This window comes from Bactrocera tryoni, chromosome 5 (genome assembly GCF_016617805.1).
Source record: "Bactrocera tryoni isolate S06 chromosome 5, CSIRO_BtryS06_freeze2, whole genome shotgun sequence".
NCBI lineage: Eukaryota > Metazoa > Arthropoda > Insecta > Diptera > Tephritidae > Bactrocera > Bactrocera tryoni.
Genome location: NC_052503.1, coordinates 47,242,164 through 47,303,324, shown reverse-complemented (window position 1 = coordinate 47,303,324; position 61,161 = coordinate 47,242,164). Strand labels below are relative to the sequence as shown.

At 37.6% G+C, this 61,161-nt stretch overlaps 1 protein-coding gene across 9 annotated transcripts; it reads right to left on the bottom strand.

The window, feature by feature from the left end:
* Positions 1–3,951: 3,951 nt before the first annotated feature.
* On the bottom strand, positions 3,952–35,192 carry LOC120777934 (carbonic anhydrase). Of its 9 annotated transcripts, none has more exons than XM_040109522.1 (6): positions 35,028–35,192; positions 33,853–34,146; positions 14,611–14,658; positions 7,000–7,388; positions 6,704–6,931; positions 3,952–4,727 (listed from the first exon to the last, which is right to left on the bottom strand). In XM_040109522.1, exons 2-6 carry the CDS (start codon positions 33,905–33,907, stop codon positions 4,449–4,451), a joined length of 999 nt encoding a protein of 332 aa, XP_039965456.1. In that variant the 5' UTR covers positions 33,908–34,146; positions 35,028–35,192; the 3' UTR covers positions 3,952–4,448. The 9 variants fall into 9 exon arrangements, with proteins under 9 accessions (XP_039965456.1, XP_039965453.1, XP_039965457.1 ...); XM_040109519.1 differs by having other exon boundaries at positions 35,049–35,192; XM_040109523.1 differs by having other exon boundaries at positions 33,853–34,169; positions 35,066–35,192.
* Between the last annotated feature and the right edge of the window lie 25,969 nt (positions 35,193–61,161).

The following is a 61,161-nucleotide window of genomic DNA, read 5'->3' as shown; positions in this document are numbered from 1 at the left end:
CGAACCTCATCATATTCGGCCATCTAATCCATCGTCATCGATTGAGGAATCGTGCTCGCCATCTCCAGATGTTCCCTCCATAACTTCAGTATGGTTTGAACATCAGCTACCAAATCTCCCCTTTGGGTCCTACAAGAGTATGCTCCGTTCTTTAAACCTTCTTTAGACCTTTACGAAACTCAACGGTTTCGTTTGCAGCTGTACGTAAGGATCTTAAAATGCCATCCCACAGTTCCATATTACCGAATTTCTGATAAGTTCTTCAAGAGAGCAGAAGTGCAAGACGAGTAGAAATCTGTTTCGCTCTCGGTTGTGGTAGTAGCTTTTCGAGGTGGTACCTTCCCTGTATTTGTTGACGCTACAACAAGATAGTGGTCCGAGTCGGTGTTGAGTTCTCGAAGCGTACGCACTTCAATGACACTGCAGGCGTGTCGTCCATCTATCACAACATGATCGATCTGGTTGGTGGCTTTTCGATCCGGAGACAGCAAAGAAGCTTGATGAATTTTCTTGTGCTAGAATCTATTACTACAGAAAACCATTTTTTGGGCCCCAATGGAGGCTGAATTTTCCGACTGTTGTACCAAAGATGCTTTCTTTGCCCACCCTGGCGTTAAAGTCGTCAAGCACAATTTTTAAGTCGTGGCGAGGGCAGTTCTCATAAGCGCGCTCCAGCCGCGAGGATCTTTCATCCGAGACTGTTGTCTCCCTTTCATTGGTAGTGGTTTCAACGTGGCGGATCCCAAACTCAGCGCACAGCCTTGCTAGGCCAGGAGTATAAAGCTTTATATACATTTATATAGGGATTCGTTTGTTTCAAGACTGACGCCCGCTCGCAGCCGCACCGCTGGTAAACAGACGCTGTAATTAGACTTCACTAATAAACTTTGCTATAATGAGTGAAGTAAGAGAGAACACAGATACATGAGAGATTCCAGACCGAAATTTACATACATATCGCTCATTTGCTGCAAGACCGGCATAAATCAAAAAACGTGATTTTTGAGTTAAGGATGCAGAATTGTTCGTTATATCATACTTCACGTTAAGTGAAAAATTCATATGAATACCTCTTATATGCTTCGCTTGAGAAGAGAATATGATTCCTGTCTTCCGTGTAAGGTTGGAGTCAGTTGAAAACTTTTAACGCGTTTTCTGGCAAATCGATTTTTATACTCTCGCAACAAAGTTGCTAAGGAGAGTATTAAAGTTTTGTTCACATAACGGTTGTTTGTAAGTCCTAAAACTAAAAGAGTCTGATATAGGGTTATATATACCAAAGTGATCAGGGTGACGAGTAGAGTTGAAATCCGGATGTCTGTCTGTCCGTCCGTCCGTCTGTCCGTCCGTCCGTGCAAGCTGTAACTTGAGTAAAAATTGAGATATCATGATGAAACTTGATACACGTATTCCTTGGTTCCATAAGAAGGTTAAGTTCGAAGATGGGCAAAATCGGCCTACTGCCACGCCCACAAAATGGCGGAAACCGAAAACCTATAAAGTGTCATAACTAAGCCATAAAGAAAGATATTAAAGTGAAACTTGACGCAAAGGATCGTATTAGGGAGGGGCATATTTGGACGTAATATTTTTGGAAAAGTGGGCGTGGCCCCGCCCCCTACTAAGTTTTTTGTACATATCTCGGAAACTACTATAGCTATGTCAACCAAACTCTATGGAGTCATTTCCTTCAGGCGTTTCCATATACAGTTCAAAAATGGAAGAAATCGGATAATAACCACGCCCACCTCCCATACAAAGGTTATGTTGAAAATCACTAAAAGTGCGTTAACCGACTAACAAAAACGTCAGAAACACTAAATTTTACGGAAGAAGAAGTGGCAGAAGGAAGCTGCACCCAGGCTTTTTTAAAAATTGAAAATGGGCGTGGCGCTCGCCCACTTATGGACCAAGAACCATATCTCAGGAGCTACTAGACCGATTTCAATGAAATTCGGTATGCAACATTTTCTTAACACCCTGATGACATGTACGAAATATGGGTGAAATCGGTTAAGAACCACGCCTTTTTTCAATATAACGCTATTTTGAATTCCATCTGATGCCTTCTCTGTATAATACGAGTATATACATTAGGAACGAATGATGATAGCGGAATAAAACTTTACACAAATACGGTATTTGAAAAATATGTAAATGACGGATAATGAAATCTCGATTATCACTTTATCGTGCGAGAGTATAAAATGTTCGGTGACACCCGAACTTAGCCCTTCCTTACTTGTTTTGACTTATGCCGGTCTTGCAGCAAATGAGCGATATGTAAATATCTTCTCGTAGCACTAATATGACCATTTCAACTGCGGTTTGTTCGTAGACCCAACACATTTTTCCAAGTACGTATTCAGTGAAGCAAGCATTAACTTTCCACTCGACGAGCAGAGATTCTCCCAACCTTTCAAACAATGCCAACAAATACCTGTAGCCTTAGTCGATAAACTATTGTCTTACAAATTGGAAGGCAATGAAATTCTTAGATTGTTTAGATTGTTTGGCTGTCAAAATAGTATGCCAATTTTTGTGCAAATATATGACAGCTGGAATATTTATATAATCCATCAATCATGCTTATTCCGCGGTTTCTTGGCATCTTTTGAATTTATTTTTAACGCTGTACGCTTTCTACTTCTACTTACTAACTAAAGAAAAATAAAGTTATTGAAGTTAATGAATTATAAAAGTTGCGGAAATGAAGACTTCAAATGCTATCAAATACATATGTCTGAGCTTGTCATAAGAACGGCAATTAGTCATTGACATATTATCAACCTAAATAGTATACTCCGCAGTATTCATCCATAAGAATTCAAAATATTGTATGTTTTGTTCACCTAACTGTTCTTTGTGATCAGATCAAGTAACTAATAATGCTTGTCTTGCCATTCGCGTGATAAATGAAATCAATTCAGAAATTTTAACAAAATTAAAACAATAACAAGTGCGAATGGTTCACCACACTTCATTTAGACGGAACACAAAGAAGGAGACATTGGTGACCCTATAAAATATGCATATATATCGAGTTGAGTCAATTTAGTCTTATCGGTCTGGCTGTATGTACGCGAAGTAGTCCCTCAGTTTTTTTAGATATCGATTTAAAATTTGGCACACGTCCTTTTCTCAACAAGAAGCTGCTCATTTGTCAGAACAGCCGATTTCGGACCACAATGGCTGAATGAATGAATCGAGTCGATGTATTGAAAATTTTTTATTTATTTTCACTAAATTTGGCACGGGTTATTATCCAAGGTAACGTTGTAATTTAGGGACCGAATATTCCTAAATCATAATCTTTATTACGTTTGCTGTGGTCGTCATCAAAAGTGAGGTCTTTCATCCGAGACTGTTGTTTCCTCTTCATTGGGAGGGGTTTATAGCTCGCTAGTTGAACATTAATGCAAATTATTTCGGGAAAAAATTTAACAGAAAGTGGAAAACGGAATAAATTATTTTAAAATATTTTTAATCAGTAATTTTGGTTAATATTCAGAAAAAATAATACAATATTACAGCAAAATGAAAATCTTGTTGAAGTCGTGGAGAAAAGTACCCGCAAGGAACGAGGCAGGTCACAATTTGGCTTAGTTGATGACACGAAGGCTTTTGGAATGCGCTGCACATCAGTTTCGGCCGTAACATTTTCGTCATTGTAAAACAAATCAAAACCAATTTCAAATGTAAAATTTAATTACCTTTTTTCAAATCTTCAATTTTGTAGGTTGACTTCCTTAAAGGCAATCGGTAGTTGAATTGTTTTAACTTCAATTCAACTGAGCTGAGTTGCACACCCTATTGAAGAAGGTTTCTCAAACTGAGAAGTTTAATATAAATAACAAGTAGATGTATACTTCTGTATGTATATATATACACTTGTATATAGTATAACTTCTTTATTTAATTATTATTATTATTTTTTACTGAAATCACAAAAGCTTTGCTATTGAAGCTACAACATCTAAGTAACAAAATAATTATTAATAATTAATTATTATTAAAAAAGTGCATTATTATTAAAAGCTCTTGGGTTTTTTTTTCGAAAAATTCCTATTACTAACATGACAAGATGATGATGATGAAGTGTCAAGAGACACTTGTTTTCTCACATTTACGTCCTTGTAGACCTCGGCGGTTATATCGATGTTGTGAACGGTCTGTAAACGGTCGGATGATTGACTTGTTAAGTAACAAAAACAATGACTTATTGGACCGTTCCTCGCGTTAATTCTTCGTCAAACTCTTTTTCGTTTTAGTTACTATGTAAATCTTTCGCTCAAGTAAGTTGATTTAAGCTTTAATTTTAGTGGCTAATAAGAAGCTCTTAAACTGTGTTAAGTTTTGCATTCGGTTCACAATGACCGTTATTTTGCCATGCATAGTAAGGAATAAAAACGCATTAAAATGCTCGTACCCATTCCATTTTCCATTCTTTAAGCCATCGTCTGCCGAGTAGTTGCGATCCAAGTTGTCATAAAACTTGATGAAAAGGTCCCAATCAAAATATTGATTTCAACAGGCTTCCACATTGCTGCGTCACCCACCAATCTATCTACAAAAGGTACGGCACTCTGAATGTCTTCGTATTCTTCGTCTGAGTTGCTCGAATCCATCGCAGAAAATACTGTACGATTACTAAACGGCAAAAAAGGACGATGACTGTAGATCATTGGTGTCATATCATGCGCTTGGATTTTTCGAAAATAATTTAACTAGATGGTAAGATTAAGAGAAAGACAGAGAAAGAAAATTAAAGTCAACAAGGTAGGACTAAGTTATTACAATACAAAACATTAAAATAATCTAAAGGTTTACAAAGTTTTATTATAAACGAATGTTGTGTATGAACTGTAAAGGGATTATTTTTGTTATGTGGTATAGATCATGTGATCGCTTAGTTTGCTTAAGATATCATAATGGTAGCAAGTCAAGAAGAAAGATGCGAAACGCTATATTTTCAGCCAGGACGTTAGTAAGCTAAGCGTTCTATTCTCAAACCCTTGCTGTAGAGACTTTAATTAAAAGAGCTACGAAAATAATAATATTACGTATATGGAAACTAAAGGAAGGTTTATGCATAAGGCTTTAAATAATTTTTGACACGTTAACACATCACACCCAAGAAATTGTGGGTTTTTATTCATATATACATATAAAGGGTGATCCATTTCGAGAACCTCTACTTTTATAAAGACAAAACACAGAAACTGCAAATTTAATGGAGACTGTTTATTATCGTTGGAAGGAGCATTCTTTGGCATTTATTTCTTGGAGATTATCGCTCTCAAATGTTGGCCGCGGCTACGTCTCAGATAGTTCATCCATTAAGTACGATTTTCGATGACTCGTTCGAGCATTTTGACTGGTAACTGGCGAATGTACACGTGTGATGTTTTTGTCCAAGGCCGAATTCGAAGTCGACTTTAGACTTTAAATATCCCCAAAGGAAAAATTATCGTGTGATACCACGATTGGCCATTGATTGAGGTGATGTGTGGGAAGAGGCGCCGTCTTGTTAAAAACAAATCTCGCCGAGATTACGAGCTTCTTTTTATTCAGTTATCATGGCGCGATAACGGTCGCCATTGACGGTTACGTTCTCACCAGCATCTTTTCCGAAGAAATATGGACCGATGATACCACCGGCCCACAAATCAGGCCAAACCGTTGTTTTTTCTGGATGAAGTGGCAGTTCTTAAATATCTTCAGGTTGCTCCGTCCCAAATGCGACACCTTTGTTTGTTTTCATACCCACTGAGCCAGAAATGGGCCTTATCTCTGAACAAAATTTGGCACGAAAACGTCGGATCTTCTTGAAAATTTTCAAGAGCCTATACAGCGAAGCGATGTCAATTGGAAAGGTCGAGCGCTTTATATTTAAGATCTCAACATAAAAAGCGCCAAGTCGTGCCATACGTCAATCCGAGTTGCTGCGAACGCTGCCGAGTCGACTTTCCACGGTCTTCGTATATACTCTCAACTACGGCTGCGATATTTTCTTAATTGCGTACTGGACGCGCTCTATTCGGTCGAATATTATTCAGTAATGAATGGTCGGTTTCAAGATGTGTGATAGTGTTGTGAATATGGTAGTATGCTCAATAGGCCGATTATGTTGACCATAATTTGAGCGTAGCGCGCGAAACACATTCTTTACAGAACGTGAACTTTCTTAATAAAGTTGAACGATTTGTATACGTCTCACGTGTGATCTGTCAATAAAAGGCTATTGAAAAAAAGTACCTCTACTTGGACCACCCGTTTATAAGGTACGTCATATCCGACATAAAGTGTATAAGATGTAGAAGAATTAGTGAGCCGTGACACATCTATAGTAAAGCTTTTGAACTGATTTATATTAAGAATATCCAATACTGGACGATCTGATTAGTTTATGTTCTTTTAGTTAATTACCGTTGGATTTCATTTCAACTCACACAATTTAAAAAAGGATGGCACCCCTTCGAAGAACTTTCGATATAAATTATTTGAAGGTACCGTTAATTGCACTTTTGTTGTTATAATTTGGAAATCAACAAATGGGTTCATATTTTAAAGATACGTCAAATTGACAATTATACCCTACGGGCCTGGTCAACCGAAATTTAGTTCTCTGAGGCTTGGCGCTGGCTTAACCCCTACGTATATACCTATGGTATGGCAGAATATTTAAAACCATAAAACATACCTGTTTTTCAGAAATATGAATGGGGTCTTTAAAATCAATCCATATAGCGTCTTTCCTGCATGGTGGCATCGTCATTGTACCGGTATACGTATAATAGTCAACGACGTTATAAACAATAAAGTCCCACAACTTTACTGGACTGCGAAACTTGGCGATTGCGCCTGGTCTTGCAACATCCTCTATTATCTCTATCAATTTATCATAAAGAAAGCTACCCTTTTGTCTCACCTAAAAATAAATACGCAAGAAAAGCATAAATTTCAACCGAGAAACTTTCAAATAGCGCATTAGTAAACCTTATAGTGATAGGCTAAAACTGCCACACCGTTACTTTCTCTTTTTGCTTCGTAAAATGTGTGATATTTGGCATTTCTGAAAGTCATATGCAATTCAGCTGGAAAAAGGACGGTGTCGGTGCGATCCTCATGGCCGAATGTATCATTGCCCATCCAATGAAAATATATTTCTTGGAAGATAAACTTCCCCTTTAGTGGTCCGCCACTTATAACTGGTTGCTCATCGTCATATGTATACTGAAAAAGAATGGTGTCTCCAGTATTCACAATTTCAGCAATTTTCGGTTCCTTCTGAAAGGCTAACATTGCAAATGGTGGAAAAGTTTTATTAACTATGTCCACAGAGTCGATATTTAACGGACTAAGATGTTTGCCAGTGCACTTGGCCGCTGTAAAATAATTAAAAATCGATTATTGGAGTATTAGATTGGTTTAGTAAAGTTGAAATGCAAATAAATTTAATATACTTGTATCAAAATGTTTTAGGTTTGATTAGTTGATCTAGCTGAAATGTTCTGCTCGCTGACTGATTTGTATAACAAAAGCTTAATGTGCAGTGGCTTCTATAAAAAGAACAATTTGTCATAATTTTCTACTTGCGGAGCGATGTGCCTGTAGCAATTCGAATACAAACACGTCCATCTAACAAATATTTATTACTTCCAAAGATGTTGAGGAAAATCGTTTATAGGGTTTGTTTGAGTACTTATTACATTAGTCCTAGGCAAAAAGTCATAAAATTTAAGGACTCCGAGATCAAAGAATCACGTGGGCTTAAGGTTTCGCTATTTTATATACACACATGTAGTTAAAGAAGCTTAGAGTCTAAAGAAAGAAATGCGACACTTCTAACTTCCTAATTACAGTTAAGGCCACGTTAGAAAGGGTACGTTGATTTCCTAGCGGAGAGGTATGCAACTGACAACTGAGTTAAATGTATGCATTTATATGGAGAGCGACACATTAACAATGCGTCCTTTACCGGAGAAGCATCCGGTAGGCCAACTCTCAACTTTTGCATACGGTGACGTATTCAATTGACATTTGACGTTGGCGGTTATGAAAAACAGCTGATTTTTGTTTACTTGCGCAACGCATTCGTTGTGGCAAACCTATACGTCACGTACGTCATTAACGTAAAAGTACCTAAGAGAAGGGTTTATTTTTTAAATTTTGTCCGTAACCTCCACAGACATTCCGTATTCAAAGCCATCTTTTAATCATATATTACCTCTCAGCCGGAATAAAAGATATTCCGGTAATGATTTTTATAGGGTGATCCATTTCGGGGTCCACTACTTTTTTAAAGAAAAAACACAGAAACTTCAAATTTAATGGAAACTTTTTTTTTATCTTCCGAAAGAATATTCTTTTGCATTTATTTTATGAAGATTATCTTTTTCAAACGTTCGTCGCGGCAACGTTCTTCCGTTGAGTCTCTAATATGCAATGAATTGTTCGGGCGTTTCGACTGGTAACTGGCAATGACACGCACGATGTTTTGCTCCAAGGCTTGTATCGAAGCGGGATTATCCGCATAGACTTTAGACTTTACATATCCTCACAGGAAAAAGTCTAACAGCGTGATATCACACGATCTTGTTGGCCAATCGATCGGCCCAAACCGTGAAATTATCTGCTCAACAAAGTGTTCTCTCAAGAAATCCATTGGTTGATGCGATGCGTGGGAAGTGGCGCCGCCTTGTGGAAACCAATTGTCGCCGAGGTCACGAGCTTCAATTGCCGGCATCAAATAGTTGGTTATCAAGGCGCGATATCGGTCGGCAACATTTTTGAAGGAATACGGACCCATTATTCCACCGGCCCACAAACCACACCAAACCGTTTCTTTTTGAATGAAATGGCATCTCTTGAATCTCTTCAGGTTGCACTTCGTCTAAAATGCTGCAATTTTGCTTGTTTACATACTTACTGAGCCAGAAATGGTCCTCATCGCTGAACGAAATTTGGCTCGAAAATGTCGGATCTTCTTGGGACTTTTCAAGAGCCCATAGAGCGAAGCGATGTCAATTGGGAAGCTCGATTGGCTTCACTTCTTGTGCATGCTGAATTTTCGTAATAAAATTGAACGATTTGTAAATGTTGTTCAGAGGTAAGTGTTTCCTTGATGAAAAGCCAAACAATACTGAACAAAAATCACATGAGGGTTTGACTCAACTCACGAGTGACCTATCAAAAAAGGGATAGTGAAAAAAGTACATCTACTTGGAATACCGGTTATTAAATGGGAAATTCCAAAAACAACAATTAACTTTTAAGGGGTCAATAGGGTAATCTTTTTTCAAATATTTTTTTTTTTGCATTTTCTGTTCACTTATACCCTTAGAATGTAGAAACCCACTTTACCATTGGAAGGTTTCGAAAAAGGCCCAAAAATAATAATACCGCTCGACGTTCAGAGCGCTCGGAGTGCCTCACCTCAAACTTTAGACGCGTTTTTCTCAAAACACACTTTTTTAAACTGGCTGACATGATTCCGGTGGAATTACTCAACCGATTTGCTTAATTTTTTTTTTAATGTTCACAAAACGCCTAACTATCGTCCCTTCTGGATTCATATTTTTTTATAATTTATTGACAATGTTATGACAAAATTTATGGAAAAAAAACATGGGCAAAAATTAAAAAAAACATTAATTACTTTTTTATTTAACAACATTTTTTCATGATAACCATGCACGTACTTTTTAAGAATAAATTGGGTTTTTGTGTTTCAGATGATCTAAACATGAGAAATCGTGTCCGCCAGTGAAAAAACGCATCTCATTCACCCAACCATTTCTCCAATAGATGTCATCAAAAAATTCCGAAAAAATGTGTTTATACGCTCCACGATATACCTCATATGTGAAAAAAGTTCTATTGTAGAATAAAAATTTCTATGAAAAAAAATGTCAAAAAACAGCCCAGATTACCCTACTGACCCCTTAAATATATTTATTTACAAAACGCGAGTATACATATACAGAAAACAATTTTGTTTTTATTGCATAATTCTCTCTTAAAAATCACAAAATTAACAAATATATACTTAAGTGCAAGTATTTGAAGTTAACTTAAACATCAGAGGATTTTTATGTTGTGAGAATACTGCTTTGAGTTAATTGTAACTAAAACTACACGAATGTGTGAATGTATGAAGATATGAACTTAATTAACAATTAAATTATTTAACATACTGGTGAAAGCACCACATGCATTTATATTATTAATAGTAAGTAAGTATAGGGTGGTTCTTAAAAAATAATGCGTACAATTTTTTTTTAATTCAATTCCCTCAGGCGATAATATCTGGTTCAAGAGCGTCACATACAAATTTGTTCGGATAGGAGAGGATTAATAGTTGTAGGCAACAAAATTTATGGTGACATATGTTCGATTTTATTTGAGATTTATTCGAATCCATTCCAGTGTAATAAGATCGGCTATATTATTATCAAAATGTGTGTTGAAATTTCCGAAAATCGTTGAAAAATTGTCATCTCACTCTGGCCAAACATCGTAAAACACGTATGTATATACTTAAGCACACTGGATATTTGTCCACATGCAATACTGATACTTTGGTAAGCGTCGAATTAGGCAAATAATAACTGTTACAACTTATATATATAATTTTTATTCACATAGCGGTCAACAAACTCAACGAAAGCATGATGGTTGTAACACCGACCACAAAAGGCTTCTGCATCGTGGCACCGCCAACGAAATTATCTACAAAAGGTGTATCACTGGTCGGCTGTGTAACACGACGTTTTGGTTCTCTCAACGTCATCGAAGAATAGACGGTGCGATCATTAAGCGGCTGAAGTGGGCGGTAATTGTGTGTCATTGGCGAATTGTCGTTAGTGCGAAGATGACGGAAACGTTCGATCTGAATGATAAATAGAAGTAATAGAAAAAATAAAGGTAATAGAATTGTAACAAAAAAAAAACAATAAGTTGATGTTAGTTAAAAGGTTAATTTAGAACTACGGCTGAACTAAATACTGAAGAAATAAAATAAAATGAGTTAATTGCGGAGTGGGCCTAAGTCATAACTATGGCTTATTTATCGACAAATGGCAAAAAAGATCTATGAGTCCTTTATTATATTTTTCATATTGTTTTTCATTTACATTGTAACAAAAAAGCACCCGGAAATTGTAATTAAATTTCCCGGGTAAATATTTCAAAAAAATGTTGGTAGGACTTGCCTTAATCATAAAAATATTGAACAAAAAATTTGTCTCAAATTCGGTTTTCTAGTCATATTTCCTGTGCGGAATCGTTGCGAAAGTTGGAAGAGGCTTACGGTGATTCAGTTCGAGAGATCGTTAAGGCATGCCTTGTTCTGAACGACCTTCGACCTCTTCAACTGATGAAAATATTAAAAAAGTGAAGGATGTGGTGCTTGAAAATTGTCAGGCAAGTGTTAGAAAGTTGGCAAGAGAGCTCGACATCGCACGCGAGGCCGTTCAAATGATTGTGGTGGATATTTGGCTATGAAGCGAGTTCTTGCTCGAATCGTCCCGATAAAGCTAAACTTTTTTCAAAAAGAGTACTGTAAACAGGTACTTTTGAACATGCTTGATCATGCGAATTCTGATCTTATATTCCTGCAGAACAATATAACTGCTAATGAGACATGGGTTTATGAGTTTGACATGCAAACAAGTCAACAATCATCGGAATGGAGAAAAAAAAATGAGGCGAAACCAAAAAAACTACGCCAAAGGCACTAAAAAATCAATGTGTTGCTCATTGTTTTTCTGATTTTCGTGATTTGGTGCATCATGAATTTTCGATATGGCTATATTGAGAGGTTTGCGTGGGGAAGTCCGTCGAAAGCGGCCGGAATTTATAGATATTATACGATAATAATGCATCATGACATCGAGCCACGATTGTAACTGAATTGAAAGCCACCGTATTCACCAGATTTGCCTCCGTTGATTTTTTCTTGTTCCCCAAACAGAAATTGCCGCTTCGTGGAACCAGTTTTCAGTCGATCGATAAGATAAAACAAAATTCACTGAAGGACATCCAAAAACGGGCTTATGAAAAGTGTTTCTAGGATTGGAAAATTGTTGGTATAAGTGTATTACAACTGGTGCGGATTAGCTTGAAGACGACAAAATATTTTATTTACAAATTCCGGGTTCCTTGTCGCTATGTATATTACGTTTAGAAGGAAGTTGAACAGACTAGTACACTTAACTATTCTGCCAAAACTTTTAAGGTTTTCTCTATTTCTCACTGAGCTTGCATAAAGAGTGAGGACTAATTGGACACATAGTTGAAGTGGCGTAACACTTTTTTTTACAGACGTGTACATTTGTCTTATATAAAAATATCTAATCTCGTTTGTATGAACTCACTATTTCTAAACAAAGGCAGTAACAAAAGGCAGTGCTATTGAAACATTTGGACATGTAAAGCTAAGTTACATATATTTTGCAAATGCTGAATGCCATGAGTGTCTAACCTGATTTGCAGAGATATATACTGGCTCTTTAAAATCAATCCAGGTCACATCCTCACTACAAGGGGGCGTAGTCAACGATCCTATATACGTATAATACTCGTCAATTCCAATGTGACTGAAATACCAAAGTAATGGTGGATTACTGAACTTAGCAACCGTGCCTGGTTTGACTACATGTTCTAACAGCTCCGTGAACTCATCATATGTATCCTTATCTGTTCTTGATATCTAAAAAAGCGCAATAAATATGAAAAAAAACATTAAAATGAAACTGAAAATTGATGAACAAATCGAATGATGAACCTTATAGAAATACGCCAAAACAGCCACACCGTTACTCTTCGCCGCCGCTTCTTCGAAAGTGGGATACTTGGTATTCCTGAAAACCATATGCAACTCAGCTGGAAAAGAGACATTGTTGATGCGATCCTCACTGCCGAATGTATCATTATCGCCCCAGTGAAAATGTAACTGTTCGAAAACAAATTCACCCACTAGTGGACCACCCGACACGGTTGGACGTTTATCGGCGTACTCAAGACGTACGACCACTGTATGGCCGTTGTTTAATATTTCAGCGCTAATTGGCTGCGTACTAAAATTTTCAGTAATTAGTAGCTGATAAGTTCGTCTGATCACATTGACCGAATCAATGTTGATCGGACTTTGATGCTTGCCACTGCACGTACTGAACTGTTCACCCCAATGATCGGGCCCTATAAAGAAATTAAAAATTGTTTAACTAAATAAGAATTTTTACATTAGTGATAATAAAATAACACTTCTTCTAAATAAGTTTAGGTCACTTCTCTCTTTATTTTTGTGCAATTAATAGCAGTCAAGTATTTCCAACAAAGCTTTTCCATTTTCGCATCCCTACTGGAGAGCTTGAGACTTCCTTTCGGAGTTGTATTAAATTGGTGAATGCTATCTGATTTTTAGAGAAAAAAGATATCATGTCTTGAGTACTCCTTACATTAATCTTTCCATTTCTGTGCGTATAATGCCAAGAGGAATTATATCCGAGGATACGCGAAGGACCAGTAGTAAAGTTACGTCAGACAAGAAGCTGTGGTTACATAAAGTGCCGACTTAGCTCCCGAAGTTCTACATTTATGTTGCAGCTTTTCCATACACACAAAAAATCTTCAAACAGTTTAGCGAACTGCTGTTGAGGGATCGTCCATGGTCGGATATAAATACGAATCTTAACTTTAATTATAATTTGTTGCCATATGCTGCTTTTATTATCTTCGTTAGTCCAATGCAGCGTTCGTTAGAGCAGAGGTTCGCTATTAAATTCTGTATGAAACTCGATAAATCTGCGACAGAGACGTTTGACATGATCCAGAATCCAGCTTTAGCAAGAAGTGGTGTGTTTCGGTGGCACCAGGCCTTTTTGGAGGGCCGGGAAGAGATCGCTGATGAAGACCGTGCTGGGAGACCCGCGACTTCGACAAACACCGACTATGTACAATGTACACGTGTGCGCAATGTTTTGAACTCAGTTCGTCTTCTCAGTATTCGTTTATTTGCCCAGATGTTAAATTTATCAAAATCTGTAGTTCATGACATTGTGACGGAGCACTTGAACATGCGACAACGCTCCGGCTCACACCGCCTTACTTGTGAACAGCTACCTAACCAAGGCATCCTAACACTTCCGCAGCCGACCTACAGTCCTGATGTGGCCCCACCGGACTTTTTTTGTTTCCTCGCCTGAAAAGGCCGATGAAAGGCAAGCATTTTGAGACGACAGAGGGGATCCAAGCAGTAAGCACCTCGGCTCTCAAGGCATTTCCGGAGAATGTCTTTCGTGACGCCTTCAATGCTTGGAAATCGCGCTGGCAACGCTGCATGGACACAGAAGGAGCCTATTTTGAGAGTTTTTAAAGAATGGTAACTAATGGTTCAATATTTTTTTAAATCGACTCAGTCCTTTTACTTTCCGGACAAACCTTATAACTTAAGAGCTGAATCTATGAACTTAAAAAGGAGATGAAGTAAAACTTTTGAAGATCACTCTTTTCTTATCAATCAGCTAGAGAACTTGGATTTCATAATCGTTATTAACTGTCTCGCATACATATCTGAAGAGTGTGGAATTTAGTTGCTTGACTTACCCATTGCTCCATTGTAGGCGAAATCGTTGGCAAACGTCACACCAAAAACTGTAAAAAAAAGTAGAGAGACCACGAGATGTGAGTATTTTTTAGTTAAATAAGAAAGTCTACGCATTTAATTTGAAATTTTATTTGCCGTTATTATTGAGAGAGTGATAATTTATTACGCTTGCAGACATCCGACGATGTTTTGATTAAGTTGTTCGTGAATTGCAAGCTCAATTAATTGTATGATGTGGTGACTGCAAATAGCTTGCGCCATGAAAGTGTTAAATTTGGAACTCAGTGTTAAATTCAATTATTTGCTATTGATTCTATTTTTAGGTCACATGTTCTTCCCATCATACAGTTGATTTGTTTATTATATAAACTGAATTAAATTTGCGAGATTCCTTTCCAAAAATATCCAAAAAATCTCACTGTAGTGCATAGCTTGTTTACCTTGCTATATTTAAAATTAGATTTTCGAAAGTCATATGGGTACAAGATATTTGAGATATGATAAAAAAACTAAATAAATATTCAATTATCTTTTTTCCTAAGAGTTTGGTTCTTCTTCTTTAAGTATTTTCTACGTAGCAGAGATTTCTAATGGATCAGTCGAAAATCAATAGGATTTGGTATAGAGTTAATTACCTCGACCTTCAAAGAAATCCACCTCGAAAAGTCGTCCCTATACTTACTGTCTTACAAATATGGGCTTAAATATGTGTTTCAAAAACCACTCTGCATAAAGTTGGGGCTCATGATAAACCTCGAACCTATGAATACGGATGGACTTTCAATTTCTCAAAACAAAAGTTTCGGCTATGTCTTTTGGTTCGCCGAAGGTAAGATTACCGAAATATTTCAGCCTCAGTAAAGACCGAACAATGGAGCGGAAAGTGCTTGGATATTTCCACTTCACCTGCCTTCATACAACTTTAACGGGACTTTTAGCTTTACGCTTATTGGACAGTGTTCAGTAAGAACTCCTACGATTACGGCAAGATGAACATTGCTCAGGGCAAGCAGATCAGTAGATTTTATGCGTTCTACTCGAGACCAGAAGGATTTTCCAGTTACACAGGAGCTGGTCAGCACCTAAACGAGGCTGTTCCTGAAGTAGCCTGATGCTATTTCTAGTGCCGACTAGCTTTGAGCGCACAGTTAACGAGCTCAGCACACCTCCCTGAAAGAGGCAGCACTTCATAGAAGTACGTCTACTGACACCTTGATAGCAGCCACATCTGCTTGAAAAACACTACAGTGGTCTGGTAGCCTAAAGTTAGGATTGACGAAGAGTTCTTTACAGAAAATTCCCTCTCCAACCTTCCTTCGTAGCTTCAATCCACTGAAAAGGTTCACTGTGGCTCTTCTAAAGCGACTTCTACCCATCGACGGAGTAGCCTCTCCCACACAATGATCCAAGTTTTCAGAAATGCAGGTGACGGAGGAGAGAATTTCGACGTGTCCTTTTCCGGGCCTGAGCAATAGAGAAGCCTTCGGCGCTATATGTACACCATCAGGCAATGCTCACGGCTGCTATGCTTAAAATGGCATTTAGTGCTGGCGTAGTCTGTAATGCACCGAAAATGCCGATGATAGCTGATCCTTGTATATGTTTAAGCTTTTTAGCAAGTGTTGCCTTTTCGAGTGCCCTCCACCAGACTAATACATATACTATAGAATATTATTTGATTGACTACGGTTTCGTAGAGCCAAAGCACCACTTTTGGTGATAGTCCCTACCTTTTCCCTATAGCTCCTCTACAGCAATATGTAATAAAGAAACCCTATGTCTTCCTTATTCTTTCCTTAACATTTGGCTTCCATGAAAGCTTTAAGGTAGTGGAAAGCATAGTTCTGCTTTTTGCAGGCTGGAAAAGGAGCGTAGTTTATGGGTCTGGTTGTAAGTGAGGACAAGACGAAATATCTCTTGTCATCAAACAAACGGTCATCGATGCGCTTTGGCAACGGCAAATATTACATTCGTTGGAACGATGAGCTGTACGAGTTATACGACGAAATTGACATAGTTCAGCGAATTAAGAGACAGCTGCTCCGCTGGCTAGGTCATGCCGTCTGAATAGATGAAAACGTTCCAGCTCTGAAATTATTCGACGCAGTACCCGCCGGGGGAACAAACCCGTCGGCACTTGATATCTCAAATTGATGCCAAATAGTGAAAAGAAAAAACGTCTGGCGCGCTGTTGTCAACTCGGCTATAATAGCGTGTCTACGCCAATAAAGAAGAATTTGACTGTAAAAATATTGGACAGGACTACATAATAGTCAATACATAAAATTTTTTTACAATTACTTTGAAAATTTGATAGCTCTTTTCGTTTATAACATAACGGGTGACAGTTAACGTGGGGAATGGCTTGGTATCCGTTATGAATTAAAAGGTCTCTACCCATCTTTTAAGGAAAGAGAGAACTTTAAATGAGAGACTTTCACTTCTATCCTGATTTCGTAGCTTACCTCGATCATTCTTGTCTCAGATATTGTCAGAAAAGTTTTGATAACCATGAGATAATAACCGGTTCTGAACAATTTTCGGATGTTTTGAGATTTTTTTATGACAAATTTACGCTCGGAAATTTTCCATAACTTACCGAGAAGTGACAGCTTTTCGAAAAAAGGTTTATAACTTGATTTAAATTAAGGGGGTATTCTACTCTAGAATTTCGAAAAATTCGCTTCTTTTTCATATATTTAAAGTTTAGAGCCTTAAAAAAATATCCTCAAAAGGATTTTTAAAAATTATAATTATTTTAAGAGCTACAGTTACTTTAGTGACGCAGTACCTAGCCCGGTTCGGCCATATCGAATTTTTTAAACGCGTTTTTCTCGAAACTACTTTTTCCCACACGGTACCGGCATTATCTCATGTTCTATACAACCGATTTACTTGAAATTTTGTGGGAACCTTTTTTATATAATCCTTTATCGTTCCTATAAGCATCGTGTCAAAATTTTTGTTTTTAATATTTAAAAAAAAATTTTTATTCAGGCAGTCGCCATTTTTCAAAAAAATTTTTTTTTCGTGTTCCCTGAGGTAGGGATTATAACAGCATCCTTACTGATTAAGAATTTCTTTTGATTTTTTTTCAGACCACCAGGAGAGTCAGGATCAATGTCACCAGGATGCGCCGTTTTTTTACACCTTTCTCCCCCCCCCTCTAATTATTTTAATTTTTAATATTTTTTTGTAAATATTTTTTTTCTCTATTCTTAAGATATCAATAAAAACACCATAAAAAAATGGATAGCAAAAATATTAATTGTCTTTTTTTTACGACACTTTAAAAATTACCTGAAATTCATGCTTCTAGAGTAGAATACCCCCTTAAGTTCAAAGTTCAACACACATATGGTCAACTATCTAAAATGGTTCCAACTGGACTTAAAGTTTTTTTAAATTCAACCATTAGAGAATTTTGTTATAATGACTACCAAAGAGTAAGCGCCAATTATAGCCATTATTGCTTGTGCCTACTTTTTTTACTAACTGTATGTACATATGTACATACATATGTTTTAAGTTAATAGATCATACGTGCTATTAATAGTACTGTTTACATGAAACGTTCAATTTCTATTTAAAGCGCTTCCGCCTGCTGTTGACAGCTGTGAGTTACATAATACAAACAAACAAAAGTAAATCGTGAGTGTGATTGTATAGTTGTTTGATATTCGTTAGAAATGTAATGGTGCCGATTAAGCTTTTGAAAAATCAGCACCGCCGGGCAATGGCATGAGCGTAGAAGCTGTCGCATGTCTGTCGGATTTAGTTTACCATACTTAATTTTCGTTTGATTTCCAGCGCCCGTACAGTTAGTTAATGTAATTAGTGCAATTATATTCACACCGACACGCAGATCGGATAGTTATTTAAACCTATTTGACCCGGCTACTCACGAATATGACTTAGAATCTTTAGACGAAGTAGTATTAGCTTTTATCCGCGATAACCCAGGCCAAAGTTTAGGAAATATTTCTAAGTAATAATTCAATGCCAAAAATAGTCAAGGTTCTCAAAACTCTTCTCATAATATTTAAGAGAGACACAAAATGACAGTGATGCTTAGGCGATGGTTCTTAGCCGGATAGAATCAACCAAACCGACAAATCGTTTACCTTATTTAACTCGACTGTTGTCAGAACGAATATTTTGGTCACTTTATTTGAACGATATATCAAGATAATTCAAATAAGAGACTGTCAAAACATCATAGATTAATAGCAGATGAATAACTAAAAATGAAATTCTGCGTTGTAGACACCGCTTACACAGTTATAGCCGAATTAACAACAGCGCCCCAGTCGTTTCTTCTTTTCGCTACTTGGCGCCAATTGAATATTTCAAGCGAGGCCAGGACCTTCTCCATCTGGTCCTTCCAACGGAGTGCAGGTTTTCCTCTTCTTCTGCTTCCACCGGCGAATATTGGATCGAAAACTTTCAAAGCTGGATTGTTTTCTTCCATCCGGACAATATAGCCTAGCCAGCGAAGTCGCTGCCTTTTGATTCGCTGAGCAATGTCAATATCGCCGTATATCTCGTACAGTTCATCGTTCCATCGGTTGCGGAATTAGCAATTGCCAATGCGAAAAATACCATAAACTTGCTACATTGTCCATGCCTCCTCAGCATATAGCAGGGCGGGAATAATGAGGGTTTATATAGTTTTGCCTTTGTTCATAGAGAGAGGACTTCTCTTTTCATTTGCCTACTCAGTGCAAAGAGTGATTCTACGTTGAATCTCAAGGCTGATATTGTTGTTGATGGTTCTAAAATGATGACTGTTTGTTTGATTACAAGAGACATTTCGCCGTGTGCTCTTTCACTACCAGACCCAAACGCTCCGCTTCTTTAACCAATTTAGAGACAGTCAAACTAACAGCGCGGTTGTTGAGGCCGATGATATCAACATCATTGGCGTACACCAGCAGCTGTACACTCCAATAGTAATTATGACTTCTCTATTTAGCGTTGCAGCTTGTACAAGTATTACTTTGTCCAGCAATAGATTGAAGAGGTCACACGATAGGGAGTCTCTTTTTCTGATACCTCGCGTGATACGACTCGGAGAGGTCTTTTCCGATCCTGACGAAGCTTGTGGTGTTGCTTAACGTCAGCTTACAGAGCCATATTAGCTTTGCGGGGATACCAAGTTCAAACATAGCGGCGTAGATGAAATTCCTCTTCGTGCTGTCCACGGCGGCTTTAAAAAACGACCAAGAGGTGATGTGTGTGAATATTCCTTTCACAGGTCTTTTGCCAGATTTGGTGCATGTTGAAAATTTGATCGATAGCGAATTTTCCAGGTCTAAAGCCACACTGATAGGATTCAATCAGTTTGTAGACGATGGGCTTCAGACCTTAAATGTCAATCACAAGCATGATAAAATGCAACGGCGAACAGTCGCGATAAAAATCATTGGGCATTTCTTATTGACCGCTTGATCCTCTGGAACGAATTAATGGTCAACCATACCACGGTAATCCAAAGGTCTAGTTCTCATCAGCAGTAATGAATAGTTTAGAGAATGTATATACTGTACTGTGCTGTATCTACTCGATGCCATTTTTATAAAAGATTCAGGTCTTTTGGTACGAGCCTAGGTGACACACTTCATGCCCAAAACATTAACCAACATAGTTGAATCGATTCATAAGAGGTGTAAACGTCCGCTACTTTCTCTTTGACACCATTACGATGATTTTCCAGTACAGTTTTTTTAACTCTTTCGATTTTGTCGTCATTGACATGCGGCAAGTTTTCGATGATTTCACGACCGTCACTGAATACCCCGTGCCACTATAATATTCGTGTTCCTCTAAGCTATAAGTTTGACATAAGGCTTTCAGGATTTAAAATGGAATATTTTTATAGGTTTCTAAAGTGAACTCCGTGTTGATATGATTTTCAAAAGGAAAATATTGTAGAGTAGTAGATATGCTGGCTGTAGAATGATGTCATCAACGAAGCATGTGCTTTTGTAAACTTAGATTAACTGTCTGACATTATAGATCTAAAGATTTACTACCGTTATCTACTACCGGCTTATCAAACTGCTCTCGCATTTATAACTGTAATAGTTATTAATTCGTCAAGTCTAATATGAATTGTTTAAGGATTGTGGGAAATTTTGCACAAATACGTCACTTTCCGGCTTACGTAGATGAAATTTTATATTCTCGTATCTCAAAATTGGTTTAATTTTAGATAACCGTTGTAGTTACAAAGTTGAACTGCAAAGGGTGTGTTGCAGTTTGTCAGTGAATTTTCAATTGAAATATTAATTGAATCCTATGTTAGTGATTATCTTAATTAAACTACACCCATCTAATTAATGACTGGTATGGAAATAAACCGGTACATCGATGCCAGAAAATCTCTCTACAAGTCATACAACAAAGGAAGCTTGTCGCGAATCATTGTAAGCAGAAAATATAAACGGCTGGGAAAAAATTAATAATAATGCATAAATTAAAGCCCAATTATCAACTTTATTCTAATGGAGTCCCTAAAATATATCTCCAATTAATTGGCAATTAGTAATGTTAAAAAATTCATAGTCAAATGTGAAGGACTGTTGAAACGGGTCGGTTCACATAGAAGTGAGTAGGGGTTTACATATGTTTTGTCAATTAAGGTCTACATGAGCTTACGAGTTTCAAAAAATCTAATTTTTTGATTGTGTTTTTAAATTCTACAATACCTGTAGAATATTGTCCTAAATTTTCAAGTTGATCCAAGTAATAGTTTCGGAGCTAGGCGAAGAGCATCAATTACAAATTTTACACAGACCTTTGAGATACAATTTTTTATATGAGAGTTGTTTAAAAAAGGCTGTTTTTCCGAAGAAACCCATGTAACCCCTTCAGAGTTCCGAAATATCAAGTCAACCTAAGTCTTTTTGATCCTTTGCTACATCTTGCCTTAAATATGTACTTTTACATGAAACTTTTTTTCCATTTTATTTTTACGCATGAGTGAGCTTCCTACTCAGTCCAGAGTGGCTATTATTGGCAAGAGACTAAAACTTCGATGTCATGCCGGTAAAAAATACCGAAGAAACCTTTTAATGACAGAAACTATTTTTCCACCTGTTCTCTAGATAACAACTTAGCGTGACCAATTCACATTTGTACAAATATGTAAATATTTAAATAGATAACTATATACAAGGTCTGTCGCAAAAGAAACAGGACTGTTAAAAAAACAAAACAAAAAATTAATATTTTTCAAAAGTTATATTTTTTTATTCAAAGTAGTTTCCTTGTGCTTCGATACAGCGTTTAGCCCGGTCAATTAGCATTTCAAATGAGTGTTTAAGGCAATTTTTCGGAATGCTCTTGAGAATATCGGTCGTCGCCTTTTGGATAGCTGAAATGTCTGAAACCAGTGTCCTTTCATGGGCAAATGACGTTTTCCAAATAGGTAAAAATCACAGGGTGCCAGATCAGGTGAGTAGGGTGAGTGATTAATGGTTAATATGGAGTTTTTTGTCAAAAAATCAGTGACAAGCGTCGACCGATGACACGACGAATTATCGTGCAACAGGCGCCAGTACCCTGCCCCACGGTATTCTGGTAGAGCACAACGAATGCGTGACAAAACACGCTTCATAACACCAAGGTAAAACACAGCATTAATCGTTTGGCCAGGTGGGATGAACTCTCGGTGTACAATGCCCTCGGAATCGTAAAAACAAATCAGCACTGTCTTTATTTTTGACTTCTGAGGACGACCGACTTCTGATCGTCACAGAGGATCTCGCGACCTTCTTTGGCATCGCTTAAACCACTCATGCACATTACTGCGGGATAGGCACTGATCACCATAAACTTTTTTCATCATTTGAAATGTATCAGTAAATGTTTTCCCAAGTTTAAAACAAAATTTAATATTTGCTCTTTGTTCAAAATGCATTTTACGACCGATGACCAAAAGCTGCTGTCAGATTTTGATCGATAACATCGATTGTAGTTATCCTATTGTCTAAAAATTTTTACGAAATGTCAACAAAAGATCAAACTTTTTGTTTCCCCATACGCCACCAGAAACAGTTATATTTAAAAAGTTCTGTTTCTTTTGCGACAGACCTTGTATATACAAGTCACGTGAGCAAGTTTGTTGGGTTAAGATAAACAATAATTGACTCGTGAAAACATTTAGCTAAAGTTCTGGCACTTACCTGTTAAAAAACAGGGGTGTGAAAGCACGAAATGTGTCGGGAAAGTGTAAAATTTAATATTTACTGAAATATAACAAAATCGTGACCTATTTCGTTGTATAATTGCTTGTCATTATTTACTGATAATTAAATACTGTGATGAGTCCGATGGCAAGCGCCATCATTTTATGGTCGAAACATTCATCGTCGATGAATTTTCGGAAATACTTTTAGTGGCCGGAATTAACGACTAGTTTTTATTGGCCAAAGGAAAGAAAACGAGTTAGATGGGTGAGCAAAGGTTAATCTCGAGAATAGTTCTTATTTATTACACATTGTCAGTTCAAAATTATATTCGGTATCAATAAGCTTGATCATTGTAGCTCAGTATAAATATAAATACTGAAATTTCCTTTCATTAACTTGTTTAACTTATTAATTAAATGTAATTATAAGTAATTTCATTCATAAACTGAAATATGTAGTATATTTAGTTAGTTTGCTTTTAATTATTAAATTACGAGTGATCTCTAGAGTTTTAATGAATAAAAGGAATGTGCACGTAATGAGAAATGAAAAAATAAAAAATCATCAATAATTTATGCCTCAACATCTGCCTAAGTATAGCTATATACATATATGTAATTAAACTATTCTAATAAATTATTACGAAAATTGTGAACTCATACAGTTTCCGAGCATATACGAGTATATGATTCAGATGCTCTTCAAAATCTCTCGGGACCTGATTTTTTATTTTTTAATGATCGCAACGGAATACTAGGCTAGTTAGCTAGGTAGAGTGGATATCTAACGACGCACCTTGGTCTTTAGAAGGCGAAATTATAAAACGACCGAGAATAAAATCTTCTAATTCTATTTAAACCACCTTGTGTTCCTGTGAACTTCATCAATATAAAAGTTTTATCTGTGCAACCTCCGAAACATCGTCAAGAAAACCTCCACCGATAGTTCTTATCATTTTCCTATAGAAAGCTTTGCATTCGTATAGAAGACGTTTTATAGTCCCCTCTTTTTTTATCTCCTGACAGCTTCTATAATAGTCAGTGTATGGTGCTCTCAGTTTGCGGACATGTCTGCCAATTAGACAGTGACCTGTTAACACTTTTATTAGAGTTCTTATGTAAATCCTTTCGAATTTCAATCGTCGGCATCTGCGGCTCATATAACATACTTACATTCAAACAAATTAGGGAGTGACTCCACCGATAATTTCTTATATGTATATACATACATATATAACATATGTATATTACTACACCTTTCAAATTGGCTATGATGACGAAACGTTCAGAATGTTGGAATACGCCTTCGGTGATAATTGTTTGACGCAAGTAAGTGTTTTTGATTGATAAGATTTATTCAAAGAGGGTCGAGAATGCGTTGACCATGAACCACATCTTGGACGGCCGTCACTAACTGATGATAAACAAGTCAATGAAATAAAGGAATTGATCCTCGACGATTAAAAGTCAGACATCTTACTGGTATCGTTGGAATAACAGAAGGATCACTAAATCACTAAATTTTTTGGAAAAAGAGCGTCGCGTTAATGTCTTTGAAACAATAGTTTTCGACTACCAAAATGTTATGGAACATGGATTTATGCTTATGAGCCGGGAAGAGACGATCAATCGACCGAGAAACCACGTCAAAGCTGGTCAAAAATCAAGCTTATGTTGAGAGTTTTATTCAATTATCGAGGAGTGGTGCACTCCAAATTCCTTCCGACCGACCAACCTATCAACATGATGGTATATATGTATAGTATTATAGTAATATTAAGTGTACTCTTACTATTTTTTGCACACAATTGTATATTTCTCTGTACAATGAGCGTCTGATTTAATGAAAAATGTAATTTTAGCGTTTTTAAAGTCTGTAATTTTGTTAAATTTATATTTTTCCAACAAACAATCAACAGCAATCGCTAGACGTGGTATAGCTAAAACCCCATAAGTAGATTAACAACCCTTTTATTATTTAGTGATAAATTTTTATTATTTATGAAAAATTTCCTGCAATAGTTATCTCTGGCAAAATTCCGGATAATCATCCTCTTTTAGGCGGTCACCCAGGTGTGTCTCTTAATTATCGATAGCCACATTGTGATGTCTATGAGTCACTACATCAGCGTAAATATGTACGAATATACATATTTACTTTTTATAGAAGTTATCTATCAGCCTAGAAATTTCCGGAAATTGTGGAATATTTTCATACTTACACTTTCATTAGCTCTTCGTTAGCAATCAATTATAGGTAGTAGATTACATTATTTCCGATTGTGTGTTTTTGTTTTGTTTGGCAGAAAATTAAATATCTTTTCTATAAATTGACTGTGTCATACTTGGGCGCATACATATGTATGTATGTATGTACATACATATGTGGATTCATTAACTAGATACGTAAATATAGCATATCGGCTCGAATGAGTGTGTTAAAAAGCATGCGCTGTTCGCTGTTCATTTTTTACTTAAGTGTGAAAATCAACAAATTCCAACTAAATACCACGGCATTATATTTATGTACATATGCATGTATGTACGTAGATTTAAATGTAACAATAGTTGATTGTTATGCCGCTGATTAATAAACGTTTGGCGGGGAATGCAAAGCGGATGTGTAGCGTCATCGATGCTTTTTTGCTGAGTTGGGATTTTTTTGAAGTGGCAATATTGACAGCATTGTGCTTTTGTATACATTTTGATATAAATATGCATACATTTATATATGTCGACGTAACTATTTGGATATTTAAAATTATGTTAAACAGTTGACGTCTACCGTTATTTGTAATTGCTCTGAAATTATCGTGTTATTGTACCGTTGCAAGTGTCGATTTGATATATTTTCTAAATCGTATATTTTTTAATGGCGTTGGTTTCGTTTAGGGTCCTCCGGTGACGTGATTAGTGAAAGGACCAATTGATAATAATAATAAGAGCGCTACAAACGTTTTTTTTTTAATAAAACAAAAACGGTTTGGAATATCAATGAAAGTACACTTGATGCCGTTACGTATGGAACTCGATTGTTTTTGCATGGCCACCACATAGTCTAACGGCGTCAAATCTCACGAACGAGGTGGCCTATTGACTAGGCCATTTCGTGAGATAACACGTTCACTAAACTTGGTTTTCAATAAATCGATTGTGACTTTCGCTTTGTGGCTTGTGGCGCCGTCCTATTGGAACCACATATTGTCCAAGTCCATATCACCATCATCCAATTCGGTCCAAAAATATACGGTTATCATTGAACGTGCCGGTCTTGATCATAACGGAAAAAGTACGGCCCAATGACGCCACCGTGCCAAAACGCATACTTTGCTTGTTGACGAAGCCATTCAACCAGAAATGAGCCTGAAGATGATTTTTCGTTAAAAATCCAGATCATTTTCAAGTTGTTGCTCAGACCACTTCACGAACATAAGTACGACGATTCTGATGCTCAAGCGACTTCGGTTCTTGCGTCAATTCGATTTTGTAAGGATGTAGGCCACGATCTTTTCGCAAAATTCGGCACAACTACGTCAGAGAGATACCCAACGCTTGAGAACGATGTGTGAGTCCCGAATCAGTCGGTCTTCTTTAATTGATGCACTAGCGGCAGCAATATTCTCGACATTATGGGCACTTTTTTGTCCCACTGGCACGGGAATATTTTGTACTGTGCCTGTGGATTCAAATTTTTCCACTAGATGCTCAATTGTTGATCTGACAGGACGATTATGACGACCATAAATTGGATGTGGCGCTCTTAAAGTTGTGACCACTGACTCAGAGTTTTAGTAGTAAATTTTAATAATTTCGACTTGTTGTTGGATCGTATATCTTTCTTACTGAAGAGAAAGCTCAAGAGAGTGTGAAAAAATATGGCGTCGTTTGCTGTCCGTATCAGTCTACTTTTGTAGCGTAGTTTTGAAAAAAAATTTTTAGTAATAACTGTATCAAGACATTTTACGGTTATACAGTATTACTTTAGTCCAAGAATAGTACATCGTGGAGTACCTTTCTGTAAATGGCTCTTGTTAAAATTTTAGCCGAAATGGATTCGAGATTCTGACCGTCTTCTAGTAGATCACGCGTGGGAGCGGGCGGTCGCACATTGATTAAACGAGTTTTAAGTGGTCGCTCGTTGGTCGCTACAACCAGACACTACGAAAATGGTTACCCCGGAGGATAACATGGCAACAGGCTATGATTTCTTATTGGTTGACTGCTGATTCAAAGTGCGCGTGATAGCTAAGATAGTAGATATCTAAAGAGGTCAGATCGGTATATTAATACAAAAAGCAAAGACTTGAGATAACTTAAAATCAATGTTCGAAACTGCTTAAGCGCAATCGAAAAGTTCGTTTTATAACTGTTGGTGAAACATAAATCCACTCCTGTACACTATAGACCAAAGTACAGTCCAAAGGGACTTCACCCAAGAAATCTGTTCTGAAAAATACTGTCCTATTGAACGTAAAGGTGAAGACCATCATTTTTGGGGATCCACAAGGTATGATCCATTGGTCCGATTGCTAACAAAATTGTTATATTCCTTGATCACCATTGCAACGTACCCATTCACACTTTCGCCGGATTTAGTACTGAGCGACTTCTTTGACTTCTATTTGTGAAACTGAAAAAGGCAGAAATTTGAGTCGAAAGAGGAAGTTACGGCCACCATCGAGGCCTACTTTGCAGGCCTGCAGAAGAGTATTGAGACTAGTTAAAGAAAGCTGCTAATGAAGACTCTTTATTATGCTCTTATGCCCTCAGCATAACTAAAACGGACTGCCTTGTAACTGCCACCAAAACGCAGATGGAACTAAAAATTTTGCTCATAACAAAAGGAAGCAAGAAAAATCGTTAAGCTATAATAACCTTCACCGGGACATAGCAACTATGCATATGTAAAACTAAGTCTAAGCCTTTACAGTCGCAACCGCCCAACGGTTTGCATCTAATAGAAAACGGATTTGCTACTCCTTTACTGTCACGTTATTTGTTAAAAAGAAGCTCCAAATATAATTAAGGTTACTTAAAAGATCGTTTATGACGATCTTTACTTGATTTTGATCGGCCAGTTTTTACGGTAGTTTAAGTTATGTATATGTTAATTTGTCAAGTAAAAGCGTTTTTTGGTAAAAAGGCTTGATTTTCATCGTACCGGTATTCACCAATTGAGCGGCGGTTTCAACAATTGAGCAGCAATCGAATCGATCAAGGTGTGAAAATTTCATCAATTCACTCTTTTGGAATCGCCTGAAATGTTGAACTCAAGGGGTTACGTGGGTTTTCAAATTTCAAAAAATTAATTTTTGTTTTTAACTATTATATGTCTAAATTATTTTCTCAAAGTTTCAAGGCAATCGGTCGGCTACTTCAAATTTTGATCGTGTTTTCATCGTTTTTAAAGTCGGTGGTCACGATTTCTAAGGCTGTTGTGTCTTTTTCATTGCGTGTGTTTTTTTACGTAGTGGGTTCCAAAGCCACCGCACAACCCTTGGGGGACGATTCGCCTTATCACTTTAGCTCGCCTTTAAACCGATGTTTTTCGGCTACCCAGAGGATACTTGGTCTAAGACCGGAAGCCGTTGAGCCATATGTAAAAGAATCGTTTCTGACCACTCCCAAGTAAATTGCGTTCAGAGAACTTTTTTCCATCCTCCAAAGAAGCGAAGCAAATGGGATAATGTAGACAGTCATAACTTTGAAGTCGTAGAAAATTTCTTCTATTTAGGAACCAGCATTAACACCAACAATAACGTCAGTCTCGAAATCCAATGCAGAATAACTCTTGCCAGCAGGTAGGCAATTGAGAAGTCGACGAACAAAGAGCAAATTCTACAAGTCACTCATCATCCTACTGTATGGTACAGAGGCATGGACGATGACAACATCTCATGAGTTAGCGTTAAGAGTTTTCGAGAGAAAGGTTCTGCGGAGTAAGATTTATGGTCCTTTGGGCATTGAAAACGGCGAATACCGCGGTCGATGGAACGATGAGCTGTATGAGTTATGCGACGACATTAACAAGAATTAAGAGACAATGGCTACACTGACGAAGTAATGTCGTCCGAATGGATGAATACACTCCAGCTCTAAGAGTATTCGACGCAGTACCCTCCGAGGGAAGCAGAGGAAGAGGATATCGAATATTTTTTTTTCGATTACAACTGATTTTTTCAAGGCAAGGCAATAAACTCATACTGTCTTGTTTGCAACAATCCTAAAAACTTATTTTTTTCCAATACTTCCATTAATCGCGATCTATACTCATCTATTGCCCGCTGAAATTTGATTTTAATTTAGATGACTACTTCGTCTCTTATGCTGACCACATCGAGTAGACCTTTTTGGGTGCCTCCGGAAACCAGATGCCAATGGCTGAATTTCTAATAGAGTTTTATGAAAACTTCCCAAAATATTTTGGAAATATTGCTCTTTATATGCTAAAAAGTTATAATTAATGAATTCATACATATGTATATTAAATGAAAAAACTGTTGACAATAAGCACTTTTCGGTAATTATTTTTTTTGTAATTACTACTGTAAAAGCATAAACAAATTTGCAATTCTTTTCCACCTTAATGTGCAAACCATACATGTCTTAGCAAAAAAATCGAAATTAAGGCGCTAAACGCTAAAATCGTTTGACTATCGCAGCGCAGAGCGACTCATGTCAAACAGTTTAACTCCGAACAATGCGCTTTGTTAGCTAGTTTCAGGCATACTCATACTCAAAGCACGTTAACATTGCTAACCACCACACCGACTGTTGTTGTTCAACACGCATCCCAGAGCAGCCAAAGACCAAGCCATCGCCCGTAGTAACCTTTTGCTTTCGCTGTCTTTTATTACTTGCTTTTACCTCATGCTATTGTTGTTGTTATTTTCGTATTTTTCGCGCGAATCTAATTGAGAATTTCGCGCTAACTGCAAATCGTAGATTGACCAACCGTCTGGATGACTGCATCCTGATGGCCAGAAAGACACTGCTGACTAGTTTTGTCACAATCAAAGTGGATTATTTGACCATCATACAGACACTCATACGTTTGGACTGCATACTCACAACCATGTGTAGGCACTCTTTCCATCGCAAAGGCTGAAAATTGGCAAATGGAAATAACATTGCATGTCACTGGCACCGCGCACTGTGACCATCAATGCGACTGTGACTGCAACGGCGTATCGGCCATCGTGTTAATTGGTGTCGTGCAGCGAATGCCGAAACATATTTCTTTCTTCAGCTAAGAGTTGCAGTTTTGTGCGTTGTGCCACCTTTCGTGTGAGCTGGACCATTGGTCGGTGGTTATTCACGTCGGTTTGCGCTTGCATACAGTTTCTATGCATCTATATGTATGTATATTTATATAATATGTGTGTACGTACATACTGTACATGTAACATTAAGTGGCATGAAAATGTTGCACGTTCAATTTTATAGTTTCCTTTTTCAGCTATAAAATTTTGCACGGAATTTTATATTAACCTTTCTACGAGGTTATTGTAAGCCTAGAGTCGTCTGCCGCTACAAAATCATATTTTCAAAAAATTTTGATTTGAGTTGATAATATCTAGGACTCAAAGAATCTTTTTAATCTCTTTTAAGCATGGCAAAGCCGGTCGAAACAGATACTTAAAGATACAAGATAATGCTAAAGAAGCACCATCACATACCTCTAAGGAATGCTAAAGATGTACTATACGTCCTTTGGGGGATTCTCATTTTCAGTCTTCTGTTGGACATGTGATTGATACGGAATAGGGCAACGCACATGCTCAACGAAATGTCAGAAGGAGAACTCTAGAATGTGGTGTTCTCTCTCCTATCCTATGGATCTTGGTCGTTAACTATCTGCTTAAAAAACTTGTGGATCATGGCTGTTGGGTGATTGCCTAGGCAGACGATGTAGCACTTACGGTCAAAGGAAAATTCCTGTGTACCGTGTACGATTTGACATAACAGATTCGGCAGGCGGAAGTGGTTTCGCCATCATCCCCAATAAAACCGAGATGGTTTTATTTACTAGAAGATACAACATCTCGATGGCACCGCTGCCAAATGGGAGACATCTGTCTACAACCGGCGAATACAGTGAAAAATCCAAGGCTCATCCTGGATAGAAAGCTTTCATGGAAGCCGAATATCGAAGAACGAGCAAAAAAAAAGGTAGAGCCTCTCACCGAAAGTGGTCCTCTGGCTCTATGACACCATAGTCAAACTCATTATGTTCTATGGAATATTTTTGTTGTGGAAGGCTCTGGAAAAGACTGTTCTTGGAAAGAATCTTGAGAGCGTTCAGGCACTGAGGTCCACTCCAACCATGGCACTAAACGTCATCTTGTACATTGTAGTCGTAGACGTGTATGGCTGCGAATGTTGCTATGAGACTCAGAGAATCTGGGCTTCTAAAAGAACACGTGTTTGAACAGTCGGAAATCCTCACACACTTTGACTACATACCGAATAATACTACCGCTATCAGTTGAATGAGAACGGGTCGGTGTTCCCGTATCCTCTTGTGTTCTACTACTAGATTTCTGGCCTCAAAATCCTTTTGGTCCAAGACCGATCGGAAGAGATCTAGTGATGTCTTTGTTCTCAGTAAGGCTACCCTCTCCTTAGTCGTGGGGGTTTCAACAGGCCCCTATTGACGTCCATGCTGTAAACTTACCAGACGCCAACTGCTGAAGCTATATGGAAGAAGACGATTTGGAAACAACACTTCCTTCTTGACTTTTCCGCGTTTAGTAGGTGTCTTGTGAGCGCTTACCTTCAAACATCCTACCGAACTGGCGAGAAGCTGCTAAGCGTTTTGCTAAGTTATAAGTTCGAACACAAAAGCTCTTCCTAATTATACCTAACTATCACTATTCCTTTTAAATAATGGGAACAAAAGATAAGCGAGTAACTTATCTATATCAAAAACATCATTTGATACCTTTCCACAACTTTTTAACTGCGTGAAATAAAATAAGACGAAATTACTGAACTAAACATACCGAGGCAAATAGTCTACCTGAAATCAAATATGGCTGCTAAGGGCGAATTCAAGGGTATAAAATACTTCAAGTTGATATAGTTGTCCTGGTTGCGGCGTTATTATTTACATAATAATTATGCTTTCAAGGCAACGGAAAACTGTGGCAACATTTAATAATGAAAAACAAGAAAAAAAAAACGTTAACTTCGGTTATACTATATCTATAATACCCTTCATAGGTGCATATATTATAGCAATTGTATGTCTTATACGTAGGTTAGGTTTGGTTAAAAGATCGCTCCTAACGGGAATCTCATTTAGACAGCTTTTAGCCAGCATGTTTTGGTAACTAGAACTGCTTTTGATCACAAAGACCTTCATAAACCGCACGATTCGCTTTGAACATATCACAAATTCGTTGAGGCGGCTTATGCCAGTTTCGACTATCCCTGTTGGTTCGCTAAAGGTATGTTATGACTGCCAAGATGTTACAACCTCAGTTTTGCAAGATTTGAACTGTAGCAGAAAGTGCGTGGATCTTCCACCTTAGCTTCTTTCATACAACTTTGACATTTTGTGTACGACTGGATTTTGGCCAATTGACAATGTCCAGTAAGAACTCTTACAATTTTTGCAGGATGATATGTGCTAAGTGCAGTAGTTCAGCAGATCTCATACGTTCTACCCTAGGTCAAAAGAATCTCGCTAGCGAGATCCATAAATCATCAAAAAAGTCTTGCGGTATTTTCGCTAGTTGGCGCTGAAAGCGCATAGTTCTAGTTTTAGAAAGCTCATTTCACGCGCTAACATGTGTTTGGTTGATTGTCGTTTCTTTTAAGTCGTTCGTGAGTTATAGCGTCGCAAACATGGAGCAAAATAAAGAGAAAATGCGGCATACTTTACAGTACTACTACGATAAAGACAAAAATGCAACATAAGCCGCCAATAAAATTTGTGCAGTTTATGGACCCGATACAGTTTCCATTTCCACCGCACAACGATGGTTTCAACGTTTTCGTTCTGGTGTAGAGGTGGTCGAAGATGCGCCACGCTTCGGAAGGCCTGTCGTCGAATATTGCGATAAAATCGCTGAATTGGTCGAAAGAGACCGGCATATTAGCAGCCGTAGCATCGGTCAAAAGCTGGGCATGAGTCATCAAAAATTCATTTGAATTTCAATAAAAAAAAAAAATTCAATAAAAATACCGCAAGGCTTTTTTGGCAAACCATTATATGTACATATGTCCATATAACTAAATATGAAAATCTAACCGATCAGCGGCTTAGCTGCAACGAAAAAGGTTTAAAATTTTTCCTTATAAATACTTGATTTTCATCGATCAGTTTGCATACTATAGTGAGTTTATAGTTTCGAGGGACAATAGTTGTTAGACAAATAAACATAACCCAAAAAAATATTTATTAACCAAAGCTGAAAACTACAGTACAAAAGGTCAACAGTCAATCACCTTCTATACAGTACTTTGGCGGCGACCAATTAAATGATTAATTAAGAAATGAAAATACGACGATGAGACAATTATGAATTTAAAAGACCATTCGTCGCATGAGGTAAATGTTGAAAAAATAGTGCGGTCTGGACAACATGACCTACGTACATTATGGCGACCTTAATTACTAACAAAAGTAATCAAATTTTCAGCCAACAAAAAGAACGTAAAAAATTATGCGATTATTTAACTTAATTAAGGCCTAGCATCAAGTATTGCCACGCAGCGCGTTTTTGAGATTACCAAGAGTCGATATTGCTGAACAGTAGCAATAAATCTCTTTCTAAAATCTTTCATTTTGCTACACCGTGTCTGCTTGGCCTTCGTTGGTTTGTTTCTGTTGGATTTTGAAGACGATGTACTGAGGTGGAAATGTCTTCATGCATTAATCTGCGCCGGTTTTGGTCGTAAATGAATTTGTAACTCATTTTTTACCAACTATGAAGATCATTAAGTGAACCTCTGCAAGCGCAATTATCCAATATGCAATTAAAAATAACACAGTACACACAAATATATATTTTTATGATTTGATTTTCTCTCAACTTACCATTACAGCAAATTAAAGCGAGCAGCGCCGCGGCATTTAAATTGTAAGTCTGCATTTTTTTCTAAGAAATACACAAATTTTTCAACAGAAACTGCAAGATTTGCGGTCACAACTGCCAGCCAAGTAATTTAGCTTGACTTTTGCCGCTTGTTTGTTTGTTTTAATGACACCGAGTTTTGACGGTCACTCACTTACACAATGCGCACACAAACTAGTAGTTCAGCTGCCGAGATTGCAATGCGTCCGCGACGTGTCTGCTTAACCTAAAGTTGGCTTCTAACACACTTTGTTGTACTGCGAGAAGACAATAAACACAGCTGTGAGTATTTAAAAATAACTGCCAAGTATACACACACACACACATACGCACACAAAATAGAGTAGCGTCCGGGTAGGCAAACAAACGCAGACTTCAAAATCTCGCGCCGCGTGAAAGCTAAGGAGCTCAGCCAGACAAGACGACAAACAGGCAGCCAGCAACGGATGGACGGACCGACGTACGTCGGATTTACAGGTAAGCTCTGCAACCAAAACCCACACCGACTGTGCAACTGAATTGCGACAGACTTGTATGTTAATTTTTTTTCGCACACAACAATAGAAGAGTTGTCTACAAGGGCTAAGGGAAAATATGCCGTTCAGACAGACTCCTTTAACGTTAATGAGTGGCGCATTGGCTAACAATTTTATGTGCTTTCGATTTTTCAATTTTGCGTTTACATTTATAGATATGTATATAAGTGGGTTTGTATGTGTGTAAAGTGTTTGCTTGCTGCCGTTGGCGCTGTTTTGCTGCCTATAAATGCCGTTATTTGGATTTGCTATTATGGCAGCGCTCACAATTGGACAATTTTTATATTATTGACTCTGTCTGTTTGCCTGACACTGATTGATCCCAACCACAACAACAATAAATGTCAACAAAACACAGCACGGCTTAAATCATTGAGTTAATAGGAAGATTTCACACAATTTTCCGTTGATTAAAGTCATTTTTACGTTTACTGATCTCCACATATTTTTTTCTAATTTTTATTATAACTATATTTTTGTGCGTAAATATTCAATTCATTATTATTAGTGTTAATTTTTTTTTTTTTAGTTATTAGAAAATAGTTTTAAACCACAAACTGCTATATTTAAGCGTTTAGATTATTCCGCAATCTTTTTTATACTTGACTAGGCAGTCACTTAACAATTTCTTTGCGCTTACAACTCGAAATCAGGTATGTTGAAATTTGAGAAATTTCTTTTTTTCGCCTAATTTGAACTTTGTGCGCCACAAAAATGTTTATTGCCCAAGCTAGCCGTTGTAGCTGGCCACGAACTGTTCACTAAGACGCGCGCTTCAATAGTGAACTGAAATGGTTAGGCGCGCGACCAGCTTGAGTTAGCGTAAGCTGGTGCACAAAACAGCACTCGAACACACACAAGCACACCAGCGAAAACGTTCAAACTCTAAAAAACAAGTAAGCAATAGCAACAAAAAATGAAACGAAAGCATAACAACAACATGTTCGACAATAGTGGGGCATACCATAGCGCGCCATAAGTCAGCTGGGGCGTTTAGACTTCGGAAGGCGTTGATGAACTTGTGAAACTGATGGTTTATCGATGGCGGTGCCCGATGATGCATAGAAACATATGTACATATGTAGATTACCTTTATGCGCACCGCATGTGCGTAGGTATGTAGCCATATGCTTCGTGGTACTAGCAGGAAAGTCTTAAAGAGTTACTTAAGGTCAACATAAGGTGTGAGTGCACTTATGTGCTATTGCTTCGTTCGGTATGACAGTGATATATGTTTTGAAAGAGGTTTCAGAGAACTCTGCACATATTTATGAGTCAGCCTAAGCTGATACATGGTACGTAACACCAGCAGTCACATACTAAATGAATTTCCGTTTTAAGGGGTATTCTGGTCTAGACTCATGAATTTTAGGCATTTTTTAAACAAAGATAAAAAAAAATTAAAAACATTTTTACTATAAATATTTCATATGTTTTTTATTGACATTTTATTAATATAAAAAAATTGCAAGAAAAAAAACCAAAATTCGTCGAGATACGGGCCGGTGGAGAGGGGGCTTCAAAAAAACGGTGCATCGTAGTTGACGTGATTTCCACTCTTGTAGAGATCTAAAACACAAAAAACAAGAAGATTCTTCATTAGTAAGGATGTCGTTATCGGATTGACCATTTAAAAATAAATAAATAAATAAAAAAATGGCGTAGACTTGAAAAAAAACATTTTTTGACCCGGTTTTTTCGACTTTTCGATTTTTTTAAAAATACTTCAAATCAAAATTTTTGGAAATCCAAGGCAGACACGATAGAGCATTGTATAAAGAAGATATATTCTAAATTTCAAAGGAATCGGTTCAGTGGAACTGGAGATATCATGTGAACACGGACGCCACGTCACAAAATCGGCTGTATCTCCGAAAATAAGTCGAATTTTGAAAAATCCTTCCAAGCTCATATTTTTGAAAGTCTAAACTTTCAAAATATGCAAAAAAAAAATCGATTTTTACAAAATCCTAGACCAGAATACCCTTAAACTAGTAGCTGAGAGTGTACACGAAGATCGTGGAAAGTCGAGTCGATTTTTATGTCGAGACCTTAAATTGAAAGCGTACAAAATACAGCTTGAGTACGAACTGAAGGCGCTCGATCTTCCCAAGCGACATCGCTTCGCTCTATAGGCTCTTGAAAGTTCCAAGAAGATCCGACGTTTTTGATCCCAATTTTATACAGCCGTGAGGCCCGTTTCTGCATTTATGACGAAGAGCAACCTGAAGAGATTCAATATCTGCTATTTTATCCAGAAGAAACAACAGTGTAGTTTGTAGGCCGGTGAAATTAAACCATGGTAACCGACTATTTGATGTCTGAGATTAAAGCTCGTGATATCGACGGCATAATTTCCCACATAGCGCATCAATCAATGGATTTGTTGAGAGAACACTTCGGTGAGCAGATAATTTTATGTTTTAGGCCGGTCGATTAGCCACCAAGATCGTATGATATCACACCGTTATACTTTGTCCTGTGAGAATGTAAACTCTAAAGTCTATGCGGACAATCCCATTTCGATACAGACCTTGGAGGAAAACAACACGCGTGTTACCAGTCGAAATGCCCCAACGAGTCATCGAAAATTAGGCTCAACGGATGGGCATGTGAGACGCTGCCGCGGCCAACATTTGAAAGAGATAATCTTCAAAAAATAAATGCCAGAGAATTGTCTTTCGAATAATAATAAACATTTCGCATTAAATTTTAAGTTTCTGTGTTTTTACTTTAAAAAAGTAGGGAACCTGGAAATGGATCACCAGTTACTCTGTATTCAAGTTGCAAATCTTATTTATTATTTCAAAAACAACTTCATGTAATATTTTCCGAATATTAAAATTCCGATAATTGGTGCAAGACTTGAATTAATGTCAAAATTTGACGAGTAGACGAAGATCGGTGCATTTCTGCTTTATATCGAATAGAAAAAGCGAGCAGAACACTTCATCTGCAATTTGAACAACTTAATCAAACCAGACAATCATCCATATGCGAATATAAGGTATCGAAGAAAATTTTACCTATCATGTGATTCATGCAGCATTCCAGAGCCGATCAGATCTGGCGCCGTGCGACTTCTGGTTGTTCACCAAGCTCAAAAGACCGCTCCGGGGACACCGTTTTTATACGATAGAGGAGATTCAAGCCGCAGCGAAGACGGAACTGAAGGCCATCCCGGAAAGTGACTACAACCAGTGTTTCGAAGATTGGAAAATCCGTTGGTATAAGTGCATTGCATCGGGAGGGGATTACTTTGAAGGAGATGAAATTGATTTGGAAGAATAAATAAAGAATTTTCAAAATAAATACAATGTCACCTTATTTTTTGGGCACAGTATAGCTTTCCAAATGAACATAACTTAGAGGTAGTGTCTCCAAAGAATTCACTATCTCTTACGGCACACTTCATAAAGGTGTACGAAAAATATTCAGTAGAATGAATGAAGCAGGTTATGTTTAAATCAGCATTTAAAGGAGGTTACAAATACTTCTTTAAAATCGATTTTAACTACGGTACAATTAAAGCTCATTATGTAATTTCCTCTCGTTAAGCATTCTGACAAAAAAGTACCCGGATATTGTTAATAAAAATATTCAAAAGTAATCCACACCAGATGTAATTCACCTATGCCAACGATTCTTCCAGTGTTTCCAGCACATTTTATAAGCACTTTTTGGGTTGGCCTTTAGCTCTTTCTGCGATCGACTGAAAACGGTTTCCACGGAGCGGCAATTTCAGTTTGGGGAGCAAGAAAAAATCACACAGAGCCAAATCTGGTGAATACAGTGATTGATCGTTTTTGGCGTAATGTTTAAGTGGCTTTGGGGTGGTTTTTTTGGTTTCGTCTCGTTTTTTCCCTGCATTTCGATGATTGTTGAGTTGTTGACATGTCAAACTCATAGGCCCATGTTTCATCGGTAGTTATAAAGCTCTCCATGAATGTGGGATCGGAACTCGCGGGGCCAAAGGGATCTTTTTACGATATTCTTTAAAAAAAAATCAGCTTTATGGAGATGAGTCGAGCAAGAATGCGTTTCATACCCAAAATATTCACCAAAATCATTTGGAGAGACTCGCAAGAGATGTCGAGCTCTCTTGCCATCTCTCTAACCCAACGAGGCTATGTTCGATCTTGTCACTAATCGACAAAGTTAAGAAAACTAGTTAAAAGCTACTTTAATGAATAATTTCCTAGAGGGTATGTGCCAATGCCATTATTGTTTAGCATAGTACACTCACATATAGTAAGTAAATGTGTACATAATTATACGTGCACATAAGTTCGGCGTTGGTGTTGCAACACATGTGGCAAGCGACCAGACAATGCTGCACGAAATTAATTATACTCGCAGCAACAGCGCGCCCCTATGCCTTTTGGGCGTCTTAAATGGAATTACTACAGTTAAATATACACTATTTATACGGTTTTTATGTGACGCTTGGGATTCATGGGAAAAGCAAGCCACAAGTGGCGCTTTACGGGTTAAGCGGCAAAATGGAAAGGCACGCGTGCGATAGTCGAAGTCATTCAAACCATTCACAATTAATGAATTCGTTCAAAAGACAAAACTTGTTTCAATAAAAGTCAATTTATTATTTACCGTTTAATTGTTCTCAAATTAGCCTAAAAAGCAGACAGTTAGAATACCAAATTTAAATATGGACAGAATGACAGATCGGAAGAAATTCTGGTGCGCCATTTGCCAGTTCAATTAATTTATTTAGAATTGGGCAAAATGGTTCTTCGATTTTTACGAAGCAATTGTTTCACTTAGATTGTCCCAGAGAGTGGGAAGGTAAATAATTTTCATTGCATGCATATGTATTGTATTAGCGGATATTACGTCTAAAGTTAAAATTTATTCACTGATCGATTTTTGAGGCAAGACACTCAAAACATTAGAAAAAACTGTTGATGATATATACAAATCTATGTACATATGTATGTACTTTCAGAGTACTCCGAAGCTGCTCGAAAAGTTCTAGTTTATGATATTGAAGAGTGCCAGAACAGAGTAGCCAAACGAATGAGAGAAAATTAATATTCCTTTTTAAGCTGAATTCGATATTCGATGAACGTTAAAAATTTACATATGTATATGATTGAGAGCCTCTACTACTTTGTTTTTCAAAAAGATGCTTCATAATATTTAAAATATATCTCTTCATATAAAATAACCATTGTTATAATAAATAGTATGCACAGCACATCGCCTTAGTCTCTAAGAAAATATCTTAAGAGAAAATGATTTTCGATAGTAAGGAAGAATACTATGATGATAATGAAGAATAAGTTTCTTCTCTTCAAGGAACCAGTCTCCTCTATTTTCAGCGATACAATTTTGAGGACTTCATCCGTGCGCTAAGCCTATCATGACCCATTACAATTGGGGGGTAGAGTTTTTATTTTCTTCAGCGTAGAAAAAATTTGTCCACGCTAGCTGTTGGTACTGAAAGTGTAGCCAAAACGACAAGAAGTAGTTTCATAGTGTGAAAATAAGTTCAGCCACAATACTCCAACAGTTTAAAAACTTCAGGTAAACAGTTGACAGGCGATATTTTTGCACGCCACAGCCTGTTTCTGCTTTCACCGCGAACCATGGCATCTTAACTTCGAAGTATGGTGCTAACTTGAGGGGTTACACGGGTTTATGAGTTTCAAAAAATCTAATTTTTTTAATCACATATTAAATTCTACAACACCTCAGATTGTTCTCCCAAATTTTCAAATTGATTCGAGCAATAGTTTCCTAGACACAGTCTACAGAACTACTGCGCTCGAGGCTAAGTTCGCCGTCTTTAAACACGTTTTTGAAGTCGATTGGCAAAATTTCTCGAGAACTACTCAACCGATCTTCATGAAACTTTATCCCAATTTTTAATTTTCTTTTCGATTACAACTATTTGAAAGAAAAAATGTTGTGAAATTTTCATTTTTTTGCAAAAATGTCTGCCAAAAATCCAATTTTCGGTGTTTTTTTCCTTCGTCCAAGTTTTAAGTTACGGTTTTAACTAAAACACCCATTTTTTCTGTTTAGATGATCCTGTAAGAAGTTATCCTGGCAACGCGGGCGCATGTTTTTTCCGAGGAGTCCTCGAAATGGCACCGCAATGGCCGGGTATCAAATAATTTTTTCCAAAAATTTCAGAAGTTCTTTGTTAATAGTGTATGTTTGTAACAATAAAAAATTCTAATAAAATATTTAATTTTTATATGAGAAAAAATTGTTGAAAATTGCTGTTTTTTACCCATGTAACCCCTTGAATAACTCATCCGATTTACTTACTTCAGCGAATCCTGGAAGCAACAGTTGAAAGCTTGAAAGTACAAATTCATTTTCGATAAATATTTCTGTTAAACACCGTCCAAAAGCGTCGATGCAGGAAATAAGTATGTATTGCGACTCTGAAGTAAGCTTCAATTGATGAAGTTTGCGGATTAAGACGGTTTGTCTGTGGGGAAAAAATTCTTGAAGTTCGAAGTTCAGTTCCGACAAGTTCTTCGGAATCCTGCGATGCAGATCGAAAAATTTCTTAAAAAAAAGTCTTATGCAGTTTTTCAAATTTGTTGAAATTAGAATATTATTTCTTTTGTGAGGGTAATAGTACAGACAAGATCTAACGAAGAAAAGACGGTGCAAACGGAGCAGCCTTTAACAGATTCTGTTGACAATAGAGACCACGTCTTTTAAACGATTTCTTGAATAATAATAGTAATGTAGGAACGAATCCAACATTTTAATCGAACATTCTTTTCGGGCATTGAACGGGGCGGATTCAGAGACCAACAGAGGTGGTGTCAAGTAAATGCTGCTTATATTAATATCTTAATATCATTAGGAGCGTATAAGTATTGCTAAATCATCCTCCGCACGTGATACTTGACGGTGATACCGGGTGGAACGGTGCCATATGGTAGGGGGTTTGGTACAGATTAAGGTTTCGCACTCACATGAGGTTCAGGCTTTTGATATTCCTCCCTGCCAATGAAAGACAGTCTTCTTTTTCTTCTTAATCGGCGTAGACACCGTTTACGCGATTATAGCCGAGTTAACAACAGCGCGCCAGTCGTTTCTTCTTTTCGGTACGTGGCGCCAATTGGATATTCCAAGCGAAGTAAGGTCCTTCTCCACTTGGTCCTTCCAACGGAGTGGAGGTCTTCCTCTTCCTCTGCTTCCCCCGGCGGGTACTGCCTCGAATACTTTCAGAGTTGGAGTGTTTTCACCCATCCGGACAACATGACCTAGCCAGCGTAGCCGCTGTCTTTTAATTCGCTGAACTATGTCAATGTCGTCGTATATCTCGTACAGCTCATCGTTCCATCGAATGCGATATTCGGCGTGGCCAATGCGCAAAGGACCATAAATCTTTCGCAGAATTTTTCTCTCGAAAACTCGTAACGTCGACTCATCGGTTGCTGTCATCGCCCAAGACTCTGCACCATATAGCAGGACGGGAATTATGACCGACTTATAGAGTTTAGCTTTTGTTCGTCGAGAGAGGACTTTACTTTTCAATTGCCTACTCCGTCCGAAGTAGCACCTGTTGGCAAGAGCAATCCTGAGTTGGATTTCCAGGCTGACATTATTGGTGGTGTTAATACTGGTTCCTAAATAGACGAAATTATCTACAATTTCAAAGTTATGACTGTCAACAGTGACTTGAGAGCCAAGTCGCGAATGCGACGACTGTTTGTTTGATGACAGGAGATATTTCGTCTTGCCCTCGTTCACTGCCAGACCCATTTTCTGTGCTTCCTTGTGTCAATATCATCGGCATACGCCAGCAGCTGTACACTCTTATAGAAGATGGTACCTTCTCTATTTAGTTCTGCAGCGCGAACTATTTTCTAAAGAAGCAGGTTGAAGAAGTCGCACGATAGGGAGTCGCCTTGTCTGAAACCTCGTTTGATTCGATCCTGACGGAGCTTTTGGTGTTACTCAACGTCAGTTTACACAGCCTTATTAGTTTTCCAAATTCAGACATCACGGCATAAAGGCAGCTCCTTTTCGTGCTGTCGAAAGCAGCTTTGAAATCGACGAAGAGGTGGTGTGTGTCGATTCTCCTTTCACGGGTCTTTTCCAAGATTTGGGGTATGGTGAATATCTGGTCGGTTGTTGATTTGCCAGGTCTAAAGCCACACTGATAAGGTCCAATCAGTTTGTTGACGGTGGGCTTTAATCTTTCACACAATACGCTCTATAGAACCTTATATGCGATGATGAGGAGGCTAATCCCACGGTAGTTGGCGCAGATTGTGGGGTCACCTTTTTTATGGATTGGGCATAGCATACTTGAATTCCAATCGTTGGGCATGCTAAAATACAATTTTAAGACAACATATATCTCGTTTTTATGTGGAAAATTCAGCATCTCAGGATGTTATTATTATTGTATATTTTAGAGCTACAACTCTAAAAATATTCTGGCGATTTCCAATAAAAAATGTGCTTCCGTTTTTCGCATTTTACTCAAGAAATATTTTCATTTAGATACATAAGCTAAGATGAACACTGTGCAACTGATTTTAGATCACTACGGATCTATTAAAAGCACACGCGCTAAATTTATCATTTCGGTCTCCAAATGTATATTGATTGAATAAACACTTGTCTCTATTTATCAATTACTTTTGGCGTGTGTGCGAATATTATATCCTATATATGTACGTACATATTGTTTATACAGTATATCTGTTCAAATGTATATACATATATTGCTTGCATAAAGTCGTTTTTATGTGCATTTCGGTCTTCCGGAATTCTCAACGTAAACTAGATTACGTACGTAGTTTTATATATTTCGTAATATTTTTTTCTAGGTTGGTATGACAACAGGTGACAACTGTACTAAATGTCACATCAAAATAATCATTAGTGTTTAGTATACGCTTGTCTTTTTGAAGTGCGTAAAGTGATTCGGCGCTTTTTACGATGAGTGAAATTATTCAACAAAGAAGTTTCATTATATTTAAAATTTCTAGTGCCGAAAAGTTCAGAATGTTGGAAAAGGCCTTCGGTGATAATTGTTTGTTGCGAGCCAATATTTTTGATTCGTACAAATTATTCAAAGGATGTCGCTTTGAAAGAGAACGCGTTGACGACGAACCACGTTCAGGTTGGCCATCAACGTCAACTGATGATCAACACGACAATAAAATAATGGAATTGGTTCTTGAGAATCGATGATTAACAGTCATGGATCTTACTGGCATCAATGGAATATCGGAAACATCAGTAAAAATCATTTTGAAATTATTTGGGCCTAAGAAAAGTGAAAGCACGATTGGTTCCAAAATTACTAAAACTTTTCGAAATACAGCGTCGAGTTAACGTTTTGTGAAACAAAGAAACGTATTATTACTGCCGATGAATTTTGGTTCTATGCTTACGAGCCGGAAACAGACAAATCACTGAACCGAATATCATGGCAAAGTTGAGCTGAAGCCGAAAACCCACCCAGGTCAAAAATCAATGTTATGATGACAGTTTTGATTATCAAGGTGTGGTGCACTCCGATTTACTTCCGACCGGCCAAACTTTCAACAAGGAATACTTTTTGAGTGTTATGTGTCGTTTGTGGGAAGTTTGCATAGTCGCATACTACTTTGATTATTCATGAGTTTTTCGTCAAATTTTAAACCAGTATCGCTCCGCAACCATCGTATTTACCTGAGTTAGCTCCGTGTGACTTCTGGCTATTCACCGCTCCGGGTAAACCGCGTTGAAGATCTTATACGTGTATCGCTACGCGCATTGAAGTTTAATCCGGAAATTGACTTTAACAACTGTTTCGAGGATTGGAGAAAACGTTGGCAAAGTGTATTGCGGCCAAGGGTGATTACTTTGAGGCGGACGACATAGATTTTGAAGAATAAATAAAGAATTTTAAAATTACGAACAAAGTCTTACTATTTTTCGCCCCTAGTGAGTGTTTTTATTGGTATGTACTTGTAAGTCACTTAGTGCTACAACCTGAAAAAGACGATTTTAGATCAAATTAAAAAAACTGGTGAGAGTTGTTATGCAGTAGCTATGTATATACGAGTACAAAACATATCTCCAAGTCATAGCTGCAGCAAATTCGATAAAAACTGTTTTGAAAAAAAGCTCTCAAAGATAAACTAATGTAGGTAATTGAACTGAGTGATTAAATTTTAGAAGACAGTAATTCAAAAAATATTTGAAACTTTCTTTTCAAAACTTGGTATCTTATTTTCAGAACTATGACCTGCAAAAGTATTTAAAAATATACGCAATAGGTATACGGAAATGTTACAGCGTCAACTCCAAACATCAAAATGATTTTCTGCAATAAAAAAGCTTCTCATTAAATCGATTTGACGGCCGCTTAAAACCTTTAGAAGAAGGGTAATAAAGTTTGGTGAATTATCAAGCAAAGTTTCAAAGACATTTATTAGGACTTGACTACTGAATATTTTTTTTTAATTTTTAAAGTAAGATTATACAAGATTGTTTCAACCGTGGGACGAACCATAATCCACAAACAAAAACTTCGAGTTATGAAAATTCAACTGTATATATTTTTACAATATTTGTACAAAGTACGAGGTGTGTTCAAAAAGTATCGCCAATTTTGTGTTTTTTCAAAAATTATTTATTTATTCATGAATATCTATTTTGTTCCCTTCAAAGTAATCCCCATGAGAAATTATACACTTGTGCCAACGGTTTTTCCAATCTTCGAAGCACTTCAAAAAATCATTTTTTTTTATCTTCTTCAGCTCCTCCTTCGATGCCGTCTTTACCTCGTCAAATCTCCGAAAATTTCAGATCGGATTACTATAGCATATAGCTTCCATACAAACTGAACACATAATTACTAAAAAAGAAATGCACCTGTGAAGGGTATATTAGCTTTGGTGCCGCCGAAGTTAACGTTTTTTCTTGTTTTTAAATAGGTAAAAATCGAAGACGATCCAAAACACGTTCAAGCAAAACAGCTGTCAACAATTAAATGAACATTCAAAATGGCCGAGCTTGTCGGCATAAGTGAGAGACATGAGTACCAACATAACGCCTCAAAAAATTCGAAATCCGAATATACGTAACCCGCGAAAATTCAAAATTCGCGATTCTTTTTGAACACACCTCGTAAAGTATTTAATGTCATTCTGGAGCTTTTAAAAAATAGAAAATCAATTTCTTTACTCTCTAGAGATAAGGATACCAATAATTATCATACCTTTGTTCTACAGTATAATTTTACAAATGGTTCAAGATGCTGCACATTTGTCGGAACCGTCAATATCGGAAAACTTCAGCATATAGTAAGCTGCTATAACACGATATCTTCATGAACTTCGGCAAGGATTATTATCCAAGACAACGCTACAATCTCCGACTGTCTAGATCGAACCTCTATAGGAAGTCCTACCTACAAGGCAAACTGAGCAACCCAATCTAAAATTATTCCATTCAAGTTGAATCGAAATGTTTGTAGTCATCCAAATTAGATAATGGATCCGTTTCATCAAAATGATATCGAATTTCCTACTCTGATTCCGATTAGTAGTTGTTACGAGTGGCAGAATAAAACATAAAAAATCTGGAAAAATGTTCAATTGCCTGTATAATGGTGGATCTTTAAAATATGCTCCATTTTGAAACTCTTGAAAGAACTTTTCAAATAAAAAACTCTAAAAATTATGAAAAATTGTTTTTGTTTTATTTTATTTCAATAATCTACCTAATTGTCGCATTCCATTATTAATTCTCATCACTTGTTTTCTATGGTTTCATTTAATTCCTTGTCGATGTTTTTGTTGGTGTGTCATTAAAAACGGTAACAATACAGTTGAACAAATTATTTAAAACTAACAAACACGTAAAGCGTGAATCGGTTGAACAGATGATCACCGTTGTTCGCACACCAACGGAAAATATTCATAATTGTAATTATCTCGTTGTAAAAAAAGACTTAGGGAAATTGTTGTAATTTGTGTAATTATACAATTGAACTATATTAGATAATATAATTTCCATACTTCACGAAGTATGTATGTAATATTTGCGATTTAATGAAACCGTGTTCTTTCGTAAGCAAAAGTAAATGGATGACATCCGCATCTTTTTAACAGGTGTGGAAAATTATTTATTATGCATAACGGGAGCTTTACTACAGAATCTCAGATTTCAACTGAGGAAGAAGGTTCAAAGTAAACATAGGAAAAGATGGTTGTCGTAAAGGTATGTTTGCTACGCGCAACACTCTAAACATTTATACGAATGACTCGAAAATGAACGAAGAAGTTGGTTCGGGGATATACTGTTCAGAGTTAGGCATAAGGGGGTATTCTAGTCTAGAAATGCTATTTAACGGCATTTTTTAAAGTCCAATAAAAAAAACTGAGAACATTCTTACCATCCAATTTTTTATATATTTATATATTTATTGATATTTTAAGAATACAAAAAAAAATTTTTTGTGATAATTTGATTAATTGCGGCGTGGTGGCGTGGCGGGGGTTGAAAATAAGGGTGCGCACTTCCTGACACGATTCCAACACTTTGGGTGATCTGAAAAAAAAAAATTTTTTAATCAGTACAAATGCCGCTATAGTCTGAACTAGGATAAAAAAAAAATTTCCAGTAAATGGCGACTGTTTGAATTTTTTGCCCGTTTTTTGGCAAAGATCAAAATTTTTTAAAAATAGTAAAAATCAAAAGTTTTTAATAATCCTAGTTCCAACCATAGAGAGATATATGAAGAATGTTCACACCAAATTTCAAGCTAATCGGTTCATTAGAACTTGAGAAATCATGCCAGAAGTGTTTAAAATAGTTGTTTCGAGAAAAACGCGATTAAAGATTTGAGTCTAACTGCAGCCGGTTTGCACGCTGCATCACTAAAATAGCCATAAGTCGGTAAATAATAGGAATTTTAAAAATTCCATGGGGGAATATATTCTCAAAGGTCCAGTCTTTAAGAATATGCAAAAAAAAAAATCGATTTTTTTCAAAATTCTAGACTAGAATACCCCCATAAGGCAGCCTTTTAAGTTGCCGGATCACAGCAAGATATTACAAGCTGAGGTCTTTGGTATTGTGAAAGCCGCCGGGCTGGCCTCTAATGCACCTGCAAGCAATTACAGAGTCAACATCTACGTAAACTGTCAAGAAGCAATCAAGGCAGTAACCTCGTACCGCATATCGGCCAGAAATGTCTTGGGAATCAAGGCAGCAGTAGAAAGTGTTGACAGAAGAAAGCAACTTAACTTCTACTGGATGCCAGGCCTCAAAGGCATCGAGGGCAATGAAATGGAATGAGATTGCCAACAATGGTGTACAGCTAACACCGGAAAGCGTGAAAAACATTAGGAAACCCATGCTTGTCTATTCGACGATCTGCTTGTATGACATGAAGATCCGTCTTGTTGTAACCAAAGGTCATCGACATCAACATCCTAAAATTCAGGCACGAATTAGTCATTATTCATGGCTTCTCCAGAGACTATAATATTATGGCCGGCTTTATTTTTGTTGAAATGCGAACCAATGATTCCCACTGCCCATAGAGCACACCAAACAAATGTGTCTCAACAATGACATGTGTATTATCATTAGTCCAAATGCGGCAATTTTGTGCATTAACGTACCCATTCAACCAAAGGTAAGCTTCATCGATGAACAAAATTTCGGGACCATTCATTGCAGATTGACGGGCTTGATGGTCGTTCGGCTTCACTTCTTGCACGAGTTGGATTTTGTAAGCCTGTTAACCAAGATACTGCCGTAAAGTCGTCCATGAAGTGGTTGGCCACAGATCCAATTGTTGCACGCCGTGGCGGATCGGCTCACTCGTGTCTTCTTGCGCTTCGGTGTGCAGTGGACGGCATTTCCGAGAATGGGGATTATCCCTTAGAGTAAACGTGGTGCGTAACCGTGGTCATTAAGTTTGTTAAATTAATTACCATTAGTGTCTATTGCGATAGCTTAGTTGTTTAGAATGCCGGTTTCACTTAGAATCTAGTTAAAATGAGTTATGTTGGAATTTTGTGGTCTACGGTCTAAATCTTTAGGGCTTTCTGAGAAGTATTTGTTAATACCTCAATATCTATTATTGTTCTAGGGTAGTTTTATCACATAACATATGGTTAAGACAACGGTTCGGAACCTATTTAGGTATTTGCTCTGGGGCACAATATTCCTAGGTGCATTCCTCAGTAATGAATCTTATCTTATTTGCTCTGAGGTAAGACATTGTGTAGTCCAACCGCACCTCCCCAGTGATGTTTGAACAATTGCAAATCCGAAAGTTCGATCTCTATTCCATTCCATTTCAGTGCCGGATAATAGTTTTATTTTCTCTCTCTCTCTTTATCTTTCTTTCTCACTTTCGAAATTTAGGTTGAATCTAAAACAACTTAATTAATGAATTACAAGAAATACTCGAGTATTTTCGAAACATTCTTCAGAGAAGTGGGTATCCTATTGCCGGTCAGAAATATTGCTTTTGATCTCACTGATCCTATGCTTGTGATTAGTTAAAGAATGCTTGGTCTTAATTAAATGTTCAGATATGAATCGAGTCTCGGGACTTGTGATGTTATACATAACATCAGTGTTAAAAGATAAACGAAAGTAAAGTAAAACATCAGTAAGAGAAGAGGATGGGGTCATGTGTAGAAGTTCAAGCAAGTGAGGAAAGTTCTCTGATCGCCATTCACTTGGGAGTGGCCAGAAACGATTCTTTTACATATGACTCAAGCAGCTCACGACTTCCGGTCTTTGACCAAGTATCCTCTGGGTAGCCTAAGAACATCCGTTCGAAGGTGAGCTAAAGTGAGAAGGCGAAACATCCCCTGAATAGGGTTGTGCGCTGGGTTTGGGACCCGCCACGTAAAAAGCCTACCCCAATGAAAAAAAGAGAAGAGTTTCACTTCAGTAAAATAGCTGGAATAAATATATTTGAATATTCCAAGAAATGATTCAAAAACTTTCACGGTAAGCTAAAGTATACAATTAAGCGTGAAGTGAAAGTGCAAGGTTAGGTAAATAGACTAACATTCGTCAGACCACGACCAGACGAATACAGCGTAGAACGGTATTGGTTTTTCGTAAAGCCAAATCACAACTTTTATTGAGAGACTCCACAGACTTACAGCAGTTTTGGGCAACCAGTGTCTTCCTCGCCCTCTGCTCAACATTGGACATCTATGACAGGTTTACACCAAGGATGAGTACCTCCTCTTTCCTACAGGGATTTAACGCCTCGCAAATAAAACCAGCTCAGCCGATCCTTTCTCCCCACCTAATTGTTTTGTGATATTTACTCAAAAATATCTTTGAAATTTTTGTTGAGCGTTGATAAATCTATAAAGATGGGAGCAACCTGTGAATAGTTTTAAAAAACGAAGGAAATGTGATTTGAAGATTGGAAAAAAACATGTAACCGAAAAAATGTTCAAGAGTGTGTCACTTATAAGAATGACTTACTAAAAATGCATTATTCTATTCTCGTCGGGAAGTTGGTCAACACATATTCGAATAACTGTACACCCTCTCGCCTTAAATTACAATCCTCCAAAAATATTGCAAAGTATTTTTAATTATATTTTAATTTTATTATCTATAAATTACTTTAGCCGTAAAAGCTAGCTTAAGTAACTAGTTAAGTAATGCTAGTACTAGCATTTAATAATTGTAAATCTCTAATAATGTGTTAGTTACAACCTCACACTTGGGGGCAGAGAGATAGGAATGACCAGCAGTGTCAAATACCTAAGTTTGATGCTAGATTCTACTTTGCGGTGGAAGCAGCAAGTAAACCTTACCCTGGTCAAGGCAACAAAAGCTTTAATGGTGTGCACCCGGCTGGCGGGCAAGTCCTGGGGCTGTAAGCCTAGGATCCTCAGGTGGTTGTACACCATGATAGTGCGACCAATAATCACATACGGGGCGGTGGCCTGGGCCTCAATAGCGTCGCAGACTTCGGTTAAGACCAAGCTATCAAAGCTGCAGCGGCTAGCCTGTGTCTGCATGACGGGCGCAATGTGCACCTGTCCAACGGCAGCACTGGAGGTTCTGGCGGAGCTTAATCCGCTTCATTTGGTTATTGGTCAGGTAGCCAAGCACACAATTCTGCAAATAACGGCAGAGGGGTGGGGCAAAGGTAGGATAATCTCATCCCAGAGGATGGAAAAGATAAGTGGCGATGTACCATCAGCCCTCCTCCCGAGGGACAGCACTACCAAAACAGTTAACTTCAAGAAGAAGTTTAAGGTCACCCTCGGCAGCAAAGACGAGTGGAATGATTCCAATCTCGAACTGATGCTGAGGAATAGTACGCTAAGGTGGTACATCGACGGCTCGAAAATGCCGGAGGGAATCTGTGCGGGGTTCGCGGGCCCACGCATTAAGCTCACCATACCCATGGGAGAGTTCCCAAGCATTTTCCAGGCAAAAGCTTTTGCCATAAGTCGGTGATAGAAATAAACCTCCATCGCAACTATCGCAATGAGAGAATAGCCATTCTCAGCGATAGTCAAGCGTCGCTAAAAGCGATCTCCTCTTACGAAATCAAATCATTATTAGTGCAGGAGTGCAGGGAAAGGCTGAACAGCCTTGCAGAACGTAACCAGGTACACCTAATCTGGGTGCCTGGTCACAGAGGTATAGCCGGTAATGAACTGACCGACGAGCTAGCCCGCTCCGCAGCCTCTACCAAGATGGTGGGACCAGAACCCTTTATTGGGGTAGGTCCACATACCATAAAGGAGCTACTTCGCAGGGAAGAAGGAGTGGGCAGAGAGGAGCATTGGCGGCAAACGCGTGGTATGAGACATCCCAAGTTGCTAATGGAAGATACAATCTGAGCAGGTTCAAGGTTATAATAAACCCCCCCAGGAAAAAACTCAGGCTACTGGTCGCATGGTATACCGGCCCCTGCAAGTTGAATAGGCATCTGTACAACATGGGTCTATCATCTTGCGTTATCTGCCGGTTCTGCGACTTGGAGCCTGAAACCCCGGAGCACCCGTAGATCGACTGCACAGCAGTCTGTAGACGCAGGACTAAGGCCCTCGGATCGATGTTTCCGGATAGGGATCGCATAGCCTCACTAGCGCCCAGAAGTCTATTGAACTTCATCAATGCGCTGGGGCTAGGTGAGTCTATGTAAGTTAGGAGAGGGCACAATAGACCAAAGGTCGCGGTGCATTCCTCATATTAATCAATCAATCACAACCTTATAGTGTTTTGGCATGGTTTCTATAATTTTACTGTTTAAAATGTCGAGTCCTAGAAAATGTTAGACGATTGCCTTATTTTTAATGTGTGTTAGAACGGCCTTGAATATTAGAACAGGATGGCTAGGCTCTAGAGCATAACGGGTGATCCACGTAGGTGTACTTTTTTCAATAGCTCTTTTTGACAAATCACGCATGAGACGTGTCAAGTTGTAATATATTTTTTCACTATTCGCAACATTACCCATCTTGAGACCTATCATTCATTATTGGATAATAATCGAATGAACCGACCACGTCCAGCACGGAGTGAGGAACCGTACCTCAGAGTGTACACGAAGACCGTGGATAGTCGATTCGGCAAGGTTCGTAGCAACTGAGACTGACATATGGGACGAGATCTTAAATTGAAAGCTTACAAAACACACCGTGCGCAAGAACTAAAGCCGCTCGATCCTTCCAAGTGTCAGCGCTGCGGTCTATGGTCTCTTGAAAAGCTCCAAGAATACTGACGTTTTCGAGGCAAATGTTGATTCGATTCAGACTTGGAGCAAGACATCACACGTGTCATTTGTCAGTCAAGAGTCGAAATGCGGCCAACATTTGAAAGAGATAATCTTCAAGGATGCCAAGGAATCTTCTTTCCAATGATAATACACATTGTCTATTAAATTTGAAGTTTCTGCGATATTTCCTTAAAAAAGTAGGGAACCTCGAAATGAATCACCCTTTGTTTGAAGGCAAAAATAAATTAATAGTAGTTCGAACCGGCAAGCGGCCCTATCCATCGATTCGCTTGCGGCGTTCACAGTTGTTAGCCGATACAAATTAACTAAAGTGCGTTTTACTGAACAATATATTTCTAGTTTTAATCGGCAATATTTTCCCAACGGTAACAATGTACGCCGCAATAAATTGTGTACATATAATCTATTAAATATTACCCCTGTACAGACTTGCCTACTAAATACATACATACATGACTTATGCACCGTATGCGAGTATTTCTATGATGATATATGTATGTATGTATACAATATAACAATACTCATACATATTAGTGCTAATTAAAAGTCGACGATAGATAAATCTTATCTAATGAGTAGTTATTTTAATGAATGGTGAAAATTTGAAATTTTAATTGCGGAAAGTGTTCGAAAGCAATTAGTTGAAAGCGTTAGTTCCAGTACGAGTAATTTTAGATCAATTCGCCAGATTCGATGTGAAAATTATATACGTTGGCATATTGCTAATGGATAATTTATCGATGGAAATTTTTTTTCTAGGAACGGAAAAATTATTTGTTCACAGATTATTTAATAATTAATTTGTATCTAATTAAACGATATTTTTATTAACTTTCGAACAAAATTCTGCTAACTTATCATTATAATATGGTAGATCTAAGTTTGTTCTTTGACTTGCATCAAAAAAAAACAGCTCAAATACCAGCTAATATTTCCGATTCATCTTTTGCCAGTGTCTTGTTGAGGTCTGTGGATAAGAAAAAGCCGCTTGGGTCATATCTTGAGAATAGGTTAGGTTAAATTAGTCTGATAGTCTAATGAGTCATCCATAGACTAGTTTTGGTAATTCGCGACGTCCGTTAGAGTCCCGTTACGAAGTCCAAGGAGAGTAGTCATCCTTCAGTAACGATATCTATTCCAGTGTCTCATACCGAGGGCCCTCCAAATTCTTTTATGCCAATCCGCAACAAGAGCGCCTTGTTCTTGACATCTCCTGCAGTTTTCTCGATTTGTCAAGCTCATTCTGCTGGCGTGTACTGCCATTAGACTATTGACGGTGGGCTTCCAATCATGTTCTTACAGTCCCTTCTATTGATTGCCAGTAGAAACATTTTATATTTCCAATCTACCGTTTTACATATGACTTTTGCAGTTTTGCACACAGATATATCATTCCTGTCTACATAAATGGTAACGCTGTAGTTGCTTTCGTGGCCCACCTAATTGCAAAGGCCTCTCCTTGCAATATACTGCAGTGGTCCGGCAACTTAAAAGTCTGCCTTATGTCTAACTTTGAACATTGTATCACCGCCCCAACTCGGTCCTGCACTTTCGAGGCAAAGATTGTTTTTTTGTTAAGTTCGATCGGTCAGTTTGTATCACAGCCATATGACATAGTCCTCTAATCTGAACAATTTCTTCGGAGATTTTATTTTGGATAATAACTTAAACAAAACTTGGTGGCGATTTCTCCTCAAATAAAGTAAAGTTTTCCAAATAAACACTTGATTCGGATCGTTAAGTTTTTGTGGCAGCTATGTATAGTATCTGAATAATTTTTTCGGAGATTGTACTATTGCTATAGGTACTAATACATGCTAAAACTTTTGAAACAAACATTTTATTCCGATCATTCAGTTTGTATGATAGCTATATGCTACAGTGGTCCAACATTGTCCGTTCCGTCAAATTAGCAGCTTCTTGGTGAGATAAAGGCGGGTGCTAAATTTCAAAAAATAAGTCGATGTTTTTGAATTCAAGATAGGGGCTTACGTTAAAATGTCGTATTTCACAACCCACTTGTCCCGCTTTGCATTAATAAACGTTTATTTTAAAGATTAGGTCTAACTTTGGCACTTGAATAAAATTCCATTGGATTCCTATCAGCGAATGGTTGTGAGTCATCGTGTATACACATATACATATATACATGGTGTGTTCCAAAGTAAACGGGGCTAGCGTCCCCTGGTGGCTCCATCTATATGTCGAATCTGCTTTCTTTATCGATTGTCTAGTGAAAATTTCATGACATTTCATCGAATGGAAGTGAAGTTATTGCGTTTTAAATGACAGTATGTTTGCGTTATCGGTGCGAAAATGAGCTTCGAATAAAGAGCCAACATTAAATTTTGTTTTAAAATTGGTAAAACTTTTACCGAAACGCTTCAATTGATGAAAAAAGTTTATGGCGATGATTGCCTATCGCGTAGCAGAGTGCACGAGTGCTTCCAACGTTTTCAAAGTGGTCGTGAGGACATAAATGACGATCAACATGTGGGCCAATAAAAATCCATGATCACCGGAAATTCCATCTAAACTGTGCGTGAATTCATCAAAAATCAGTTGTAATCATCATTGAAATTCATGGAAATGGAATTAAAAATCTCCAAAACATCGATTTATCGCATTTAGACTGAATATTTGGGCTTACGAAAGGTGTGTACAGTCTGTTCCGCACAAATTGGTTGACGACCAAAAATTGCTCAGAATCCTACATCCGAAGGACGATAATTTGACCAAAAATCACATTTTAACCATTAACCACACCGCGTATTCACCTGATAAGGCACCGTGCGACTTCTTCTTTTTCGAAAAAAATGCATTTGCCCATGAAAGGAAAGCGTTATGCAGACGTATAGGCCATTCAAAAGGCTTGCACCGGCATACTGGCAGTCATACCGGCCAACGAGCTAAAACACTCGTTCGACATGCTTTTGGACCGTGCAAAAAGCTATTGAAGCAGAAGGAGGCTATTTTGAATAAAATAAATTGGTTTTGCCGAAAAAACCATTTGTTCTGTATTTTTTAAGTCCTGTTTACTTTGGACCGCACCTTGTATGTACAAGTATATTTACAGAGAACGATCGCTTAAATGTTTAGTGCCTACGAAACTTTGAGCCAGCTGGTTTAATAGGCGTAAGTTCCGTTATACATACTCGTTTGAAAAATCATAACTTCAGACTCCATTGCATATTTTCATGAACAGTTCTGAACTTTAAAATTTATCGAAGGAAAACACTGATCGGCATTCCTTTTTCTTATAAACTTATTACAGGAAATATATGGTGATGAAGACCAGAGTATTCTCACAGAAAATTATCCTGTTTTATGGGTATATACTATACATGGTTTATATTAAAAATGAACCAGGATTTTTGCCATAAACTTTATGACTACTAGTCTCAAAGCCACTGATATAAAAATGAACAAATAATGCGCACCAAATTACAACAAACAAGTTTTGATTAAAACACCTTAATGCCCTATATTTTCTCCCAACTTATCACGAAACCTAAGTCAGACCCAACCTAGTAATTTGATGTAGTGATCAGTAATTAGCTTCCATAGTGTTCTCTTCATATCACTCATATAAATTACTGGTTGACATACAATTTTGTATTCCGGTTTGTCGGTCATAATAATTTTCACAATTTTATCTGTATTTAGAAATGCGTTACATTAGGATATTCTTCATTTAACTAGGTACTTTTTTGTCTCTCGACCGTTTCTTTTTGTACTTTGACCTGAAAATATTAAGTTTGCCACGAAGTTTGTAACACCCAGAAATCTTTCACTGTCCAGTCTTATTAAATATGGACAGTGAAATTGCCCATTATTTCGATTTGGAACTATACGTAAACCGTAACATGTTTACAGAAAACAAATTGTAATGGTGCCGTCTGCTTCGCGGTGGCTCATCGGTAACTAATTGGTCAATTGTTATACTACATTCACTCCTGGCTGACATTGGCTCGAAATATTAGTTCAATAGAAATATAGTGCTGAGTTGCAGCTTCAGACTTTAAGAATACATTTTAAACACTCGTTTTTACCACGCCCCCATATATGGGCAACTGCCTTATATGACATGCCTTGACAGACGGCAGCGTTAATTCGGATTAACTGCGCACTTAGTCAGTTCCAAATTAGTAGGTGACCGAAGGCAGCCATGCGAGTTTGAAACTCTCGTAAACAGCTAATTGTTATTTTTATAGTATTTCCAACGAAGAGGGCGTAGAAGATAAACATTTCGGTTGTTAGCCGACCAATTTTTACAAAACGTTTTTTAATTACAAAAACATATTAACACGTTATTTTTAAAACTCATAACATAACTTCTAAACTAAAACTTCTTGTTTTATTAACTTAAAACTTCTTGTTTTATTAACTTAAAACTTCTTGTTTTATTATTGAAAATTTGAAAAACAGCTGTCAGTGTGGCTTGTTTTTCATTCACAATAGATTAAAATTGCCAATTTTTAACTAACTCTCTACAATTTTGAGGATTAAATGGCAGTTAGCAACGGAGTTATCTTCATTAACTCCTGAATTAATACAGTTAATCCGGATTAACGCTGCCAGCTGTCAATGCTATTAGCTGGAAAACAAACGTGAGAAATTTCAATGTGTATAATATATATATATATACATATATAAATGATCAGCTATTAATGACGACGAGCTGATTCAATTTAGCCATTTCCGTCTATTTGTCTGTCTTCCTCCAACGTCCAGGGGATAGAATTCGACCGAGGTAATATTTCTTTCTAATGAAAAGGCATTTGAAGCCCAATCGACAAATGTCACCAGTTATTGAGTTTGACGGGTGCTCAACTGATAGTAGAAAAGGCTGCAAGGTCTAACCAGAGACTTAAATCTGCTACCACGGGGAGCTCCAATCTCATAATTGGGCTTGCCCCTTTGGGAGATTATTGATGGCTGTGGTTTAAGCCTAAAGGCAGGTAGGACTGAAAATTAAGTTCAGTGTGGATTCAGACTCCGGTTGATTTCACAGCACGGCAGAGGTTTTAGGTCGGCTTCGAACCCAACCAAGGTGGAAAAAGTGTACTCTTCACCTGACCAATTGGAAGCAAATAACACTTGGGGAAAGCATATATAATTTGGGGCGCTGATCAACGCATTGTTTTGATTTATGTGGTTTTAAGCACCGTGGGGTAAGACCGTCGCTGACAGGTACTCACGTAAAAATACAACGACTGTTGTTCGTCCATCCGTTCGTTTGTCTGTATATACGCGAGGAACTAGTTTTTCAGCTATCGATCTGAAATTTTGCTCACATTCTTTTCCACTAAAGAAGGTGCTCATTTGTCGGAACCGCCGATATCGGACTACTAAAGCATATTGCTGCCATATAAATTGAACGATCGGAATTAAGTCCTTGTATGGAAAACTTTTTTATTTGACAATGATGCAATGGAGCGATCTCCGAAGAAATATGTAGTTTTCAAGTTCTTTTATGGAATTTTTGCATTTGTGAAGAGTATTATAGCTTCGGTGCTTCCTAAGAAAAATTGTTAACGAAGGGTTTAACTTTATGACATTACTTGCATGTTAACTTAGTCTCTTGCTCTTGCTTAAATTTTTTTTAATTAGTGACATTCTCAACAACCTCTGAACTTCTATGCAATGACCTGAATCTGGCATCATTATGACATAATACAAAGTTTTCTGAAATTGAGATCTTCAATAACAAAATGTGATTTGGCATTATTTCGAACCACCATTATATTAATTCAGTTGACGTTTCCCTTAATTACATTCAAATTTACGATATGAATGCCTTCGGTTTCTCTCGCTAACACCATTCTACATCCAACATAATTAATGCAATGCTAACTTCTCTGGGCAACGTTAATGAGGAATCATCTACCGAACAAATTATCTACCTGTCTTCTTGTCACCAGTTCTCGTGCCTACGTGTTGTGGTCAGTGCTGGACATTTTTCGTCATTGTCACTGCAACAACGAAGTGTGCTATGTTTGCCCAACGCCCAGCGCCCATCTTCGAGGTTAGAAGTCAAATGCTCATCAAGTCAAGTCTGTCACTACACCATCGTCCATCAGTCGGCTGACTAACCATCACTCATTTGTCGCACATTTGCTTATATACACCTATTGTTTATCCATCAGACAAGGTATTTATATGCGCAATTATGTACCTATAATGCCATGTTTGTGTCTATGTACTTGCTTACGGTAGTTTGTCTAATTAAGCGGCATAACCACAAACCCAAAGTGGCGGCAACGTTTAGACTAATTAAGCTTTGTCTCCCTGCACTGTAGCCGTAGGAGGCGTCCGTCCCTTCAAAATTGGTGGCTTGTAGACCATTTGACCCGGTCAAAGTACTGTACAAGATGGAACAAAAACAAAAATATATAGATTTTTTGGTTGCCTCTGCAAAGGCCACCATGACCTAGAGAATGGTCCGCACGATGTTCTTTTGAGGGTCTGAGTTATTAAAAATTTGTTAAATGACAAAAAAGTTCTAGGTTGAATCGCTACTCCAAAGTGGCTTATTAGTGTCCTCTGCGAATGACAGAGTTACTGATCATGGCAGCTTGCCTTGCTTGGCGTGGGGTTCTATTGAAAGCAAGTTCAAGTCTACTGCGCGACTTTAAGTCTATGAAAACCTCCTCAGATGAAGCAGTTCCTAAATGAGCGGGTATGTCGAAGCGAGTGGGCATGAGCCTTCAGATAATAAGTGAGTTGAACCTTATTAACGAATATTATAACACTTTTTGAAGTTCTAAAACCGAGGGGAAAATACTTAAGAACTAGATGAAATGTTAAACCATCGGCAAGTAGAAGTTTGAAGCATTTTTCGATCAGCAGGTTTATTATTAGGCTACGAAACTTCATAAATGGGTTTGGTACTCGTATATCTTCTGGCGCTGTGCATGGAAAGAGGTTAATTAGTTATTTGGGTAAAGACTTCTGCAACTTCTAGACTGTATGAACCACCCTGCAAACACAAATATATGTTTAAGTACTTACAAGATGCTAAGAAAAATTATGGAATCAGCAGAAAGTAAGAAACAACGGGTGTTTAACGTAAGCTAGTGTTATGTAAACCTTCTGCTCGCTAAAAACCACAGTGCGCATAAGCATCAGTGAAGCATAGAGGAGGTTCTCTCATGGTGTGGGCTCTTTCTCAAAATTTGGTGTAGGCAGTTTGAATGGACGAATGACAGGTGCTTCATATGTTGACATTCTTTGCGAAAATTTGACAATAAATGCGGGAAAATTAATTATTATCTTATGGGAAGATAAATGGCTTCAACATATGTACATCTCGCTTGGCTACACGATTTGAAGAAAGCTTAATCGAAAAACTGAACTAGTTCATTCTCTGATTCAGCATCATCGTTCCATTCAAGAATGGTTGAACGCAGTAACTTATAATAGGTTGTCAAAAAAGTCTTGCGGTATTTGTATTGATTTATTTTTTTGTATTGAAATTGAAATGAATTTTTGATGACTCATGCCCAGCTCTTGACCGATGCTACGGCTTCTACTATGCCGGTCTCTTTCGACCAATTGAGCGATTTTATCGCAATTTTCGACGACAGGCCTTCCGGAGCGTGGCGCATCTTCGAACACCTCTACACCAGAACGAAAACGTTGAAACCATCGTTGTGCGGTGGAAATGGAAACTGTATCGGGTCCATAAACTGCACAAATTTTATTGGCGGCTTGAGATGCATTTTTGCCTTTATCGTAGTAGTACTGTAAAATATGCCGTATTTTCTCTTTATTTTGCTCCATGTTTGCGACGCTACAACTCACGAACGACTTAAAAGAAACGACAATCAATCAAACACATGTTAGCGAGTGAAATGAGCTTTCCAAATAGGTATAGCATGACCCGATGCGACGAATAAAACTAGAACTACGCGCTTTCAGCGCCAACTAGCGAAAATACCACAAGACTTTTTTGACAACCAATATGTCTTTGAGCATGTCTGCGAACAAAAATTAACCTCAGGATTTTAAATGTGAAGGAGACCGATTATGTTGTTATCAAGGAGCGAAGTTCGGCTTCCCATATTTCTTTTAAAACCGCCAACGGCGTCAGGATCATCACGGTTTCCGCAAAATAGAAAATAATTTAGCAATTAGCTAGAGTCTCTTCATTAACACGACTCTAAGCACCTTCTAAAAGATTTATTGTAGTTTTGAATGTTAGTTTCTTCATTAAATGGAGCCAATCAGATTTCGTAGCTGCTATTGAAGTTTCGTGATTTTGATAGCATTCTGCTCCATTGGTTGAATAAGGGGAGTAAGGTTTGGTGGTGAGAAGGCCTTTAATTTGAAAAATTCTCTGCTTTAAAAATGATTTCACCTTAAAAACACTGAAAGAAACTTGACCTGCACAACGACTGTTTCACGAAACCATTCAGCCGACGTCATCCAGGCGGATTTAAGTTCTTGTACTCAAAGAGACAGTATGGATTCTTTTCCTTTCCATTTGCTAAGATTTTAAGTTTATGAGTTCCAGTGGAGTTTGAGTAACACAAAAACGTGATTCGCTGCTGCTCCGTCTTTACTCCTGGGACTCTTTTTTGCAAACTAGAGATATAAGTTTTTTTCTGGCAGAAGTTTTCAGTATAAACCGGACTCGTCAGTATTATATATTTCTAAGTTATAAGGGTTAATTAGTTGAGGTTGTGAATACAAATTTTCGTCCAATATATGAAGAAGTTGAATGCTCTATCTTTTCTTGAAATTTTGAAGCCATCCATCGCCAGCGTAAAAATCAGCTTCGTTTTCCTTTAATTTTGAATGCAGTGTTTTGGCTTACTCTTTTAGCATTAAAACACTGACGGGCCAGTTCTGATTTCGCATACGGATAAACCAACGATAAGGAGCTATCTGCATTTTGTTAAGCTCTAAAGAATGCAGAAGGCTTTTTCCAGGCGCAGAAAATGTGCTGTTTACGCATTTTAAAATTCTTTGTATCTTTCTTGAATGCC

Excerpts from the sequence above, each read along its gene's own strand:
- LOC120777934 (XM_040109522.1), bottom strand. The coding sequence starts at position 33,907 with ATGCAGACTTACAATTTAAATGCCGCGGCGCTGCTCGCTTTAATTTGC. Across the intron at positions 6,932-6,999 it reads TTTTAGCCTATCACTATAAG|GTGAGACAAAAGGGTAGCTT; the intron begins GTTTACTAATGC and ends ATTTATTTTTAG. Across the intron at positions 4,728-6,703 it reads TTCATATTTCTGAAAAACAG|TTAAATTATTTTCGAAAAAT; the intron begins GTATGTTTTATG and ends CTTACCATCTAG.